We start from the raw sequence: 72,089 nt of genomic DNA, 5'->3' as shown, positions 1-72,089 counted from the left end.
CACCAGGTCTACCACGGGTCCGGCGGGAAACCAGGTCTACCCCGTGGCCGGGACACCAGGTCTACCCCGGGTCCGGCCGGACACCAGGTCTACCCCGTGGCCGTGGACACCAGGTCTACCTCGGAGCCCGGGACACCAGGTCTACCCCGGATCCGGCGGGACACCAGGTCTACCCCGTGGCCGGGGACACCAGGTCTACCCCGTATGCGGCGGGACACCAGGTCTACCCCGTGGCCGTGGACACCAGGTCTACCCCGGAGCACGGGAGACCAGGTCTACCACGGATCCGGCGGGACACCAGGTCTACCCCGTGGCCGGGGATACCAGGTCTACCCCGGCGCCCGGCGGGACACCAGGTCTACCCCGTGGCCGGGGACACCAGGTCTACCCCGCCGCCCGGGAAACCAGGTCTACAACGCGGCTGGCGGGACACCAGGTCTACCCCGTGGCCGGGGACACCAGGTCTACCCCGGGCCGCCGGACACCAGGTCTACCCCGCCGCCCGGGAGACCAGGTCTACCCCGGGGCCTGCGGGATACCAGGTCTACCCCGGGGCCGGCGGGACACCAGGTCTACCCCGCCGCCCGGGACACCAGGTCTACCCCGGGGCCCGGGACACCAGGTCTACCCCGGGCCGCGGGACACCAGGTCTACCCCGCCGCCCGGGACACCAGGTCTACCCCTGGGCCTTGGACAACAGGTCTACCCCGCCGCCCGGGAGACCAGGTCTACCCCGGGGCCTGCGGGACACCAGGTCTACCCCGGGGCCGGCGGGACACCAGGTCTACCCCGGGGCCCCGGACACCACGTCTACCCTGGGGCCCGGGACACCAGGTCTACCCCGGGGCCTTGGACACCAGGTCTACCCCGGGGCCGGCGGGACACCAAGTCTACCCAGGGGCCCGGGACACCAGGTCTCCCCCGAATCCGGCGGTACACCAGGTCTACCACGTGGCCGGGGACACCAGGTCTACCCCGTGGGCGGGGACACCAGGTCTACCCCGGGGCCGCCGGGACACCAGGTCTACCCCGGGGCCCCGGACACCAGGTTTACCCTGGGGCCGGCGGGACACCAGGTCTACCCCGTGGCCGGGGACACCAGGTCTACCCCGGAGGCCGGGACACCAGGTCTACCCCGGGTCCTGCGGGACACCAGGTCTACCCCGCGGCCGGGGACACCAGGTCTACCCCGAATGCGGCGGGACACCAGGTCTACCCCGGGTCCGGCGGGACACCAGGTCTACCCCGTGGCCTGGGACACCAGGTCTACCCCCGATGCGGCGGGACACCAGGTCTACCACGTGGCCGGGGACACCAGGTCTACCCCGGGTCCGCCGGGACACCAGGTCTACCCCGTGGCCGGCGGGACACCAGGTCTACCCCGTGGCCGGGGAGACCAGGTCTACCCCGGGGCCCGGGACGCCAGGTCTACCCCGTGGCCTTGGACACCAGGTCTACCTCGGGGCCCGGGACACCAGGTCTACCACGGGGCCGGCGGCACACCAGGTCTAACCCGGGGCGGGCGGGACACCGGGTCTACCCCGTGGCCGGGGACACCAGGTCTACCCCGTGTCCAGCGGGACACCAGGTCTACCCCGTGGCCGGGGACACCAGGTCTACCCCGGAGCCCGGGACACCAGGTCTACCCCGAATACGGCAGGACACCAGGTCTACCCCGTGGCCGGGGACACCAGGTCTACCCCGGAGACCGGGACACCAGGTCTACCCCGGGTCCGGCGGGACACCATGTCTACCCCGTGGCCGGGGACACCAGGTCTACCCCGGGGCCGGCGGGACACCAGGTCTACCCCGGGGCCGGGGACACCAGGTCTACCCCGGGGCCGGCGGGACACCAGGTCTACCCCGTGGCCAGGGACACCAGGTCTACCCCGGATCCCGGGAAACCAGGTCTACCCCGTATGCGGCGGGACACCAGGTCTACCCCGTTGCCGGGGACACCAGGTCTACCCCGTGGCCGGCGGGACACCAGGTCTACCCCGTGGCCGGTGACACCAGGTCTACCCCGAGTCCGGCGGGACACCAGGTCTACCCCGTGGCCAGGGACACCAGGTCTACCCCGGGGCCGGCGGGACACCAGGTCTACCCCTTGGCCGGGGACACCAGGTCTACCCCGGGTCCGGCGGGAAACCAGGTCTACCCCGTGGACGGGGACACCAGGTCTACCCCGGGGCCGGCGGGACACCAGGTCTACCCCGTGGCCGGGGACACCAGGTCTACCTCGTGTCCGGCGGGAAACCAGGTCTACCCCGTGGTCGCGGACACCAGGTGTACCCCGGAGCCCGGGACACCAGGTCTACCCTGGATACGGCGGGACACCAGGTCTACCCCGCCGCCCGGGACAGCAGGTCTACCACGGGGACGGCGGGACACCAGGTCTACCCCGTGGCCGGGGACACCAGGTCTACCCCGGGTCCGGCCGGACACCAGGTCTACCCTGTGGCCGTGGACACCATGTCTACCCCGGAGCCCGGGACACCAGGTCTACCCGGGATCCGGCGGGACACCAGGTCTACCCCGTTACGGGGACACCAGGTCTACCCCGGATGCGGCGGGACGCCAGGTCTACCCCGTGGCCGGGGACACCAGGTCTACCCCGCCGCCCGGGACACCAGGTCTACCCCGGATCCGGCGGGACACCAGGTCTACCCCGTGGTCGGGGACACCAGCTCTACCCCGAGGCCCGGCGGGACACCAGGTCTACGCCGTGGCCGGGGACACCAGGTCTACCCCGGATCCAGCGGGACACCAGGTCTACCCCGTGGCCGGGGACACCACGTCTACCCCGTGGCCGGCGGTACACCAGGTCTACCCTGTGGCCGTGGACACCAGGTCTACCCCGGAGCCCCCGACACCAGGTCTACCGCGGATCCGGCGGGGCACCAGGTCTACCCCGTGGCCTGCGGGACACCAGGTCTAACCCGTGGCCGGCGGGACACCAGGTCTACCCCGCCGCCCGGGACACCAGGTCTACCCCGGGGCCCGCGACACCAGGTCTACCCCGGGCCGCGGGACACCAGGTCTACCCCGCCGCCCGGGACACCAGGTCTACCCCTGGGCCTTGGACAACAGGTCTACCCCGCCGCCCGGGACACCAGGTCTACCCCGTCGCCCGGGACACCAAGTCTACCCCGGGCCGCGGGACACCAGGTCTACCCCGCCGCCCGGGGCACCAGGTCTACCTCGCCGCCCGGGACACCAGGTCTACCCCGTGGCCGAGGACACCAGATCTACCCCGGGGCCGGCGGGACACCAGGTCTACCCCGGGTCCGGCGGGACACCAGGTCTACCCCGGGTCCGGCGGGACACCAGTTCTAGCCCGTGGCCGGGGACACCAGGTCTCCCCCGAATGCGGTGGGACACCAGGTCTACCACGTGGCCGGGGACACCAGGTCTACCCCGTGGGCGGGGACACCAGGTCTACCCCGGGGCCGGCGGGACACCAGGTCTACCCCGGGGCCCCGGACACCAGGTCTACCCTGGGGCCGGCGGGACACCAGGTCTACCCCGTGGCCGGGGACACCATGTCTACCCCGGAGCCCGGGACACCAGGTCTACCCCGGGTCCGGCGGGACACCAGGTCTACCACGTGGCCGGGGACACCAGGTCTACCGCGGATGCGGCGGGACACCAGGTCTACCCCGGGTCCGGCGGGACACCAGGTCTACCCCGTTGCCGGGGACACCAGGTCTACCCCGGATGCGGCGGGACACCAGGTCTACCACGTGGCCGGGGACACCAGGTCTACCACGGTTCCGCCGGGACACCAGGTCTACCCCGTGGCCGGCGGGACACCAGGTCTACCCCGTGGCCGGGGACACCAGGTCTACCCCGGGGCCCGGGACACCAGGTCTACCCCGGTGCCTTGGATACCAGGTCTACCACGGGGACCGGGACACCAGGTCTACCACGGGGCCGGCGGGACACCAGGTCTACCCGGGGGCCGGCGGGACACCAGGTCTACCCCGTGGCCGGGGACACCAGGTCTACCACGTGTCCGGCGGGAAACCAGGTCTACCCCGTGGTCGCGGACACCAGGTGTGCCCCGGAGCCCGGGAAACCAGGTCTACCCCGGATCCGCCGGGACACCAGGTCTACCCCGCCGCCCGGGACAACAGGTCTTCCTCGGGGCCGGCGGGACACCAGGTCTACCCCGTGGCCGTGGACACCAGGTCTACCCCGGAGCCCGGGACACCAGGTCTACCCCGGATCCGGCGGGACACCAGGTCTACCCCGTGGCAGGGAACACCAGGTCTACCTCGTATGCGGCGGGACAACAGGTCTACCCCTTGCCCGGGGACACCAGGTCTACCCCGGAGCCCGGGACACCAGGTCTACCCCGGATCAGGCGGGACACCAGGTCTACCCCGTGGCCGGGGACACCAGGTCTACCCCGGGGCCCGGCGGGACACCAGGTCTACCCCGTGGCCGGGGACACCAGGTCTACCCCGGAGCCCGGGACACCAGGTCTACCCCGGATCCGGCGGGACACCAGGTCTACCCCGTGGACGGGGACACCAGCTCTACCCCGGGACCGGCGGGACACCAGGTCTACCCCGTGGCCGGGGACACCAGGTCTACCCCGGATCCGGCGGGACACCAGGTCTACCCCGTGGCCGGGGACACCAGGTCTACCCCGGGCCGGCGGGACACCAGGTCTACCCCGGGCCGGGGGACACCAGGTCTACCCCGCCGCCTGGGAAACCAGGTCTACCCCGCGGCCGGCGGGACACCAGGTCTACCCCACCGCCCGGGACACCAGGTCTACCCCGGGCCGCGGGACACCAGGTCTACCCCGCCGCCCGGGAGACCAGGTCTACCCCGGGGCCTGCGGGACACCAGGTCTAACCCGGGGCCGGCGGGACACCAGATCTACCCCGCCGCCCGGGACACCAGGTCTACCCCGGGGCCCGGGACACCAGGTGTACCCCGGGCCGCGGGACACCAGGTCTACCCCGCCGCCCGGGACACCAGGTCTACCCCGTGGCCGGGGACACCAGGTCTACCCCGCCGCCCGGGACACCAGGTCTACCCCGGGTCCGGCGGGACACCAGGTCTACCCCGTGGACGGGTACACCAGGTCTACCCCGAATGCGGCGGGATACCAGGTCTACCCCGGGTCCGGCGCTACACCAGGTCTACCCCGTGGCCGGGGACACCAGGTCTACCCCGGATGCGGCGGGACACCAGGTCTACCACGTGGACGGGGACACCAGGTCTACCCTGGGTCCGGCGGGACACCAGGTCTACCACGTGGCCGGCGGGACACCAGGTCTACCCCGTGGCCGGGGACACCAGGTCTACCCCGGGGCCCGGGACACCAGGTCTACCCCGTGGCCTTGGACACCAGGTCTACCCCGGGGGACGGGACACCAGGTCTACCACGGGGACGGCGGTACACCAGGTCTAACCCGGGGCGGGCGGGACACCAGGTCTACCCCGTGGCCGGGGACACCAGGTCTACCCCGTGTCCGGCGGGACACCAGGTCTACCACGTGGCCGGGGACACCAGGTCTACCCCGGGTCCGGCGAGACACCAGGTCTACCCCGTGGCCGGCGGGACACCAGGTCTACCCCGTGGCCGGGGAAACAAGGTCTACCCCGGGGCCCGGGACACCAGGTCTAACCCGGGGCCGGCGGGACACCAGGTCTACCCCGCCGCCCGGGACACCAGGTCTACCCCGGGGCCCGGGACACCAGGTCTACCCCGGGCCGCGGGACACCAGGTCTACCCCGCCGCCCGGTACACCAGGTCTACCCCTGGGCCTTGGACAACAGGTCTACCCCGCCGCCCGGGACACCAGGTCTACCCCGCCGCACGGGACACCAGGTCTACCCCGGGCCGCGGGACACCAGGTCTACCCCGCCGCCCGGGACACCAGGTCTACCCCGGGTCCGGCGGGACACCAGGTCTACCCCGTGGCCGGGGACACCAGGTCTCCCCCGAATGCGGCGGGACACCAGGTCTACCACGTGGCCGGGGACACCAGGTCTACCCCGTGTGCGGGGACACCAGGTCTACCCCGGGGCCGGCGGGACACCAGGTCTACCCCGGGGCCCCGGACACCAGGTCTACCCTTGCGCCGGCGGGACACCAGGTCTACCCCGTGGCCGGGGACACCAGGTCTACCCCGGAGCCCGGGACACCAGGTCTACCCCGGGTCCGGCGGGACACCAGGTCTACCCCGTGGACGGGGACACCTTGTCTCCCACGAATGCGGCGGGACACCAGGTCTACCACGTGGCCGGGGACACCAGGTCTACCCCGGGTCCGCCGGGACACCAGGTCTACCCCGTGGCCGGCGGGACACCAGGTCTACCCCGTGGCCGGGGACACCAGGTCTACCCCGGGGCCCGGGACACCAGGTCAACCCTGGGGCCTTGGATACCAGGTCTACCTCGGGGACCGGTACACCAGGTGTACCACGGGGCCGGCGGGACACCAGGTCTACCCCGGGGCCAGCGGGACACCAGGTCTACCCCGTGGCCGGGGACACCAGGTCTACCCCGTGTCCGGCGGGAAACCAGGTCTACCACGTGGCCGGGGACACCAGGTCTACCCCGTGTCCGGCGGGACACCAGGTCTACCCCGTGGCCGGGGACACCAGGTCTACCCCGGAGCCCGGGACACCAGGTCTACCCCGAATCCGGCGGGACACCAGGTCTACCCCGTGGCCGGGGACACCAGGTCTACCCCGGAGACCGGGACACCAGGTCTACCCCGGGTCCGGCGGTACACCATGTCTACCCCGTGGCCGGGGACACCAGGTCTACCCCGGGGCCGGCGGGACACCAGGTCTACCCCGTGGCCGGTGACACCAGGTCTACCCCGGTTCCGGCGGGACACCAGGTCTACCCCGTGGTAAGGGAAACCAGGTCTACCCCGGATCCCGGAACACCAGGTCTACCCCGTATACGGCGGGACACCAGGTCTACCCCGGAGCCCGGGACACAAGGTCTACCCCGGGTCCGGCGGGACACCAGGTCTACCCCGTGGCCGGGGACACCAGGTCTCCCCCGAATGCGGCGGGACACCAGGTCTACCACGTGGCCGGGGACACCAGGTCTACCCCGGGTCCGGCGAGACACCAGGTCTACCCCGTGGCCGGCGGGACACCAGGTCTACCCCGTGGCCGGGGACACCAGGTCTACCCCGGGGCCCGGGACACCAGCTCTACCCCGGGTCCTTGGACACCAGGTCTACCCCGGGGCCCGGGACACCAGGTCTACCACGGGGCCGGCGGGACACCAGGTCTACCCCGGGGCCGGCGTGACACCAGGTCTACCCCGTGGCCGGGGACACCAGGTCTACCCCGAGTCCGGCGGGAAACCAGGTCTACCACGTGGTCGCGGACACCAGGTGTACCCCGGAGCCCGGGACACCAGGTCTACCCCGGATCCGGCGGGACACCAGGTCTACCCCGCCGCCCGGGACACCAGGTCTACCCCGGGGCCGGCGGGACACCAGGTCTACCCCGTGGCCGGGGACACCAGGTCTACCCCGTGTCCGGCCGGACACCAGGTCTACCATGTAAACGTGGACACCAGGTCTACCTCGGAGCCCGGGACACCAGGTCTACCCCGGATCCGGCGGGACACCAGGTCTACCCCGTGGCCGGGGACACCAGGTCTACCCCGGATGCGGCGGGACACCAGGTCTACCCCGTGGCCGGGGACACCAGGTCTACCCCGGAGCCCGGGACACCAGGTCTACCCCGGATCCGGCGGGACACCAGGTCTACCCCGTGGTCGGGGACAACGGCTCTACCACGGGTCCGGCGGGACACCAGGTCTACCCCGTGGCCGGGGACACCAGGTCTACCCCGGATGCGGCGGGACACCAGGTCTACCACGTGGCCGGGGACACCAGGTCTACCCCGGGTCCGGCGAGACACCAGGTCTACCCCGTGGCCGGCGGGACACCAGGTCTACCCCGTGGCCGGGGACACCAGGTCTACCCCGGGGCCCGGGACACCAGCTCTACCCCGGGTCCTTGGACACCAGGTCTACCCCGGGGCCCGGGACACCAGGTCTACCACGGGGCCGGCGGGACACCAGGTCTACCCCGGGGCCGGCGGGACACCAGGTCTACCCCGTGGCCGGGGACACCAGGTCTACCCCGTGTCCGGCGGGAAACCAGGTCTACCACGTGGTCGCGGACACCAGGTGTACCCCGGAGCCCGGGACACCAGGTCTACCCCGGATCCGGCGGGACACCAGGTCTACCCCGCCGCCCGGGACACCAGGTCTACCCCGGGGCCGGCGGGACACCAGGTCTACCCCGTGGCCGGGGACACCAGGTCTACCCCGTGTCCGGCCGGACACCAGGTCTACCCCTTGGCCGGGGAGACCAGGTCTACCCCGGAGCCCGGGACACCAGGTCTACCCCGGATCCGGCGGGACACCAGATCTACCCCGTGGCCGGGGACACCAGGTCTACCCCGGATGCGGCGGGACACCAGGTCTACCCCGTGGCCGGGGACACCAGGTCTACCCCGGAGCCCGGGACACCAGGTCTACCCCGGATCCGGCGGGACACCAGGTCTACCCCGTGGTCGGGGACAACAGCTCTACCACGGGTCCGGCGGGACACCAGGTCTACCCCGTGGCCGGGGACACCAGGTCTACCCCGGATGCGGCGGGACACCAGGTCTACCACGTGGCCGGGGACACCAGGTCTACCCCGGGTCCGGCGGGACACCAGGTCTACCCCGTGGCCGGCGGGACACCAGGTCTACCCCATGGCCGGGGATACCAGGTCTACCCCGGGGCCCGGGACACCAGGTCTACCCCGGGGCCTTGGACACCAGGTCTACTCCGGGGCCCGGGACACCAGGTCTACCACGGGGCCGGCGGGACACCAGGTCTACCCCGTGGCCGCGGAAACCAGGTCTACCCCGGAGCCCGGGACACCAGGTCTACCCCGGATCCGGCGGGACACCAGGTCTACCCCGTGGCCGGGGACACCACGTCTACCCCGTGGCCGGCGGGACACCAGGTATACCCCGGGCCGCGGGACACCAGGTCTACCCCGCCGCCCGGGAAACCAGGTCTACCACGCGCCCGGCGGGACACCAGGTCTACCCCACCGCCCGGGACACCAGGTCTACCCCGGCCGCGGGACACCAGGTCTACCCCGCCGCCCGGGAGACCAGGTCTACACCGTGGCCTGCGGGACACCAGGTCTAACCCGGGGCCGGCGGGACACCAGGTCTACCCCGCCGCCCGGGAAACCAGGTCTACCCCGGGCCCCGGGACACCAGGTCTACCCCGGGCCGCGTGACACCAGGTCTACCCCGCCGCCCGGGAAACCAGGTCTACCCCTGTGCCTTGCACAACAGGTCTACCCCGCCGCCCGGGACACCAGGTCTACCCCGCCGCCCGGGACACCAGGTCTACCCCGGGCCGCGGGGCACCAGGTCTACCCCGCCGCCCGGGACACCAGGTCTACCCCGCCGCCCGGGACACCAGGTCTACCCCGTGCCCGAGGACACCAGATCTACCCCGGGGCCGGCGGGACACCAGGTCTACCCCGTTGCCGGGGACACCAGGTCTACCCCGTATCCGGCGGGACACCAGGTCTACCCCGTGGCCGGGGACACCAGGTCTACCCCCGATGCGGCGGGACACCAGGTCTACCCCGTGGCCGGGGACACCAGGTCTACCCCGTGGCCGGCGGGACACCAGGTCTACCACGGGTCCGGCGGGACACCAGGTCTACCCCGTGGCCGGGGACACCAGGTCTACCCCGGGTCCGGCCGGACACCAGGTCTACCCCGTGGCCGTGGACACCAGGTCTACCCCGCAGCCCGGGACACCAGGTCTACCCCGTGTCCGGCGGGACACCAGGTCTACCCCGTGTCCGGGGACACCAGGTCTGCCCCGGATGCGGCGGGACACCAGGTCTACCCCGGATGCGTCGGGACACCAGGTCTACCCCGTGGCCGGGGACACCAGGTCTCCCCCGAATGCGGCGGGACACCAGTTCTCCCACGTGGCCGGGGACACCAGGTCTACCCCGTGTGCGGGGACACCAGGTCTACCCCGGGGCCGGCGGGACACCAGGTCTACACCGGGGCCCCGGACACCAGGTCTACCCTTGCGCCGGCGGGACACCAGGTCTACCACGTGGCCGGGGACACCAGGTCTACCCCGGAGCCCGGGACACCAGGTCTACCCCGGGTCCGGCGGGACACCAGGTCTACCCCGTGGCCGGGGACACCTTGTCTCCCACGAATGCGGCGGGACACCAGGTCTACCACGTGGCCGGGGACACCAGGTCTACCCCGGGTCCGCCGGGACACCAGGTCTACCCCGTGGCCGGCGGGACACCAGGTCTACCCCGGGGCCGGGGACACCAGGTCTACCCCGGGGCCCGGGACACCAGGTCAACCCTGGGTCCTTGGATACCAGGTCTACCCCGGTGACCGGGACACCAGGTGTACCACGGGGCCGGCGGGACACCAGGTCTACCCCTGGGCCGGCGGGACACCAGGTCTACCCCGTGGCCGGGGACACCAGGTCTACCCCGTGTCCGGCGGGAAACCAGGTCTACACCGTGGCCGGGGACACCAGGTCTACCCCGTGTCCGGCGGGACACCAGGTCTACCCCGTGGCCGGGGACACCAGGTCTACCCCGGAGCCCGGGACACCAGGTCTACCCCGAATCCGGCGGGACACCAGGTCTACCCCGTGGCCGGGGACACCAGGTCTACCCCGGAGACCGGGACACCAGGTCTACCCCGGGTCCGGCGGGACACCATTTCTACCCCGTGGCCGGGGACACCAGGTCTACCACGGGGCCGGCGGGACACCAGGTCTACCCCGTGGACGGTGACACCAGGTCTACCCCGGTTCCGGCGGGACACCAGGTCTACCCCGTGGCCAGGGACACCAGGTCTAACCCGGATCCCGGGACACCAGGTCTACCCCGGATACGGCGGGACACCAGGTCTACCCCGGAGCCCGGGACACCAGGTCTACCCCGGGTCCGGCGGGACACCAGGTCTACCCCGTGGCCGGGGACACCAGGTCTCCCCCGAATGCGGCGGTACACCAGGTCTACCACTTGGCCGGGGACACCAGGTCTACACCGGGTCCGGCGAGACACCAGGTCTACCCCGTGGCCGGCGGGACACCAGGTCTACCCCGTGGCCGGGGACACCAGGTCTACCCCGGGGCCCGGGACACCAGGTCTACCCCGGGGCCTTGGACACCAGGTCTACCACGGGGCCCGGGACACCAGGTCTACCACGGGGCCGGCGGGACACCAGGTCTACCCCGGGGCCGGCGGGACACCAGGTCTACCCCGTGGCCGGGGACACCAGGTCTACCCCGTGTCCGGCGGGAAACCAGGTCTACCCCGTGGTCGCGGACACCAGGTGTACCCCGGAGCCCGGGACACCAGGTCTACCCCGGATCCGACGGGACACCAGGTCTACCCCGCCGACCGGGACACCAGGTCTACCCCGGGGCCGACGGGACACCAGGTCTACCCCGTGGCCGGGGACACCAGGTCTACCCCGGGTCCGGCCGGACACCAGGTCTACCCTGTGGCCGTGGACACCAGGTCTACCCCGGAGCCCGGGACACCAGGTCTACCCCGGATCCGGCGGGACACCAGGTCTACCCCGTGGCCGGGGACACCAGGTCTACCCTGGATGCGGCGGGACACCAGGTCTACCCCGTGGCCGGGGACACCAGGTCTACCCCGGAGCCCGGGACACCAGGTCTACCCCGCATCCGGCGGGACACCAGGTCTACCCCGTGGCCGGGGACACCACGTCTACCCCGTGGCCGGCGGGACACCAGGTCTACCCCGGGCCGCGGGACACCAGGTCTACCCCGCCGCCCGGGAAACCAGGTCTACCACGCGGCCGGCGGGACACCAGGTCTACCCCACCGTCCGGGACAACAGGTCTACCCCGGGCCGCGGGACACCAGGTCTACCCCGCCGCCCGGGAGACCAGGTCTACACCGGGGCCTGCGGGACACCAGGTCTAACCCGGGGACGGCGGGACACCAGGTCTACCCCGTGGCCGGGGACACCACGTCTACCCCGTGGCCGGCGGGACACCAGGTATACCCCGGGCCGCGGGACACCAGGTCTACCCCGCCGCCCGGGAAACCAGGTCTACCACGCGCCCGGCGGGACACCAGGTCTACCCCACCGCCCGGGACACCAGGTCTACCCCGGCCGCGGGACACCAGGTCTACCCCGCCGCCCGGGAGACCAGGTCTACACCGTGGCCTGCGGGACACCAGGTCTAACCCGGGGCCGGCGGGACACCAGGTCTACCCCGCCGCCCGGGAAACCAGGTCTACCCCGGGCCCCGGGACACCAGGTCTACCCCGGGCCGCGTGACACCAGGTCTACCCCGCCGCCCGGGAAACCAGGTCTACCCCTGGGCCTTGCACAACAGGTCTACCCCGCCGCCCGGGACACCAGGTCTACCCCGCCGCCCGGGACACCAGGTCTACCCCGGGCCGCGGGGCACCAGGTCTACCCCGCCGCCCGGGACACCAGGTCTACCCCGCCGCCCGGGACACCAGGTCTACCCCGTGCCCGAGGACACCAGATCTACCCCGGGGCCGGCGGGACACCAGGTCTACCCCGTTGCCGGGGACACCAGGTCTACCCCGTATCCGGCGGGACACCAGGTCTACCCCGTGGCCGGGGACACCAGGTCTACCCCCGATGCGGCGGGACACCAGGTCTACCCCGTGGCCGGGGACACCAGGTCTACCCCGTGGCCGGCGGGACACCAGGTCTACCACGGGTCCGGCGGGACACCAGGTCTACCCCGTGGCCGGGGACACCAGGTCTACCCCGGGTCCGGCCGGACACCAGGTCTACCCCGTGGCCGTGGACACCAGGTCTACCCCGCAGCCCGGGACACCAGGTCTACCCCGTGTCCGGCGGGACACCAGGTCTACCCCGTGTCCGGGGACACCAGGTCTGCCCCGGATGCGGCGGGACACCAGGTCTACCCCGGATGCGTCGGGACACCAGGTCTACCCCGTGGCCGGGGACACCAGGTCTCCCCCGAATGCGGCGGGACACCAGTTCTCCCACGTGGCCGGGGACACCAGGTCTACCCCGTGTGCGGGGACACCAGGTCTACCCCGGGGCCGGCGGGACACCAGGTCTACACCGGGGCCCCGGACACCAGGTCTACCCTTGCGCCGGCGGGACACCAGGTCTACCACGTGGCCGGGGACACCAGGTCTACCCCGGAGCCCGGGACACCAGGTCTACCCCGGGTCCGGCGGGACACCAGGTCTACCCCGTGGCCGGGGACACCTTGTCTCCCACGAATGCGGCGGGACACCAGGTCTACCACGTGGCCGGGGACACCAGGTCTACCCCGGGTCCGCCGGGACACCAGGTCTACCCCGTGGCCGGCGGGACACCAGGTCTACCCCGGGGCCGGGGACACCAGGTCTACCCCGGGGCCCGGGACACCAGGTCAACCCTGGGTCCTTGGATACCAGGTCTACCCCGGTGACCGGGACACCAGGTGTACCACGGGGCCGGCGGGACACCAGGTCTACCCCTGGGCCGGCGGGACACCAGGTCTACCCCGTGGCCGGGGACACCAGGTCTACCCCGTGTCCGGCGGGAAACCAGGTCTACACCGTGGCCGGGGACACCAGGTCTACCCCGTGTCCGGCGGGACACCAGGTCTACCCCGTGGCCGGGGACACCAGGTCTACCCCGGAGCCCGGGACACCAGGTCTACCCCGAATCCGGCGGGACACCAGGTCTACCCCGTGGCCGGGGACACCAGGTCTACCCCGGAGACCGGGACACCAGGTCTACCCCGGGTCCGGCGGGACACCATTTCTACCCCGTGGCCGGGGACACCAGGTCTACCACGGGGCCGGCGGGACACCAGGTCTACCCCGTGGACGGTGACACCAGGTCTACCCCGGTTCCGGCGGGACACCAGGTCTACCCCGTGGCCAGGGACACCAGGTCTAACCCGGATCCCGGGACACCAGGTCTACCCCGGATACGGCGGGACACCAGGTCTACCCCGGAGCCCGGGACACCAGGTCTACCCCGGGTCCGGCGGGACACCAGGTCTACCCCGTGGCCGGGGACACCAGGTCTCCCCCGAATGCGGCGGTACACCAGGTCTACCACTTGGCCGGGGACACCAGGTCTACACCGGGTCCGGCGAGACACCAGGTCTACCCCGTGGCCGGCGGGACACCAGGTCTACCCCGTGGCCGGGGACACCAGGTCTACCCCGGGGCCCGGGACACCAGGTCTACCCCGGGGCCTTGGACACCAGGTCTACCACGGGGCCCGGGACACCAGGTCTACCACGGGGCCGGCGGGACACCAGGTCTACCCCGGGGCCGGCGGGACACCAGGTCTACCCCGTGGCCGGGGACACCAGGTCTACCCCGTGTCCGGCGGGAAACCAGGTCTACCCCGTGGTCGCGGACACCAGGTGTACCCCGGAGCCCGGGACACCAGGTCTACCCCGGATCCGACGGGACACCAGGTCTACCCCGCCGACCGGGACACCAGGTCTACCCCGGGGCCGACGGGACACCAGGTCTACCCCGTGGCCGGGGACACCAGGTCTACCCCGGGTCCGGCCGGACACCAGGTCTACCCTGTGGCCGTGGACACCAGGTCTACCCCGGAGCCCGGGACACCAGGTCTACCCCGGATCCGGCGGGACACCAGGTCTACCCCGTGGCCGGGGACACCAGGTCTACCCTGGATGCGGCGGGACACCAGGTCTACCCCGTGGCCGGGGACACCAGGTCTACCCCGGAGCCCGGGACACCAGGTCTACCCCGCATCCGGCGGGACACCAGGTCTACCCCGTGGCCGGGGACACCACGTCTACCCCGTGGCCGGCGGGACACCAGGTCTACCCCGTGCCGCGGGACACCAGGTCTACCCCGCCGCCCGGGAAACCAGGTCTACCACGCGGCCGGCGGGACACCAGGTCTACCCCACCGTCCGGGACAACAGGTCTACCCCGGGCCGCGGGACACCAGGTCTACCCCGCCGCCCGGGAGACCAGGTCTACACCGGGGCCTGCGGGACACCAGGTCTAACCCGGGGACGGCGGGACACCAGGTCTACCCCGCCGCCCGGGACACCAGGTCTACCCCGGGGCCCGGGACACCAGGTCTACACCGGGACGCGGGACACCAGCTCTACCCCGGGGCCCGGCGGGACACCAGGTCTACCTCGTGGCCGGGGACACCAGGTCTACCCCGGATCCGGCGGGACACCAGGTCTACCCCGTGGCCGGGGACACCACGTCTACCCCGGGGCCGGCGGGACACCAGGTCTACCCCGGGCCGCGGGACACCAGGTCTACCCCGCCGCCCGGGAAACCAGGTCTACCCCGCGGCCGGTGGGAAACCAGGTCTACCCCGCCGCCCGGGAGACCAGGTCTACCCCAGGGCCTGCGTGACACCAGGTCTAACCCGGGGCCGGCGGGAAACCAGGTCTACCCCGCCGCCGGGGACACCAGGTCTACCCCGGGGCCGGCGGGACACCAGGTCTACCCCGTGGCCGGGGACACCAGGTCTACCCCTGATGCGGCGGGACACCAGGTCTACCCCGTGGCCGGGGACACCAGGTCTACCCCGTGGTCGGCGGGACACCAGGTCTACCCCGGGTCCGGCCGGACACCAGGTCTACCCCGTGGCCGGGGACACCAGGTCTACCACGGGTCCGGCCGGACACCAGGTCTACCCCGTGGCCGTGGACACCAGGTCTACCCCGGAGCCCGGGAAACCAGGTCTACCCCGGATCGGGCGGGACACCAGGTCTACCCCGTGGCCGGGGACACCAGGTCTACCCCGTATGCGGCGGGACACCAGGTCTACCCCGTGGCCGGGGACACCAGGTCTACCCCGGAGCCCGGGACACCAGGTCTACCCCGGATCCTGCGGCACACCAGGTCTACCCCGTGGCCGGGGACACCAGGTCTACCCCGGGGCGCGGCGGGACACCAGGTCTACCCCGTGGCCGGGGACACCAGGTCTACCCCGCCGCCCGGGAAACCAGGTCTACCCCGCGGCCGGCGGGACACCAGGTCTACCCCGTGGCCGGGGACACCAGGTCTACCCCGGGCCGCGGGACACCAGGTCTACCCCGCCGCCCGGGAGACCAGGTCTACCCCGGGGCCTGCGGGACACCAGGTCTATCCCGGGGCCGGCGGGACACCAGGTCTACCCCGCCGCCCGGGACACCAGGTCTAACCCGGGGCCCGGGACACCAGGTCTACCCCGGCCCGCGGGACACCAGGTCTACCCCCCGCCCGGGAAACCAGGTCTACCCCTGGGCCTTGGAAAACAGGTCTACCCCGCCGCCCGGGACACCAGGTCTACCCCGCCGCCCGGGACACCAGGTCTACCCCGGGCCGCGGGACACCAGGTCTACCCGCCGCCCGGGACACCAGGTCTACCCCGCCGCCCGGGACACCAGGTCTACCCCGTGGCCGAGGACACCAGATCTACCCCGGCGCCGGCGGGACACCAGGTCTACCCCGTGGCCGGGGACACCAGGTCTACGCCGGATCCGGCGGGACACCAGGTCTACCCCGTGGCCGGGGACACCAGGTCTACCCCGGATGCGGCGGGACACCAGGTCTACCCCGTGGCCGGGGACACAAGGTCTACCCCGGGGCCTTGGACACCAGGTCTACCCCGGGCCCGGCGTGACACCAGGTCTACCCCGGGGCCCGGGACACCAGGTCTACCCCGTGGCCTTGGACACCACGTCTACCCCGGGGCCGGCGGGACACCAGGTCTACCCCGGGGCCCGGGACACCAGGTCTACCCCGGCGGCCGGGACACCAGGTCTACCCCGGGGCCCGGGACACCAGGTCTACCTCGGGGCCGGCGGGACACCAGGTCTACCCCGGGTCCGGCGGGACACCAGGTCTACCACGCGGCCGGGGACACCAGGTCTACCCCGGGGCCCGGGACACCAGGTCTACCCCGGGCCGCGGGACACCAGGTCTACCCCGCCGCCCGGGACACCAGGTCTACCCCGTGGCCGGCGACACCAGGTCTACCCCGGAGCCCGGGACACCAGGTCTACCCCGGATCCGGCTGGACACCAGGTCTAACCCGGGGCCGGCGCGACACCAGGTCTACCCCGTGGCCGGGGACACGAGGTCTACCCCTGGGCCTTGGAAAACAGGTCTAGCCCGCCGCCCGGGACACCAGGACTACCCCGCCGCCCGGGACACCAGGTCTACCCCGGGCCGCGGGACACCAGGTCTACCCCGCCGCCCGGGACACCAGGTCTACCCCGCCGCCCGGGACACCAGGTCTACCCCGTGGCCGAGGACACCAGATCTACCCCGGGGCCGGCGGGACACCAGGTCTACCCCGTGGCCGGGGACACCAGGTCTACCCCGGATGCGGCGGGACACCAGGTCTACCCCGTGGCCGGGGACACCAGGTCTACCCCGGGGCCGGCGGGACACCAGGTCTACCCCGGATGCGGCGGGACACCAGGTCTACCCCGGGGCCCCGGACACCAGGTCTACCGCGTGGGCGGGGACACCAGGTCTACCCCGGGGCCGGCGGGACACCAGGTCTATCCCGGAGCCCCGGACACCAGGTCTACCCTGGGGCCGGCGGGACACCAGGTCTACCCCGTGGCCGGGGACACCAGGTCTACCCCGGAGCCCGGGACACCAGGTCTACCCCGGGTCCGGCGGGACACCAGGTCTACCCCGTGGCCGGGGACACCTTGTCTCACCCGAATGCGGCGGTACACCATGTCTACCACGTGGCCGGGGACGCCAGGTCTACCCCGGGTCCGCCGGGACACCAGGTCTACCCCTTGGCCGGCGGGACACCAGGTCTACCCCGTGGAAGGGGACACCAGGTCTACCCCGGGGCCCGGGACACCAGGTCTACCCCGGGGCCTTGGATACCAGGTCTACCCCGGGGACCGGGACACCAGGTCTACCACGGGGCCGGCGGGACACCAGGTCTACCCGAGGCCGGCGTGACACCAGGTCTACACCGGGGACCGGTACACCAGGTGTACCACGGGGCCGGCGGGACACCAGGTCTACCCCGGGGCCGGCGGGACACCAGGTCTACCCCGTGGCCGGGGACACCAGATCTACCCCGTGTCCGGCGGGAAACCAGGTCTACACCGTGGCCGGGGACACCAGGTCTACCCCGTGTCCGGCGGGACACCAGGTCTACCCCGTGGCCGGGGACACCAGGTCTACCCCGGAGCCCGGGACACCAGGTCTACCCCGAATCCGGCGGGACACCAGGTCTACCCCGTGGCCGGGGACACCACGTCTACCCCGTGGCCGGCGGGACACCAGGTCTACCCCGGGCCGCGGGACACCAGGTCTACCCCGCCGCCCGGGAAACCAGGTCTACCACGCGGCCGGCGGGATACTAGGTCTACCCCACCGCCCGGGACAACAGGTCTACCCCGGGCCGCGGGACACCAGGTCTACCCCGCCGCCCGGGAGACCAGGTCTACACCGGGGCATGCGGGACACCAGGTCTAACCCGGGGACGGCGGGACACCAGGTCTACCCCGCCGCCCGGGACACCAGGTCTACCCCGGGGCCCGGGACACCAGGTCTACCCCGGGCCGCGGGACACCAGCTCTACCCCGGGGCCCGGCGGGACACCAGGTCGACCTCGTGGCCGGGGACACCAGGTCTACCCCGGATCCGGCGGGACACCAGGTCTACCCCGTGGCCGGGGACACCACGTCTACCCGTGGCCGGCGGGACACCAGGTCTACCCCGGGCCGCGGGACACCAGGTCTACCCCGCCGCCCGGGAAACCAGGTCTACCCCGCGGCCGGCGGGACACCAGGTCTACCCCGCCGCCCGGGAGACCAGGTTTACCCCAGGGCCTGCGGGACACCAGGTCTAACCCGTGGCCGGCGGGAAACCAGGTCTACCCCGCCGCCGGGGACACCAGGTCTACCCCGGGGCCGGCGGGACACCAGGTCTACCCCGTGGCCGGGGACACCAGGTCTACCCCGGATGCGGCGGGACACCAGGTCTACCCCGTGGCCGGGGACACCAGGTCTACCCCGTGGCCGGCGGGACACCAGGTCTACCCCGGGCCCGGCGGGACACCAGGTCTACCCCGTGGCCGGGGACACCAGGTCTACCCCGGGTCCGGCCGGACACCAGGTCTACCCCGTGGCCGTGGACACCAGGTCTACCCCGCAGCCCGGGACACCAGGTCTACCCCGTGTCCGGCGGGACACCAGGTCTACCCCGTGGCCGGGGACACCAGGTCTGCCCCGGATGCGGCGGGACACCAGGTCTACCCCGGATGCGTCGGGACACCAGGTCTACCCCGTGGCCGGGGACACCAGGTCTCCCCCGAATGCGGCGGGACACCAGTTCTCCCACGTGGCCGGGGGCACCAGGTCTACCCCGTGTGCGGGGACACCAGGTCTACCCCGGGGCCGGCGGGACACCAGGTCTACCCCTGGGCCCCGGACACCAGGTCTACCCTTGCGCCGGCGGGACACCAGGTCTACCACGTGGCCGGGGACACCAGGTCTACCCCGGAGCCCGGGACACCAGGTCTACCCCGGGTCCGGCGGGACACCAGGTCTACCCCGTGGCCGGGGACACCTTGTCTCCCACGAATGCGGCGGGACACCAGGTCTACCACGTGGCCGGGGACACCAGGTCTACCCCGGGTCCGCCGGGACACCAGGTCTACCCCGTGGCCGGCGGGACACCAGGTCTACCCCGTGGCCGGGGACACCAGGTCTACCCCGGGGCCCGGGACACCAGGTCAACCCTGGGTCCTTGGATACCAGGTCTACCCCGGTGACCGGGACACCAGGTGTACCACGGGGCCGGCGGGACACCAGGTCTACCCCTGGGCCGGCGGGACACCAGGTCTACCCCGTGGCCGGGGACACCAGGTCTACCCCGTGTCCGGCGGGAAACCAGGTCTACACCGTGGCCGGGGACACCAGGTCTACCCCGTGTCCGGCGGGACACCAGGTCTACCCCGTGGCCGGGGACACCAGGTCTACCCCGGAGCCCGGGACACCAGGTCTACCCCGAATCCGGCGGGACACCAGGTCTACCCCGTGGCCGGGGACACCAGGTCTACCCCGGAGACCGGGACACCAGGTCTACCCCGGGTCCGGCGGGACACCATTTCTACCCCGTGGCCGGGGACACCAGGTCTACCACGGGGCCGGCGGGACACCAGGTCTACCCCGTGGACGGTGACACCAGGTCTACCCCGGTTCCGGCGGGACACCAGGTCTACCCCGTGGCCAGGGACACCAGGTCTACCCCGGATCCCGGGACACCAGGTCTACCCCGGATACGGCGGGACACCAGGTCTACCCCGGAGCCCGGGACACCAGGTCTACCCCGGGTCCGGCGGGACACCAGGTCTACCCCGTGGCCGGGGACACCAGGTCTCCCCCGAATGCGGCGGTACACCAGGTCTACCACTTGGCCGGGGACACCAGGTCTACACCGGGTCCGGCGAGACACCAGGTCTACCCCGTGGCCGGCGGGACACCAGGTCTACCCCGTGGCCGGGGACACCAGGTCTACCCCGGGGCCCGGGACACCAGGTCTACCCCGGGGCCTTGGACACCAGGTCTACCACGGGGCCCGGGACACCAGGTCTACCACGGGGCCGGCGGGACACCAGGTCTACCCCGGGGCCGGCGGGAAACCAGGTCTACCCCGTGGCCGGGGACACCAGGTCTACCCCGTGTCCGGCGGGAAACCAGGTCTACCCCGTGGTCGCGGACACCAGGTGTACCCCGGAGCCCGGGACACCAGGTCTACCCCGGATCCGACGGGACACCAGGTCTACCCCGCCGACCGGGACACCAGGTCTACCCCGGGGCCGACGGGACACCAGGTCTACCCCGTGGCCGGGGACACCAGGTCTACCCCGGGTCCGGCCGGACACCAGGTCTACCCTGTGGCCGTGGACACCAGGTCTACCCCGGAGCCCGGGACACCAGGTCTACCCCGGATCCGGCGGGACACCAGGTCTACCCCGTGGCCGGGGACACCAGGTCTACCCTGGATGCGGCGGGACACCAGGTCTACCCCGTGGCCGGGGACACCAGGTCTACCCCGGAGCCCGGGACACCAGGTCTACCCCGCATCCGGCGGGACACCAGGTCTACCCCGTGGCCGGGGACACCACGTCTACCCCGTGGCCGGCGGGACACCAGGTCTACCCCGGGCCGCGGGACACCAGGTCTACCCCGCCGCCCGGGAAACCAGGTCTACCACGCGGCCGGCGGGACACCAGGTCTACCCCACCGTCCGGGACAACAGGTCTACCCCGGGCCGCGGGACACCAGGTCTACCCCGCCGCCCGGGAGACCAGGTCTACACCGGGGCCAGCGGGACACCAGGTCTAACCCGGGGACGGCGGGACACCAGGTCTACCCCTCCGCCCGGGACACCAGGTCTACCCCGGGGCCCGGGACACCAGGTCTACCCCGGGACGCGGGACACCAGCTCTACCCCGGGGCCCGGCGGGACACCAGGTCTACCTCGTGGCCGGGGACACCAGGTCTACCCCGGATCCGGCGGGACACCAGGTCTACCCCGTGGCCGGGGACACCACGTCTACCCCGGGGCCGGCGGGACACCAGGTCTACCCCGGGCCGCGGGACACCAGGTCTACCCCGCCGCCCGGGAAACCAGGTCTACCACGCGGCCGGTGGGACACCAGGTCTACCCCGCCGCCCGGGAGACCAGGTCTACCCCAGGGCCTGCGGGACACCAGGTCTAACCCGGGGCCGGCGGGAAACCAGGTCTACCCCGCCGCCGGGGACACCAGGTCTACCCCGGGGCCGGCGGGACACCAGGTCTACCCCGTGGCCGGGGACACCAGGTCTACCCCGTGGCCGGCGGGAAACCAGGTCTACCCCGTTGCCGGGGACACCAGGTCTACCCCGTATACGGCGGGAAACCAGGTCTACCCCGTGGCCGGGGACACCAGGTCTACCCCCGATGCGGCGGGACACCAGGTCTACCCCGTGGCCGGCGACACCAGGTCTACCCCGGGGCCGGCGGGACACCAGGTCTACCCCGGGTCCGGCGGGACCCCAGGTCTACCCCGTGGCCGGGGACACCAGGTCTACCCCGGAGCCCGGGACACCAGGTCTACCCCGGGTCCGGCGGGACACCAGGTCTACCCCGTGGCCGGGGACACCAGGTCTCCCCCGAATGCGGCGGGACACCAGGTCTACCACGTGGCCGGGGACACCAGGTCTACCCCGTGTGCGGGGACACCAGGTCTACCCCGGGGCCGGCGGGACACCAGGTCTACCCCGGGGCCCCGGACACCAGGTCTACCCTTGCGCCGGCGGGACACCAGGTCTACCCCGTGGCCGGGGACACCAGGTCTACCCCGGAGCCCGGGACACCAGGTCTACCCCGGGTCCGGCGGGACACCAGGTCTACCCCGTGGACGGGGACACCTTGTCTCCCACGAATGCGGCGGGACACCAGGTCTACCACGTGGCCGGGGACACCAGGTCTACCCCGGGTCCGCCGGGACACCAGGTCTACCCCGTGGCCGGCGGGACACCAGGTCTACCCCGTGGCCGGGGACACCAGGTCTACCCCGTGGCCCGGGACACCAGGTCAACCCTGGGGCCTTGGATACCAGGTCTACCTCGGGGACCGGTACACCAGGTGTACCACGGGGCCGGCGGGACACCAGGTCTACCCCGGGGCCAGCGGGACACCAGGTCTACCCCGTGGCCGGGGACACCAGGTCTACCCCGTGTCCGGCGGGAAACCAGGTCTACCACGTGGCCGGGGACACCAGGTCTACCCCGTGTCCGGCGGGACACCAGGTCTACCCCGTGGCCGGGGACACCAGGTCTACCCCGGAGCCCGGGACACCAGGTCTACCCCGAATCCGGCGGGACACCAGGTCTACCCCGTGGCCGGGGACACCAGGTCTTCCCCGGAGACCGGGACACCAGGTCTACCCCGGGTCCGGCGGTACACCATGTCTACCCCGTGGACGGGGACACCAGGTCTACCCCGGGGCCGGCGGGACACCAGGTCTACCCCGTGGCCGGTGACACCAGGTCTACCCCGGTTCCGGCGGGACACCAGGTCTACCCCGTGGTAAGGGAAACCAGGTCTACCCCGGATCCCGGAACACCAGGTCTACCCCGTATACGGCGGGACACCAGGTCTACCCCGGAGCCCGGGACACCAGGTCTACCCCTGGTCCGGCGGGACACCAGGTCTACCCCGTGGCCGGGGACACCAGGTCTCCCCCGAATGCGGCGGGACACCAGGTCTACCACGTGGCCGGGGACACCAGGTCTACCCCGGGTCCGGCGAGACACCAGGTCTACCCCGTGGCCGGCGGGACACCAGGTCTACCCCGTGGCCGGGGACACCAGGTCTACCCCGGGGCCCGGGACACCAGCTCTACCCCGGGTCCTTGGACACCAGGTCTACCCCGTGGAAGGGGACACCAGGTCTACCCCGGGGCCCGGGACACCAGGTCTACCCCGGGGCCTTGGATACCAGGTCTACCCCGGGGACCGGGACACCAGGTCTACCACGGGGCCGGCGGGACACCAGGTCTACCCGAGGCCGGCGTGACACCAGGTCTACACCGGGGACCGGTACACCAGGTGTACCACGGGGCCGGCGGGACACCAGGTCTACCCCGGGGCCGGCGGGACACCAGGTCTACCCCGTGGCCGGGGACACCAGGTCTTCCCCGTGTCCGGCGGGAAACCAGGTCTACACCGTGGCCGGGGACACCAGGTCTACCCCGTGTCCGGCGGGACACCAGGTCTACCCCGTGGCCGGGGACACCAGGTCTACCCCGGAGCCCGGGACACCAGGTCTACCCCGAATCCGGCGGGACACCAGGTCTACCCCGTGGCCGGGGACACCACGTCTACCCCGTGGCCGGCGGGACACCAGGTCTACCCCGGGCCGCGGGACACCAGGTCTACCCCGCCGCCCGGGAAACCAGGTCTACCACGCGGCCGGCGGGATACTAGGTCTACCCCACCGCCCGGGACAACAGGTCTACCCCGGGCCGCGGGACACCAGGTCTACCCCGCCGCCCGGGAGACCAGGTCTACACCGGGGCCTGCGGGACACCAGGTCTAACCCGGGGACGGCGGGACACCAGGTCTACCCCGCCGCCCGGGACACCAGGTCTACCCCGGGGCCCGGGACACCAGGTCTACCCCGGGCCGCGGGACACCAGCTCTACCCCGGGGCCCGGCGGGACACCAGGTCGACCTCGTGGCCGGGGACACCAGGTCTACCCCGGATCCGGCGGGACACCAGGTCTACCCCGTGGCCGGGGACACCACGTCTGCCCCGGGGCCGGCGGGACACCAGGTCTACCCCGGGCCGCGGGACACCAGGTCTACCCCGCCGCCCGGGAAACCAGGTCTACCCCGCGGCCGGCGGGACACCAGGTCTACCCCGCCGCCCGGGAGACCAGGTTTACCCCAGGGCCTGCGGGACACCAGGTCTAACCCGTGGCCGGCGGGAAACCAGGTCTACCCCGCCGCCGGGGACACCAGGTCTACCCCGGGGCCGGCGGGACACCAGGTCTACCCCGTGGCCGGGGACACCAGGTCTACCCCGGATGCGGCGGGACACCAGGTCTACCCCGTGGCCGGGGACACCAGGTCTACCCCGTGGCCGGCGGGACACCAGGTCTACCCCGGGCCCGGCGGGACACCAGGTCTACCCCGTGGCCGGGGACACCAGGTCTACCCCGGGTCCGGCCGGACACCAGGTCTACCCCGTGGCCGTGGACACCAGGTCTACCCCGCAGCCCGGGACACCAGGTCTACCCCGTGTCCGGCGGGACACCAGGTCTACCCCGTGGCCGGGGACACCAGGTCTGCCCCGGATGCGGCGGGACACCAGGTCTACCCCGGATGCGTCGGGACACCAGGTCTACCCCGTGGCCGGGGACACCAGGTCTCCCCCGAATGCGGCGGGACACCAGTTCTCCCACGTGGCCGGGGACACCAGGTCTACCCCGTGTGCGGGGACACCAGGTCTACCCCGGGGCCGGCGGGACACCAGGTCTACCCCTGGGCCCCGGACACCAGGTCTACCCTTGCGCCGGCGGGACACCAGGTCTACCACGTGGCCGGGGACACCAGGTCTACCCCGGAGCCCGGGACACCAGGTCTACCCCGGGTCCGGCGGGACACCAGGTCTACCCCGTGGCCGGGGACACCTTGTCTCCCACGAATGCGGCGGGACACCAGGTCAACCACGTGGCCGGGGACACCAGGTCTACCCCGGGTCCGCCGGGACACCAGGTCTACCCCGTGGCCGGCGGGACACCAGGTCTACCCCGTGGCCGGGGACACCAGGTCTACCCCGGGGCCCGGGACACCAGGTCAACCCTGGGTCCTTGGATACCAGGTCTACCCCGGTGACCGGGACACCAGGTGTACCACGGGGCCGGCGGGACACCAGGTCTACCCCTGGGCCGGCGGGACACCAGGTCTACCCCGTGGCCGGGGACACCAGGTCTACCCCGTGTCCGGCGGAAACCAGGTCTACACCGTGGCCGGGGACACCAGGTCTACCCCGTGTCCGGCGGGACACCAGGTCTACCCCGTGGCCGGGGACACCAGGTCTACCCCGGAGCCGGGACACCAGGTCTACCCCGAATCCGGCGGGACACCAGGTCTACCCCGTGGCCGGGGGACACCAGGTCTACCCCGGAGACCGGGACACCAGGTCTACCCCGGTCCGGCGGGACACCATTTCTACCCCGTGGCCGGGGACACCAGGTCTACCACGGGGCCGGCGGGACACCAGGTCTACCCCGTGGACGGTGACACCAGGTCTACCCCGGTTTCCGGCGGGACACCAGGTCTACCCCGTGGCCAGGGACACCAGGTCTACCCCGGATCCCGGGACACCAGGTCTACCCCGGATACGGCGGGACACCAGGTCTACCCCGGAGCCCGGGACACCAGGTCTACCCGGGTCCGGCGGGACACCAGGTCTACCCCGTGGCCGGGGACACCAGGTCTCCCCCGAATGCGGCGGTACACCAGGTCTACCACTTGGCCGGGGACACCAGGTCTACACGGGTCCGGCGAGACACCAGGTCTACCCCGTGGCCGGCGGGACACCAGGTCTACCCCGTGCCCGGGGACACCAGGTCTACCCCGGGGCCCGGGACACCAGGTCTACCCCGGGGCCTTGGACACCAGGTCTACCACGGGGCCCGGGACACCAGGTCTACCACGGGGCCGGCGGGACACCAGGTCTACCCGGGGCCGGCGGGACACCAGGTCTACCCCCGTGGCCGGGGACACCAGGTCTACCCCGTGTCCGGCGGGAAACCAGGTCTACCCCGTGGTCGCGGACACCAGGTGTACCCCGGAGCCCGGGACACCAGGTCTACCCCGGATCCGACGGGACACCAGGTCTACCCCGCCGACCGGGACACCAGGTCTACCCCGGGGCCGACGGGACACCAGGTCTACCCGTGGCCGGGGACACCAGGTCTACCCCGGAGCCGGGACACCAGGTCTACCCCGGGTCCGGCGGGACACCAGGTCTACCCCGTGGCCGGGGACACCAGGTCTCCCCCGAATGCGGCGGGACACCAGGTCTACCACGTGGCCGGGGACACCAGGTCTACCCCGTGTGCGGGGACACCAGGTCTACCCCGGGGGCCGGCGGGACACCAGGTCTACCCCGGGGCCCCGGACACCAGGTCTACCCTTGCGCCGGCGGGACACCAGGTCTACCCCGTGGCCGGGGACACCAGGTCTACCCCGGAGCCCGGGACACCAGGTCTACCCCGGGTCCGGCGGGACACCAGGTTACCCCGTGGACGGGGACACCTTGTCTCCCACGAATGCGGCGGGACACCAGGTCTACCACGTGGCCGGGGACACCAGGTCTACCCCGGGTCCGCCGGGACACCAGGTCTACCCCGTGGCCGGCGGGACACCAGGTCTACCCCGTGGCCGGGGACACCAGGTCGACCCCGTGGCCCGGGACACCAGGTCAACCCTGGGCCTTGGATACCAGGTCTACCTCGGGGACCGGTACACCAGGTGTACCACGGGGCCGGCGGGACACCAGGTCTACCCCGGGGCCAGCGGGACACCAGGTCTACCCCGTGGCCGGGGACACCAGGTCTACCCCGTGTCCGGCGGGAAACCAGGTCTACCACGTGGCCGGGGACACCAGGTCTACCCCGTGTCCGGCGGGACACCAGGTCTACCCGTGGCCGGGGACACCAGGTCTACCCCGGAGCCCGGGACACCAGGTCTACCCCGAATCCGGCGGGACACCAGGTCTACCCGTGGCCGGGGACACCAGGTCTTCCCCCGAGACCGGGACACCAGGTCTACCCCGGGTCCGGCGGTAACACCATGTCTACCCCGTGGACGGGGACACCAGGTCTACCCCGGGGCCGGCGGGACACCAGGTCTACCCGTGGCCGGTGACACCAGGTCTACCCCGGGTCCGGCGGGACACCAGGTCTACCCGTGGTAAGGGAAACCAGGTCTACCCCGGATCCCGGAACACCAGGTCTACCCCGTATACGGCGGGACACCAGGTCTACCCCGGAGCCCGGGACACCAGGTCTACCCCGGAGCCGGGACACCAGGTCTACCCCGTGGCCGGGACAACCAGGTCTCCCCCGAATGCGGCGGGACACCAGGTCTACCACGTGGCCGGGGACACCAGGTCTACCCCCGGGTCCGGCGAGACACAGGTCTACCCCGTGGCCGGCGGGACACCAGGTCTACCCCGTGGCCGGGGCACCAGGTCTACCCCGGGGCCCGGGACACCAGCTCTACCCCGGGTCCTTGGACACCAGGTCTACCCGGGGCCCGGACACCAGGTCTACCACGGGGCCGGCGGGACACCAGGTCTACCCCGGGCCGGCGGGACACCAGGTCTACACCGTGGCCGGGGACACCAGGTCTACCCCGTGTCCGGCGGGAAACCAGGTCTACCACGTGGTCGCGGACACCAGGTGTACCCCGGAGCCCGGGACACCAGGTCTACCCCGGATCCGGCGGGACACCAGGTCTACCCCGCCGCCCGGGACACCAGGTCTACCCCGGGGCCGGCGGGACACCAGGTCTACCCCGTGGCCGGGGACACCAGGTCTACCCGTGTCCGGCCGGACACCAGGTCTACCCTGTAAACGTGGACACCAGGTCTACCCCGGAGCCCGGGACACCAGGTCTACCCGGATCCGGCGGGACACCAGGTCTACCCCGCGGCCGGGGACACCAGGTCTACCCCGAATGCGGCGGGACACCAGGTCTACCCCGTGGCCGGGGACACCAGGTCTACCCCGTAGCCCGGGACACCAGGTCTACCCCGTGATCCGGCGGGACACCAGGTCTACCACGTGGTCGGGGACAACAGCTCTACCACGGGTCCGGCGGGACACCAGGTCTACCCCGTGGCCGGGGGACACAGTCTACCCCGGATGCGGCGGGACACCAGGTCTACCACGTGGCCGGGGACACCAGGTCTACCCGGGTCCGGCGAGACAACCAGGTCTACCCCGTGGCCGGCGGGACACCAGGTCTACCCCGTGGCCGGGGACACCAGGTCTACCCCGGGGCCCGGGACACCAGCTCTACCCCGGGTCCTTGGACACCAGGTCTACACCGGGGCCCGGGACACCAGGTCTACCACGGGGCCGGCGGGACACCAGGTCTACCCCGGGGCCGGCGGGACACCAGGTCTACCCCGTGGCCGGGGACACCAGGTCTACCCCGTGTCCGGCGGGAAACCAGGTCTACCACGTGGTCGCGGACGCCAGGTGTACCCCGGAGCCCGGGACACCAGGTCTACCCCGGATCGGCGGGACACCAGGTCTACCCCGCCGCCCGGGACACCAGGTCTACCCCGGGGCCGGCGGGACACCAGGTCTACCCCGTGCCGGGGACACCAGTTCTACCCCGTGTGCGGCCGGACACCAGGTCTACCCTGTAAACGTGGACACCAGGTCTACCCCGGAGACCGGGACACCAGGTCTACCCCGGATCCGGCGGGACACCAGATCTACCCCCGTGGACGGGACACCAGGTCTACCCCGGATGCGGCGGGACACCAGGTCTAACCCGTGCCGGGGACACCAGGTCTACCCGGAGCCCGGGACACCAGGTCTACCCCGGATCCGGCGGGACACCAGGTCTACTCGTGGTCGGGGACAACAGCTCTACCACGGGTCCGGCGGGACACCAGGTCTACCCCGGATGCGGCGGGACACCAGGTCTACCACGTGGCCGGGGACACCAGGTCTACCCCGGGTCCGGCGGGACACCAGGTCTACCCCGTGGCCGGCGGGACACCAGGTCTACCCCGTGGCCGGGGATACCAGGTCTACCCCGGGGCCCGGGACACCAGGTCTACCCGGGGCCTTGGACACCAGGTCTACTCCGGGGCCCGGGACACCAGGTCGACAACGGGGCCGGCGGGACACCAGGTCTACCCCGTGGCCGCGGAAACCAGGTCTACCCCGGAGCCCGGGACACCAGGTCCACCCCGGATCCGGCGGGAACACCAGGTCTACCCGTGGCCGGGGACACCACGTCTACCCCGTGGCCGGCGGGACACCAGGTATACCCCGGTCCGCGGGACACCAGGTCTACCCCGCCGCCCGGGAAACCAGGTCTACCACGCGCCCGGCGGGACACCAGGTCTACCCCACCGCCCGGGACACCAGGTCTACCCCGGCCGCGGGACACAGGTCTACCCGGCCGCCCGGGAGACCAGGTCTACACGTGGCCTGCGGGACACCAGATCTAACCCGGGGCCGGCGGGACACCAGGTCTACCCCGCCGCCCGGGAAACCAGGTCTACCCCGGGCCCGGGACACCAGGTCTACCCCGGGCCGCGTGACACCAGGTCTACCCCGCCGCCCGGGAAACCAGGTCTACCCCTGGGCCTTGCACAACAGGTCTACCCCGCCGCCCGGGACACCAGGTCTACCCCGCCGCCCGGGACACCAGGTCTACCCCGGGCCGCGGGACACCAGGTCTACCCCGCCTCCCGGGACACCAGGTCTACCCCGCCGCCCGGGACACCAGGTCTACCCCGTGCCCGAGGACACCAGATCTACCCCGGGGCCGGCGGGACACCAGGTCTACCCCGTTGCCGGGGACACCAGGTCTACCCCGTATCCGGCGGGACACCAGGTCTACCCCGTGGCCGGGGACACCAGGTCTACCCCCGATGCGGCGGGACACCAGGTCTACCCCGTGGCCGGGGAACCCAGGTCTACCCCGTGGCCGGCGGGACACCAGGTCTACCACGGGTCCGGCGGGACACCAGGTCTACCCCGTGGCCGGGGACACCAGGTCTACCCCGGGTCCGGCCGGACACCAGGTCTACCCCGTGGCCGTGGACACCAGGTCTACCCCGCAGCCCGGGACACCAGGTCTACCCCGTGTCCGGCGGGACACCAGGTCTACCCCGTGGCCGGGGACACCAGGTCTGCCCCTGATGCGGCGGGACACCAGGTCTACCCCGGATGCGTCGGGACACCAGGTCTACCCCGTGGCCGGGGACACCAGGTCTCCCCCGAATGCGGCGGGACACCAGTTCTACCACGTGGCCGGGGACACCAGGTCTACCCCGTGTGCGGGGACACCAGGTCTACCCCGGGGCCGGCGGGACACCAGGTCTACCCCGGGGCCCCGGACACCAGGTCTACCCTTGCGCCGGCGGGACACCAGGTCTACCACGTGGCCGGGGACACCAGGTCTACCCCGGAGCCCGGGACACCAGGTCTACCCCGGGTCCGGCGGGACACCAGGTCTACCCCGTGGCCGGGGACACCTTGTCTCCCACGAATGCGGCGGGACACCAGGTCTACCACGTGGCCGGGGACACCAGGTCTACCCCGGGTCCGCCGGGACACCAGGTCTACCCCGTGGCCGGCGGGACACCAGGTCAACCCTGGGTCCTTGGATACCAGGTCTACCCCGGGGACCGGGACACCAGGTGTACCACGGGGCCGGCGGGACACCAGGTCTACCCCGGGGCCGGCGGGACACCAGGTCTACCCCGTGGCCGGGGACACCAGGTCTACCCCGTGTCCGGCGGGAAACCAGGTCTACACCGTGGCCGGGGACACCAGGTCTACCCCGTGTCCGGCGGGACACCAGGTCTACCCCGTGGCCGGGGACACCAGGTCTACCCCGGAGCCCGGGACACCAGGTCTACCCCGAATCCGGCGGGACACCAGGTCTACCCCGTGGCCGGGGACACCAGGTCTACCCCGGAGACCGGGACACCAGGTCTACCCCGGGTCCGGCGGGACACCATTTCTACCCCGTGGCCGGGGACACCAGGTCTACCACCGGGCCGGCGGGACACCAGGTCTACCCCGTGGACGGTGACACCAGGTCTACCCCGGTTCCGGCGGGACACCAGGTCTACCCCGTGGCCAGGGACACCAGGTCTACCCCGGATCCCGGGACACCAGGTCTACCCCGGATACGGCGGGACACCAGGTCTACCCCGGAGCCCGGGACACCAGGTCTACCCCGGGTCCGGCGGGACACCAGGTCTACCCCGTGGCCGGGGACACCAGGTCTCCCCCGAATGCGGCGGTACACCAGATCTACCACTTGGCCGGGGACACCAGGTCTACCCCGGGTCCGGCGAGACACCAGGTCTACCCCGTGGCCGGCGGGACACCAGGTCTACCCCGTGGCCGGGGACACCAGGTCTACCCCGGGGCCCGGGACACCAGGTCTACCCCGGGGCCTTGGACACCAGGTCTACCACGGGGCCCGGGACACCAGGTCTACCACGGGGCCGGCGGGACACCAGGTCTACCCCGGGGCCGGCGGGACACCAGGTCTACCCCGTGGCCGGGGACACCAGGTCTACCCCGTGTCCGGCGGGAAACCAGGTCTACCCCGTGTTCGCGGACACCAGGTGTACCCCGGAGCCCGGGACACCAAGTCTACCCCGGATCCGACGGGACACCAGGTCTACCCCGCCGACCGGGACACCAGGTCTACCCCGGGGCCGACGGGACACCAGGTCTACCCCGTGGCCGGGGACACCAGGTCTACCCCGGGTCCGGCCGGACACCAGGTCTACCCTGTGGCCGTGGACACCAGGTCTACCCCGGAGCCCGGGACACCAGGTCTACCCCGGATCCGGCGGGACACCAGGTCTACCCCGTGGCCGGGGACACCAGGTCTACCCTGGATGCGGCGGGACACCAGGTCTACCCCGTGGCCGGGGACACCAGGTCTACCCCGGAGCCCGGGACACCAGGTCTACCCCGCATCCGGCGGGACACCAGGTCTACCCCGTGGCCGGGGACACCACGTCTACCCCGTGGCCGGCGGGACACCAGGTCTACCCCGGGCCGCGGGACACCAGGTCTACCCCGCCGCCCGGGAAACCAGGTCTACCACGCGGCCGGCGGGACACCAGGTCTACCCCACCGTCCGGGACAACAGGTCTACCCCGGGCCGCGGGACACCAGGTCTACCCCGCCGCCCGGGAGACCAGGTCTACACCGGGGCCTGCGGGACACCAGGTCTAACCCGGGGACGGCGGGACACAAGGTCTACCCCGCCGCCCGGGACACCAGGTCTACCCCGGGGCCCGGGACACCAGGTCTACCCCGGGACGCGGGACACCAGCTCTACTCCGGGGCCCGGCGGGACACCAGGTCTACCTCGTGGCCGGGGACACCAGGTCTACCCCGGATCCGGCGGGACACCAGGTCTACCCCGTGGCCGGGGACACCACGTCTACCCCGGGGCCGGCGGGACACCAGGTCTACCCCGGGCCGCGGGACACCAGGTCTACCCCGCCGCCCGGGAAACCAGGTCTACCCCGCGGCCGGTGGGACACCAGGTCTACCCCGCCGCCCGGGAGACCAGGTCTACCCCAGGGCCTGCGGGACACCAGGTCTAACCCGGGGCCGGCGGGAAACCAGGTCTACCCCGCCGCCGGGGACACCAGGTCTACCCCGGGGCCGGCGGGACACCAGGTCTACCCCGTGGCCGGGGACACCAGGTCTACCCCTGATGCGGCGGGACACCAGGTCTACCCCGTGGCCGGGGACACCAGGTCTACCCCGTGGTCGGCGGGACACCAGGTCTACCCCGGGTCCGGCCGGACACCAGGTCTACCCCGTGGCCGGGGACACCAGGTCTACCACGGGTCCGGCCGGACACCAGGTCTACCCCGTGGCCGTGGACACCAGGTCTACCTCGGAGCCCGGGAAACCAGGTCTACCCCGGATCGGGCGGGACACCAGGTCTACCCCGTGGCCGGGGACACCAGGTCTACCCCGGATGCGGCGGGACACCAGGTCTACCCCTTGGCCGGGGACACCAGGTCTACCCTGGAGCCCGGGACACCAGGTCTACCCCGGATCCTGCGGCACACCAGGTCTACCCCGTGGCCGGGGACACCAGGTCTACCCCGGGGCGCGGCGGGACAACAGGTCTACCCCGTGGCCGGGGACACCAGGTCTACCCCGCCGCCCGGGAAACCAGGTCTACCCCGCGGCCGGCGGGACACCAGGTCTACCCCGTGGCCGGGGACACCAGGTCTACCCCGGGCCGCGGGACACCAGGTCTACCCCGCCACCCGGGAGACCAGGTCTACCCCGGGGCCTGCAGACACCAGGTCTATCCCGGGGCCGGCGGGACACCAGGTCTACCCCGCCGCCCGGGACACCAGGTCTAACCCGGGGCCCGGGACACCAGGTCTACCCCGGCCCGCGGGACACCAGGTCTACCCCCCGCCCGGGAAACCAGGTCTACCCCTGGGCCTTGGACAACAGGTCTACCCCGCCGCCCGGGACACCAGGTCTACCCCGCCGCCCGGGACACCAGGTCTTCCCCGGGCCGCGGGACACCAGGTCTACCCCGCCGCCCGGGACACCAGGTCTACCCCGCCGCCCGGGACACCAGGTCTACCCCGTGGCCGAGGACACCAGATCTACCCCGGGGCCGGCGGGACACCAGGTCTACCCCGTGGCCGGGGACACCAGGTCTACGCCGGATCCGGCGGGACACCAGGTCTACCCCGTGGCCGGGGACACCAGGTCTACCCCGGATGCGGCGGGACACCAGGTCTACCCCGTGGCCGGGGACACAAGGTCTACCCCGGGGCCTTGGACACCAGGTCTACCCCGGGCCCGGCGTGACACCAGGTCTACCCCGGGGCCCGGGACACCAGGTCTACCCCGTGGCCTTGGACACCAGGTCTACCCCGGGGCAGGCGGGACACCAGGTCTACCCCGGGGCCCGGGACACCAGGTCTACCCCGGCGGCCGGGACACCAGGTCTACCCCGGGGCCCGGGACACCAGGTCTACCTCGGGGCCGGCGGGACACCAGGTCTACCCCGGGGCCGGCGGGACACCAGGTCTACCCCGCGGCCGGGGACACCAGGTCTACCCCGGGGCCCGGGACACCAGGTCTACCCCGGGCCGCGGGAAGCCAGGTCTACCCCGCCGCCCGGGACACCAGGTCTACCCCGTGGCCGGCGACACCAGGTCTACCCCGGAGCCCGGGACACCAGGTCTACCCCGGATCCGGCTGGACACCAGGTCTAACCCGGGGCCGGCGCGACACCAGGTCTACCCCGTGGCCGGGGACACGAGGTCTACCGCTGGGCCTTGGAAAACAGGTCTAGCCCGCCGCCCGGGACTCCAGGACTACCCCGCCGCCCGGGACACCAGGTCTACCCCGGGCCGCGGGACACCAGGTCTACCCCGCCGCCCGGGACACCAGGTCTACCCCGCCGCCCGGGACACCAGGTCTACCCCGTGGACGAGGACACCAGATCTACCCCGGGGCCGGCGGGACACCAGGTCTACCCCGTGGCCGGGGACACCAGGTCTACCCCGGATGCGGCGGGACACCAGGTCTACCCCGTGGCCGGGGACACCAGGTCTACCCCGGGGCCGGCGGGACACCAGGTCTACCCCGGATGCGGCGGGACACCAGGTCTACCCCGGGGCCCCGGACACCAGGTCTACCGCGTGGGCGGGGACACCAGGTCTACCCCGGGGCCGGCGGGACACCAGGTCTATCCCGGAGCCCCGGACACCAGGTCTACCCTGGGGCCGGCGGGACACCAGGTCTACCCCGTGGCCGGGGACACCAGGTCTACCCCGGAGCCCGGGACACCAGGTCTACCCCGGGTCCGGCGGGACACCAGGTCTACCCCGTGGCCGGGGACACCTTGTCTCACACGAATGCGGCGGTACACCATGTCTACCACGTGGCCGGGGACACCAGGTCTACCCCGGGTCCGCCGGGACACCAGGTCTACCCCTTGGCCGGCGGGACACCAGGTCTACCCGGTGGAAGGGGACACCAGGTCTACCCCGGGGCCCGGGACACCAGGTCTACCCCGGGGCCTTGGATACCAGGTCTACCCCGGGGACCGGGACACCAGGTCTACCACGGGGCCGGCGGGACACCAGGTCTACCCGAGGCCGGCGTGACACCAGGTCTACACCGGGGACCGGTACACCAGGTGTACCACGGGGCCGGCGGGACACCAGGTCTACCCCGGGGCCGGCGGGACACCAGGTCTACCCCGTGGCCGGGGACACCAGATCTACCCCGTGTCCGGCGGGAAACCAGGTCTACACCGTGGCCGGGGACACCAGGTCTACCCCGTGTCCGGCGGGACACCAGGTCTACCCCGTGGCCGGGGACACCAGGTCTACCCCGGAGCCCGGGACACCAGGTCTACCCCGAATCCGGCGGGACACCAGGTCTACCCCGTGGCCGGGGACACCAGGTCTACCCCGGATCCGGCGGAACACCAGGTCTACCCCGTGGCCGGGGACACCAGGTCTACCCCGGATGCGGCGGGACACCAGGTCTACCCCGTGGCCGGCGGGACACCAGGTCTACCCCGGAGCCCGGGACACCAGGTCTACCCCGGATCCGGCGGGACACCAGGTCTACCCCGTGGCCGGGGACACCACGTCTACCCCGTGGCCGGCGGGACACCAGGTCTACCCCTGGCCGCGGGACACCAGGTCTACCCCGCCGCCCGGGAAACCAGTCTACCACGCGTCCGGCGGGACACCAGGTCTACCCCACCGCCCGGGACAACAGGTCTACCCCGGGCCGCGGGACACCAGGTCTACCCCGCCGCCCGGGAGACCAGGTCTACACGGGGGCCTGCGGGACACCAGGTCTAACCCGGGGACGGCGGGACACCAGGTCTACCCCGCCGCCCGGGACACCAGGTCTACCCCGGGGCCCGGGACACCAGGTCTACCCCGGGCCGCGGGACACCAGCTCTACCCCGGGGCACGGCGGGACACCAGGTCTACCTCGTGGCCGGGGACACCAGGTCTACCCCGTATCCGGCGGGACACCAGGTCTACCCCGTGGCCAGGGACACCACGTCTACCCCGTTGCCGGCCGGACACCAGGTCTACCCCGGGCGCGGGACACCAGGTCTACCCCGCCGCCTGGGAAACCAGGTCTACCCCGCGGCCGGCGGGACACCAGGTCTACCCCGCCGCCCGGGAGACCAGGTCTACCCCAGGGCCTGCGGGACACCAGGTCTAACCCGGGGCCGGCGGGAAACCAGGTCTACCCCGCCGCCGGGGACACCAGGTCTACCCCGGGGCCGGCGGGACACCAGGTCTACCCCGTGGCCGGGGACACCAGGTCTACCCCGGATGCGGCGGGAAACCAGGTCTACCCCGTGGCCGGGGACACCAGGTCTACCCCGTGGCCGGCGGGACACCAGGTCTACCCTGGGTCCGGCCGAACCCCAGGTCTACCCCGTGGCCGGGGACACCAGGTCTACCCCGGTTCCGGCGGGACACCAGGTCTACCCCGTGGCCGTGGACACCAGGTCTACCCCGGAGCCCGGGAAACCAGGTCTACCCCGGATCGGGCGGGACACCAGGTCTACCCCGTGGCCGGGGACACCAGGTCTACCCCGGATGCGGCGGGACACCAGGTCTACCCCGTGGCCGGGGACACCAGATCTACCCCGGAGCCCGGGACACCAGGTCTACCCCGGATCCTGCGGCACACCAGGTCTACCCCATGGCCGGGGACACCAGGTCTACCCCGTGGCCCGGCGGGACACCAGGTCTACCCCGTGGCCGGGGACACCAGGTCTACCCCGCCGCACGGGAAACCACGTCTACCCCGAGGCCGGCGGGACACCAGGTCTACCCCGTGCCCGGGGACACCAGGTCTACCCCGGGCCGCGGGACACCAGGTCTACCCCGCCGCCCGGGAGACCAGGTCTACCCCGAGGCCTGCGGGACACCAGGTCTATCCCGGGGCCGGCGGGACACCAGGTCTACCCCGCCGCCCGGGACACCAGGTCTAACCCGGGGCCCGGGTCACCAGGTCTACCCCGGCCCGCGGGACACCAGGTCTACCCCGCCGCCCGGGACACCAGGTCTACCCCTGGGCCTTGGACAACAGGTCTACCCCGCCGCCCGGGACACCAGGTCTAACCCGCCGCCCGGGACACCAGGTCTACCCCGGGCCGCGGGACACCAGGTCTACCCCGCCGCCCGGGAAACCAGGTCTACCCCGCCGCCCGGGACACCAGGTCTACCCCGTGGCCGAGGACACCAGATCTACCCCGTGGCCGGCGGGACACCAGGTCTACCCCGTGGCCGGGGACACCAGGTCTACCCCGGATCCGGCGGGACACCAGGTCTACCCCGTGGCCGGGGACACCAGGTCTACCCCGGATGCGGCGGGACACCAGGTCTACCCCGTGGCCGGGGACACCAGGTCTACCCCGGGGCCTTGGACACCAGGTCTACCCCGGGCCCGGCGTGACACCAGGTCTACCCCGGGGCCCGGGACACCAGGTCTACCCCGTGGCCTTGGACACCAGGTCTACCCCGGGGCCGGCGGGACACCAGGTCTACCCCGGGGCCCGGGACACCAGGTCTACCCCGGCGGCCGGGACACCAGGTCTACCCCGGGGCCCGGGACACCAGGTCTACCTCGGGGCCGGCGGGACACCAGGTCTACCCCGTGGCCGGCGGGACACCAGGTCTACCCCGCGGCCGGGGACACCAGGTCTACCCCGGGGCCCGGGACACCAGGTCTACCCCGGGCCGCGGGACACCAGGTCTACCCCGCCGCCCGGGACACCAGGTCTACCCCGTGGCCGGCGACACCAGGTCTACCCCGGAGCCCGGGACACCAGGTCTACCCCGGATCCGGCGGGACACCAGTCTAACCCGGGGCCGGCGCGACACCAGGTCTACCCCGTGGCCGGGGACACGAGGTCTACCCCTGGGCCTTGGACAACAGGTCTACCCCGCCGCCCGGGACACCAGGTCTACCCCGCCGCCCGGGACACCAGGTCTACCCCGGGCCTGGGACACCAGGTCTACCCCGCCGCCCGGGACACCAGGTCTACCCCGCCGCCCGGGACACCAGGTCTACCCCGTGGCCGAGGACACCAGATCTACCCCGGGGCCGGCGGGACACCAGGTCTACCCTGTGGCCGGGGACACCAGGTCTACCCCGGATGCGGCGGGACACCAGGTCTACCCCGTGGCCGGGGACACCAGGTCTACCCCGGGGCCGGCGGGACACCAGGTCTACCCCGGATGCGGCGGGACACCAGGTCTACCCCGGGGCCCCGGACACCAGGTCTACCGCGTGGGCGGGGACACCAGATCTACCCCGGGGCCGGCGGGACACCAGGTCTATCCCGGAGCCCCGGACACCAGGTCTACCCTGGGGCCGGCGGGATACCAGGTCTACCCCGTGGCCGGGGACACCAGGTCTACCCCGGAGCCCGGGACACCAGGTCTACCCCGGGTCCGGCGGGACACCAGGTCTACCCCGTGGCCGGGGACACCTTGTCTCACCCGAATGCGGCGGGACACCATGTCTACCACGTGGCCGGGGACACCAGGTCTACCCCGGGTCCGCCGGGACACCAGGTCTACCCCTTGGCCGGCGGGACACCAGGTCTACCCCGTGGCCCGGGACACCAGGTCTACCCCGGGGCCTTGGATACCAGGTCTACCCCGGGGACCGGGACACCAGGTCTACCACGGGGCCGGCGGGACACCAGGTCTACCCTGGGCCGGCGTGACACCAGGTCTACCCCGTGGCCGGGGACACCAGGTCTACCCCGTGTCCGGCGGGAAACCAGTTCTACCCCGTGGTCGCGGACACCAGGTGTGCCCCGGAGCCCGGGACACCAGGTCTTCCCCGGATCCGGCGGGACACCAGGTCTACCCCGCCGCCCGGGACAACAGGTCCTCCCCGAGGCCGGCGGGACACCAGGTCTACCCCGGGTCCGGCCGGACACCAGGTCTACCCCGTGGCCGTGGACACCAGGTCTACCTCGTATGCGGCGGGACACCAGGTCTACCCCGTGGCCGGGGACACCAGGTCTACCCCGGGGCCCGGGACACCAGGTCTACCCCGGATCAGGCGGGACACCAGGTTTACCCGGGGCCGGGGACACCAGGTCTACCCCGGGGCCCGGCGGGACACCAGGTCTACCCCGTGGCCGGGGACACCAGGTCTACCCCGGATCCGGCGGGATACCAGGTCTACCCCGGGGCCTTGGACACCAGGTCTACCCCGGGGCCGGCGGGACACCAGGTCTACCCCGGGGCCCGGGACACCAGGTCTACCCTGGGGCCCGGGACACCAGGTCTACCCCGGGGCCTTGGACACCAGGTCTACCCCGGCGCCCGGGACACAAGGTCTACCCCGCCGCCCGGGACACCAGGTCTACCCCGGGCCGCGGGACACCAGGTCTACCCCGCCGCCAGGGACACCAGGTCTACCCCGTGGCCGGGGAAACCAGGTCTACCCCGTAGCCTGGACACCAGGTCTACCCCGGGTCCGGCGGGACACCAGGTCTACCCCGTGGCCGGGGACACCAGGTCTACCCCGGATGCCGCGGGACACCAGGTCTACCCCGTGGCCGGGGACGCCAGGTCTACCCCGGGGCCTTGGAAACCAGGTCTACCCCGGGGCCGGCGGGACACCAGGTCTACCCCGGGGCCCGGGACACCAGGTCTACCCTCGGGCCCGGGACACCAGGTCTACCCCGTGGCCGGTGACACCAGGTCTACCCCGGGTCCGGCGGGACACCAGGTCTACCCCGTGGCCAGGGACACCAGGTCTACCCCGGATCCCGGGACACGAGGTCTACCCCGGATCCGGCGGGACACCATGTCTACCCCGTGGCCGGGGACACCAGGTCTACCCCGCGGCCGGCGGGACACCAGGTCTACCCCGTGGTCGGTGACACCAGGTCTACCCCGGGTCCGGCGGGACACCAGGTCTACCCCGTGGCCAGGGACACAAGGTCTACCCCGGGTCCGGCGCGACACCAGGTCTACCCCGTGGCCGGGCAAACCAGGTCTACCCAGGTGCCGGCGGGACACCAGGTCTACCCCGTGGCCGGGGAACCCAGGTCTACCCCGGGTCCGGCGGGACACCAGGTCTACCCCGGATGCGTCGGGACACCAGGTCTACCCCGGATGCGGCGGGACACCAGGTCTACCCCGTGTCCGGCGGGACACCAGGTCTACCCCGTGGCCGGGGACACCAGGTCTACCCCGGGGCCGGCGGGACACCAGGTCTACCCCGTGGGCGGTGACACCAGGTCTACCCCGGGTCCGGCGGGACACCAGGTCTACCCCCGATGCGGCGGGACACCAGGTCTACCCCGTGGCCGGCGACACCAGGTCTACCCCGGGGCCGGCGGGACACCAGGTCTACCCCGGGTCCGGCGGGACACCAGGTCAACCCCGTGGCCGGGGACACCAGGTCTACCCCGGGTCCGGCCGGACACCACGTCTACCCCGTGGCCGTGGACACCAGGTCTACCCCGGAGCCCGGGACACCAGGTCTACCCCGGGTCCGGCGGGACACCAGGTCTACCCCGTGGCCGGGGACACCAGGTCTGCCCCGGATGCGGCGGGACACCAGGTCTTCCCCGGATGCGTCGGGACACCAGGTCTACCCCGTGGCCGGGGACACCAGGTCTCCCCCGAATGCGGCGGGACACCAGGTCTACCACGTGGCCGGGGACACCAGGTCTACCCCGTGTGCGGGGACACCAGGTCTACCCCGGGGCCGGCGGGACACCAGGTCTACCCCGGGGCCCCGGAAAGCAGGTCAACCCATGCGCCGGCGGGACACCAGGTCTACCCCGTGGCCGGGGACACCAGGTCTACCCCGGGGCCCGGGACACCAGGTCTACCCCGGGTCCGGCGGGACACCAGGTCTACCCCGTGGACGGGGACACCTTGTCTCCCACGAATGCGGCGGGACACCAGGTCTACCACGTGGCCGGGGACACCAGGTCTACCCCGGGTCCGCCGGGACACCAGGTCTACCCCGTGGCCGGCGGGACACCAGGTCTACCCCGTGGCCGGGGACACCAGGTCTACCCCGGGGCCCGGGACACCAGGTCAACCCTGGGGCCTTGGATACCAGGTCTACCTCGGGGACCGGTACACCAGGTGTACCACGGGGCCGGCGGGACACCAGGTCTACCCCGGGGCCAGCGTGACACCAGGTCTACCCCGTGGCCGGGGACACCAGGTCTACCCCTTGTCCGGCGGGAAACCAGGTCTACCCCGTGGCCGGGGACACCAGGTCTACCCCGTGTCCGGCGGGACACCAGGTCTACCCCGTGGCCGGGGACACCAGGTCTACCCCGGAGCCCGGGACACCAGGTCTACCCCGAATCCGGCGGGACACCAGGTCTACCCCGTGGCCGGGGACACCAGGTCTACCCCGGAGACCGGGACACCAGGTCTACCCCGGGTCCGGCGGGACACCATGTCTACCCCGTGGCCGGGGACACCAGGTCTACCCCGGGGCCGGCGGGACACCAGGTCAACCCCGTGGCCGGTGACACCAGGTCTACCCCGGTTCCGGCGGGACACCAGGTCTACCCCGTGGGCAGGGAAACCAGGTCTACACCGGATCCCGGAACACCAGGTCTACCCCGGATACGGCGGGACACCAGGTCTACCCCGGAGCCTGGGACACCAGGTCTACCCCGGGTCCGGCGGGACACCAGGTCTACCCCGTGGCCGGGGACACCAGGTCTCCCCCGAATGCGGCGGGACACCAGGTCTACCACGTGGCCGGGGACACCAGGTCTACCCCGGGTCCGGCGAGACACCAGGTCTACCCCGTGGCCGGCGGGACACCAGGTCTACCCCGTGGCCGGGGACACCAGGTCTACCCCGGGGCCCGGGACACCAGGTCTACCCCGGGGCCTTGGACACCAGGTCTACCCCGGGGCCCGGGACACCAGGTCTACCACGGGGCCGGCGGGACACCAGGTCTACCCCGGGGCCGGCGGGACACCAGGTCTACCCCGTGGCCGGGGACACCAGGTCTACCCCGTGTCCGGCGGGAAACCAGGTCTACCCCGTGGTCGCGGACACCAGGTGTACCCCGGAGCCCGGGACACCAGGTCTACCCCGGATCCGGCGGGACACCAGGTCTACCCCGCCGCCCGGGACACCAGGTGTACCCCGGGGCCTGCGGGACACCAGGTCTACCCCGTGGCCGGGGACACCAGGTCTACCCCGTGTCCGGCCGGACACCAGGTCTACCCTGTAAACGTGGACACCAGGTCTACCCCGGAGCCCGGGACACCAGGTCTACCCCGGATCCGGCGGGACACCAGGTCTACCCCGTGTCCGGGGACACCAGGTCTACCCCGTATGCGGCGGGACACCAGGTCTACCCCGTGGCCGGGGACACCAGGTCTACCCCGGAGCCCGGGACACCAGGTCTACCCCGGATCCGGCGGGACACCAGGTCTACCCCGTGGTCGGGGACAACAGCTCTACCACGGGTCCGGCGGGACACCAGGTCTACCCCGTGGCCGGGGACACCAGGTCTACCCCGGATCCGGCGGGACACCAGGTCTACCCCGTGGCCGGGGACACCACGTCTACCCCGTGGCCGGCGGGACACCATGTCTACCCCGGGCCGCGGGACACCAGGTCTACCCCGCCGCACGGGAAACCAGGTCTACCACGCGCCCGGCGGGACACCAGGTCTACCCCACCGCCCGGGACACCAGGTCTACCCCGGCCGCGGGACACCAGGTCTACCCCGCCGCCCGGGAGACCAGGTCTACACCGGGGCCTGCGTGACACCAGGTCTAAACCGGGACCGGCGGGACACCAGGTCTACCCCGCCGCCCGGGAAACCAGGTCTACCCCGGGGCCCGGGACACCAGGTCTACCCCGGGGCCTTGGACACCAGGTCTACCCCGGGGCCGGCGGGACACCAGGTCTACCCCGGGGCCCGGGACACCAGGTCTACCCTGGGGCCCGGGACACCAGGTCTACCCCGGGGCCTTGGACACCAGGTCTACCCCGGCGCCCGGGACACAAGGTCTACCCCGCCGCCCGGGACACCAGGTCTACCCCGGGCCGCGGGACACCAGGTCTACCCCGCCGCCAGGGACACCAGGTCTACCCCGTGGCCGGGGACACCAGGTCTACCCCGTAGCCTGGACACCAGGTCTACCCCGGGTCCGGCGGGACACCAGGTCTACCCCGTGGCCGGGGACACCAGGTCTACCCCGTATGCCGCGGGACACCAGGTCTACCCCGTGGCCGGGGACGCCAGGTCTACACCGGGGCCTTGGAAACCAGGTCTACCCCGGGGCCGGCGGGACACCAGGTCTACCCCGGGGCCCGGGACACCAGGTCTACCCTCGGGCCCGGGACACCAGGTCTACCCCGTGGCCGGTGACACCAGGTCTACCTCGGGTCCGGCGGGACACCAGGTCTACCCCGTGGCCAGGGACACCAGGTCTACCCCGGATCCCGGGACACCAGGTCTACCCCGGATCCGGCGGGACACCATGTCTACCCCGTGGCCGGGGACACCAGGTCTACCCCGCGGCCGGCGGGACACCAGGTCTACCCCGTGGCCGGTGACACCAGGTCTACCCCGGGTCCGGCGGGACACCAGGTCTACCCCGTGGCCAGGGACACAAGGTCTACCCCGGTCCGGCGGGACACCAGGTCTACCCCGTGGTCGGGCAAACCAGGTCTACCCAGGTGCCGGCGGGACACCAGGTCTACCCCGTGGCCGGGGACACCAGGTCTACCCCGGGTCCGGCGGGACACCAGGTCTACCCCGGATGCGTCGGGACACCAGGTCTACCCCGGATGCGGCGGGACACCAGGTCTAACCCGGGTCCGGCGGGACACCAGGTCTACCCCGTGGCCGGGGACACCAGGTCTACCCCGGGGCCGGCGGGACACCAGGTCTACCCCGTGGGCGGTGACACCAGGTCTACCCCGGGTCCGGCGGGACACCAGGTCTACCCCCGATGCGGCGGGACACCAGGTCTACCCCGTGGCCGGCGACACCAGGTCTACCCCGGGGCCGGCGGGACACCAGGTCTACCCCGGGTCCGGCGGGACACCAGGTCAACCCCGTGGCCGGGGACACCAGGTCTACCCCGGGTCCGGCCGGACACCACGTCTACCCCGTGGCCGTGGACACCAGGTCTACCCCGGAGCCCGGGACACCAGGTCTACCCCGGGTCCGGCGGGACACCAGGTCTACCCCGTGGCCGGGGACACCAGGTCTGCCCCGGATGCGGCGGGACACCAGGTCTTCCCCGGATGCGTCGGGACACCAGGTCTACCCCGTGGCCGGGGACACCAGGTCTCCCCCGAATGCGGCGGGACACCAGGTCTACCACGTGGCCGGGGACACCAGGTCTACCCCGTGTGCGGGGACACCAGGTCTACCCCGGGGCCGGCGGGACACCAGGTCTACCCCGGGCCCCGGAAAGCAGGTCAACCCTTGCGCCGGCGGGACACCAGGTCTACCCCGTGGCCGGGGACACCAGGTCTACCCCGGGGCCCGGGACACCAGGTCTACCCCGGGTCCGGCGGGACACCAGGTCTACCCCGTGGACGGGGACACCTTGTCTCCCACGAATGCGGCGGGACACCAGGTCTACCACGTGGCCGGGGACACCAGGTCTACCCCGGGTCCGCCGGGACACCAGGTCTACCCCGTGGCCGGCGGGACACCAGGTCTACCCCGTGGCCGGGGACACCAGGTCTACCCCGGGGCCCGGGACACCAGGTCAACCCTGGGGCCTTGGATACCAGGTCTACCTCGGGGACCGGTACACCAGGTGTACCACGGGGCCGGCGGGACACCAGGTCTACCCCGGGGCCAGCGGGAAACCAGGTCTACCCCGTGGCCGGGGACACCAGGTCTACCCCGTGTCCGGCGGGAAACCAGGTCTACCCCGTGGCCGGGGACACCAGGTCTACCCCGTGTCCGGCGGGACACCAGGTCTACCCCGTGGCCGGGGACACCAGGTCTACCCCGGAGCCCGGGACACCAGGTCTACCCCGAATCCGGCGGGACACCAGGTCTACACCGTGGCCGGGGACACCAGGTCTACCCCGGAGACCGGGACACCAGGTCTACCCCGGGTCCGGCGGGACACCATGTCTACCCCGTGGCCGGGGACACCAGGTCTACCCCGCGGCCGGCGGGACACCAGGTCTACCCCGTGGCCGGTGACACCAGGTCTACCCCGGTTCCGGCGGGACACCAGGTCTACCCCGTGGGCAGGGAAACCAGGTCTACCCCGGATCCCGGAACACCAGGTCTACCCCGGATACGGCGGGACACCAGGTCTACCCCGGAGCCCGGGACACCAGGTCTACCCCGGGTCCGGCGGGACACCAGGTCTACCCCGTGGCCGGGGACACCAGGTCTCCCCCGAATGCGGCGGGACACCAGGTCTACCACGTGGCCGGGGACACCAGGTCAACCCCGGGTCCGGCGAGACACCAGGTCTACCCCGTGGCCGGCGGGACACCAGGTCTACCCCGTGGCCGGGGACACCAGGTCTACCCCGGGGCCCGGGACACCAGGTCTACCCCGGGGCCTTGGACACCAGGTCTACCCCGGGGCCCGGGACACCAGGTCTACCACGGGGCCGGCGGGACACCAGGTCTACCCCGGGGCCGGCGGGACACCAGGTCTACCCCGTGGCCGGGGACACCAGGTCTACCCCGTGTCCGGCGGGAAACCAGGTCTACACCGTGGTCGCGGACACCAGGTGTACCCCGGAGCCCGGGACACCAGGTCTACCCCGGATCCGGCGGGACACCAGGTCTACCCCGCCGCCCGGGACACCAGGTGTACCACGGGGCCTGCGGGACACCAGGTCTACCCCGTGGTCGGGGACACCAGGTCTACCCCGTGTCCGGCCGGACACCAGGTCTACCCTGTAAACGTGGACACCAGGTCTACCCCGGAGCCCGGGACACCAGGTCTACCCCGGATCCGGCGGGACACCAGGTCTACCCCGTGTCCGGGGACACCAGGTCTACCCCGGATGCGGCGGGACACCAGGTCTACCCCGTGGCCGGGGACACCAGGTCTACCCCGGAGCCCGGGACACCAGGTCTACCCCGGATCCGGCGGGACACCAGGTCTACCCCGTGGTCGGGGACAACAGCTCTACCACGGGTCCGGCGGGACACCAGGTCTACCCCGTGGCCGGGGACACCAGGTCTACCCCGGATGCGGCGGGACACCAGGTCTACCACGTGGCCGGGGACACCAGGTCTACCCCGGGTCCGGCGGGACACCAGGTCTACCCCGTGGCCGGCGGGACACCAGGTCTACCCCGTGGCCGGGGATACCAGGTCTACCCCGGGGCCCGGGACACCAGGTCTACCCCGGTGCCTTGGACACCAGGTCTACTCCGGGGCCCGGGACACCAGGTCTACCACGGGGCCGGCGGGACACCAGGTCTACCCCGTGGCCGCGGAAACCAGGTCTACCCCGGAGCCCGGGACACCAGGTCTACCCCGGATCCGGCGGGACACCAGGTCTACCCCGTGGCCGGGGACACCACGTCAACCCCGTGGCCGGCGGGACACCAGGTCTACCCCGGGCCGCGGGACACCAGGTCTACCCCGCCGCCCGGGAAACCAGGTCTACCACGCGCCCGGCGGGACACCAGGTCTACCCCACCGCCCGGGACACCAGGTCTACCCCGGCCGCGGGACACCAGGTCTACCCCGCCGCCCGGGAGACCAGGTCTACACCGGGGCCTGCGTGACACCAGGTCTAACCCGGGGCCGGCGGGACACCAGGTCTACCCCGCCGCCCGGGAAACCAGGTCTACCCCGGGGCCCGGGACACCAGGTCTACCCCGGGCCGCGTGACACCAGGTCTACCCCGCCGCCCGGGAAACCAGGTCTACCCCTGGGCCTTACACAACAGGTCTACCCCGCCGCCCGGGACACCAGGTCTACCCCGCCGCCCGGGACACCAGGTCTACCCCGGGCCGCGGGACACCAGGTCTACCCCGCCGCCCGGGACACCAGGTCTACCCCGCCGCCCGGGACACCAGGTCTACCCCGTGCCCGAGGACACCAGATCTACCCCGTTGCCGTCGGGACACCAGGTCTACCCCGTTGCCGGGGACACCAGGTCTACCCCGTATCCGGCGGGACACCAGGTCTACCCCGTGGCCGGGGACACCAGGTCTACCCCCGATGCGGCGGGACACCAGGTCTACCCCGTGGCCGGGGACACCAGGTCTACCCCGGGGCCCGGGACACCAGGTCTACCCCGGGGCCTTGGATACCAGGTCTACCCCGGGGACCGGGACACCAGGTCTACCACGGGGCCGGCGGGACACCAGGTCTACCCGGGGCCGGCGTGACACCAGGTCTACCCCGTGGCCGGGGACACCAGGTCTACCCCGTGTCCGGCGGGAAACCAGGTCTACCCCGTGGTCGCGGACACCAGGTGTGCCCCGGAGCCCGGGACACCAGGTCTACCCCGGATCCGGCGGGACACCAGGTCTATCCCGTGGTTGGGGACACCAGTTCTACCCCGAATGCGGGGGGACACCAGGTCTACCCCGGGTCCGGCGGGACACCAGGTCTACCCCGTGGCCGGGGACACCAGGTCTACCCCGGATGCGGCGGGACACCAGGTCTACCACGTGGCCGGGGACACCAGGTCTACCCCGGGTCCGGCGGGACACCAGGTCTACCCCGTGGCCGGCGGGACACCAGGTCTACCCCGTGGCCGGGGATACCAGGTCTACCCCGTGGCCCGGGACACCAGGTCTACCCCGGGGCCTTGGACACCAGGTCTACCCCGGAGCCCGGGACACCAGGTCTACCCCGGATCCGGCGGGACACCAGGTCTACCCCGTGGCCGGGAACACCAGGTCTACCTCGTATGCGGCGGGACACCAGGTCTACCCCGTGGCCGGGGACACCAGGTCTACCCCGGAGCCCGGGACAGCAGATCTACCCCGGATCAGGCGGGACACCAGGTTTACCCGGGGCCGGGGACACCAGGTCTACCCCGGGGCCCGGCGGGACACCAGGTCTACCCCGTGGCCGGGGACACCAGGTCTACCCCGGATCCGGCGGGACACCAGGTCTACCCCGGGGCCTTGGACACCAGGTCTACCCCGGGGCCGGCGGGACACCAGGTCTACCCCGGGGCCCGGGACACCAGGTCTACCCTGGGGCCCGGGACACCAGGTCTACCCCGGGGCCTTGGACACCAGGTCTACCCCGGCGCCCGGGACACCAGGTCTACCCCGCCGCCCGGGACACCAGGTCTACCCCGGGCCGCGGGACACCAGGTCTACCCCGCCGCCAGGGACACCAGGTCTACCCCGTGGCCGGGGACACCAGGTCTACCCCGTAGCCTGGACACCAGGTCTACCCCGGGTCCGGCGGGACACCAGGTCTACCCCGAGGTCGGGGACACCAGGTCTACCCCGGATGCGGCGCGAAACCAGGTCTACCCCGTGGCCGGGGACACCAGGTCTACCCCGGGGCCTTGGAAACCAGGTCTACCCCGGGGCCGGCGGGACACCAGGTCTACCCCGGGGCCCGGGACACCAGGTCTACCCTCGGGCCCGGGACACCAGGTCTTCCCCGTGGCCGGTGACACCAGGTCTACCCCGGGTCCGGCGGGACACCAGGTCTACCCCGTGGCCAGGGACACCAGGTCTACCCCGGATCCCGGGACACCAGGTCTACCCCGGATCCGGCGGGACACCATGTCTACCCCGTGGCCGGGGACACCAGGTCTACCCCGCGGCCGGCGGGACACCAGGTCTACCCCGTGGCCGGTGACACCAGGTCTACCCCGGGTCCGGCGGGACACCAGGTCTACCCCGTGGCCAGGGACACAAGGTCTACCCCGGGTCCGGCGGGACACCAGGTCTACCCCGTGGCCGGGGAAACCAGGTCTACCCTGGTGCCGGCGGGACACCAGGTCTACCCCGTGGCCGGGGACACCAGGTCTACCCCGGGTCCGGCGGGACACCAGGTCTACCCCGGATGCGTCGGGACACCAGGTCTACCCCGGATGCGGCGGGACACCAGGTCTACCCCGTGTCCGGCGGGACACCAGGTCTACCCCGTGGCCGGGGACACCAGGTCTACCCCGGGGCCGGCGGGACACCAGGTCTACCCCGTGGGCGGTGACACCAGGTCTACCCCGGGTCCGGCGGGACACCAGGTCTACCCCGTGGCCAGGGACACCAGGTCTACCCCGTGTCCGGCGGGACACCAGGTCTGCCCCGTGGCCGGGGACACCAGGTCTACCACGGTGCCGGCGAGAAACCAGGTCTACCCCGTGGCCGGGGACACCAGGTCTACCCCGGGTCCGGCGGGACACCAGGTCTACCCCGGATGCGTCGGGACACCAGGTCTACCCCGGGGCCCGGGACACCAGGTCTACCCTGGATCCCGGGACAACAGGTCTACCCCGGGGCCTTGGACACCAGGTCTACCCCGGGGCCCGGGACACCAGGTCTACCCCGCCGCCCGGGCCACCAGGTCTACCCCGGGCCGCGGGACACCAGGTCTACCCCGCCGCCCGGGACACAAGGTCTACCCCGCCGCCCGGGACACCAGGTCTACCCAGTGGCCGAGGACACCAGATCTCCCACGGGGCCGGCGGGACACCAGGTCTACCCCGTGGCCGGGGACACCAGGTCTACCCCGGATGCGGCGCGACACCAGGTCTACCCCGTGGCCGGGGACACCAGATCTACCCCGTGGCCTTGGACACCAGGTCTACCCCGTGGCCGGCGGGACACCAGGTCTACCCCGGGTCCCGGGACACCAGGTCTACCCCGGGGCCCGGGACACCAGGTCTACCCCGGGTCCGGCGGGACACCAGGTCTACCCCGTGGTTGGGGACACCAGTTCTACCCCGAATGCGGCGGGACACCAGGTCTACCCCGGATGCGGCGGGACACCAGGTCTACCACGTGGCCGGGGACACCAGGTCTACCCCGGGTCCGGCGGGACACCAGGTCTACCCCGTGGCCGGCGGGACACCAGGTCTACCCCGTGGCCGGGGATACCAGGTCTACCCCGGGGCCCGGGACACCAGGTCTACCCCGGGGCCTTGGACACCAGGTCTACTCCGGGGCCCGGGACACCAGGTCTACCACGGGGCCGGCGGGACACCAGGTCTACACCGTGGCCGCGGACACCAGGTCTACCCCGGAGCCCGGGACACCAGGTCTACCCCGGATCCGGCGGGACACCAGGTCTACCCCGTTGCCGGGGACACCACGTCTACCCCGTGGCCGGCGGGACACCAGGTCTACCCGTGCCGCGGGACACCAGGTCTACCCCGCCGCCCGGGAAACCAGGTCTACCACGCGGCCGGCGGGACACCAGGTCTACCCCACCGCCCGGGACACCAGGTCTACCCCGGCCGCGGGACACCAGGTCTACCCCGCCGCCCGGGAGACCAGGTCTACCCCGGGGCCTGCGGGACACCAGGTCTAACCCGGGGCCGGCGGGACACCAGGTCTACCCCGCCGCCCGGGAAACCAGGTCTACCCCGGGGCCCGGGACACCAGGTCTACCCCGGGCCGCGGGACACCAGGTCTACCCCGCCGCCCGGGACACCAGGTCTACCCCGCCGCCCGGGACACCAGGTCTACCCCGTGCCCGAGGACACCAGATCTACCCCGTGGCCGGCGGGACACCAGGTCTACCCCGGGGCCTTGGACACCAGGTCTACCCCCGGGGCCCGGGACACCAGGTCTACCCCGGGTCCGGCGGGACACCAGGTCTACCCCGTGGTTGTGGACACCAGTTCTACCCCGAATGCGGCGGGACACCAGGTCTACGCCGGGTCCGGCGGGACACCAGGTCTACCCCGTGGCCGGGGACACCAGGTCTACCCCGGATGCGGCGGGACACCAGGTCTACCACGTGGCCGGGGACACCAGGTCTACCCCGGGTCCGGCGGGACACCAGGTCTACCCCGTGGTCGGCGGGACACCAGGTCTACCCCGTGGCGGGGGATACCAGGTCTACCCCGGGGCCCGGGACACCAGGTCTACCCCGGGGCCTTGGACACCAGGTCTACTCCGGGGCCCGGGACACCAGGTCTACCACGGGGCCGGCGGGACACCAGGTCTACACCGTGGCCGCGGACACCAGGTCTACCCCGGAGCCCGGGACACCAGGTCTACCACGCGGCCGGCGGGACACCAGGCCTACCCCTCCGCCCGGGACACCAGGTCTACCCCGGCCGCGGGACACCAGGTCTACCCCGCTGCCCGGGAGACCAGGTCTGCCCCGGGGCCTGCGGGACACCAGGTCTAACCCGCGGCCGGCGGGACACCAGGTCTACCCCGCCGCCCGGGAAACCAGGTCTACCCCGGGGCCCGGGACACCAGGTCTACCCCGGGCCGCGGGACACCAGGTCTACCCCGCCGCCCGGGAAACCAGGTCTACCCCTGGGCCTTGCACAACAGGTCTACCCCGCCGCCCGGAACACCAGGTCTACCCCGCCGCCCGGGACACCAGGTCTACCCCGCCGCCCGGGACACCAGGTCTACCCCGCCGCCCGGGACACCAGGTCTACCCCGTGCCCGAGGACACCAGATCTACCCCGGGGCCGGCGGGACACCAGGTCTACCCCGTTGCCGGGGACACCAGGTCTACCCCGTATACGGCGGGAAACCAGGTCTACCCCGTGGCCGGGGACACCAGGTCTACCCCCGATGCGGCGGGACACCAGGTCTACCCCGTGGCCGGCGACACCAGGTCTACCCCGGGGCCGGCGGGACACCAGGTCTATCCCGGGTCCGGCGGGACACCAGGTCAACCCCGTGGCCGGGGACACCAGGTCTACCCCGGGTCCGGCCGGACACCACGTCTACCCCGTGGCCGTGGACACCAGGTCTACCCCGGAGCCCGGGACACCAGGTCTACCCCGGGTCCGGCGGGACACCAGGTCTACCCCGTGGCCGGGGACACCAGGTCTGCCCCGGATGCGGCGGGACACCAGGTCTACCCCGGATGCGTCGGGACACCAGGTCTACCCCGTGGCCGGGGACACCAGGTCTCCCCCGAATGCGGCGGTACACCAGGTCTACCACGTGGCCGGGGACACCAGGTCTACCCCGTGTGCGGGGACACCAGGTCTACCCCGGGGCCGGCGGGACACCAGGTCTACCCCGGGGCCCCGGAAAGCAGGTCTACCCTTGCGCCGGCGGGAAACCAGGTCTACCCCGTGGCCGGGGACACCAGGTCTACCCCGGGGCCCGGGACACCAGGTCTACCCCGGGTCCGGCGGGACACCAGGTCTACACCGTGGACGGGGACACCTTGTCTCCCACGAATGCGGCGGGACACCAGGTCTACCACGTGGCCGGGGACACCAGGTCTACACCGGATGCGGCGGGACACCAGGTCTACCCCGTGGCCGGGGACACCAGGTCTACCCCGGATCCGGCGGGACACCAGGTCTACCCCGTGGCCGGGGACACCAGGTCTACCCCGTATGCGGCGGGACACCAGGTCTACCCCGTGGCCGGGGACACCAGGTCTACCCCGGGGCCTTGGACACCAGGTCTACCCCGTGGCCGGCGGGACACCAGGTCTACCCCGGGTCCCGGGACACCAGGTCTACCCCGGTGCCCGGGACACCAGGTCTACCCCGGGGCCTTGGACAACAGGTCTACCCCGCCGCCCGGGAAACCAGGTCTACTCCGCCGCCCGTGCCACCAGGTCTACCCCGGGCCGCGGGACACCAGGTCTACACCGCCGCCCGGGACACCAGGTCTACCCCGACGCCCGGGAAACCAGGTCTACCCCGCCGCCCGGGCAGCCAGGTCTACCCCGGGCCGCGGGACACCAGGTCTACCCCGCCGCCCGGGACACCAGGTCTACCCCGCCGCCCGGTACACCAGGTCTACCCCGTGGCCGAGGACTCCAGATCTACCCCGTGGCCGGCGGGACACCAGGTCTACCCCGGTGCCGGCGGGACACCAGGTCTACCCCGTTGCCTTGGACACCAGGTCTACCCCGGGGCCGGCGGGACACCAGGTCTACCCCGGCGGCCGGGACACCAGGTCTACCCCGGGGCCCGGGACACCAGGTCTACCCCGGGGCCGGCGGGTCACCAGGTCTACCCCGGGGCCGGCGGGACACCAGGTCTACCCCGCGGCCAGGGACACCAGGTCTATCCCGCCGCCCGGGACACCAGTTCAACCCCGGGCCGCGGGACACCAGGTCTACCCCGCCGCCCGGGACACCAGGTCTACCCCGGGGCCGGCGGGAAACCAGGTCTACCCCGTGGCCGGGGACACCAGGTCTACCCCGGGTCCGGCCGGACACCAGGTCTACCCCGTGTCCGTGGACACCAGGTCTACCCCGGAGCCCGGGACACCAGGTCTACCCCGGATCCGGCGGGACACCAGGTCTACCCCGTGGCCGGGGACACCAGTTCTACCCCGAATGCGGCGGGACACCAGGTCTACCCCGTGGCCGGGGACACCAGGTCTACCCCGGATCCGGCGGGACACCAGGTCTACCCCGTGGCCGGGGACACCAGGTCTACCCCGTATGCGGCGGGACACCAGGTCTACCCCGTGGCCGGGGACACCAGGTCTACCCCGGGGCCTTGGACACCAGGTCTACCCCGTGGCCGGCGGGACACCAGGTCTACCCCGGGTCCCGGGACACCAGGTCTACCCCGGGGCCCGGGACACCAGGTCTACCCCGGGGCCTTGGACAACAGGTCTACCCCGCCGCCCGGGAAACCAGGTCTACTCCGCCGCCCGTGCCACCAGGCCTACCCCGGGCCGCGGGACACCAGGTCTACCCCGCCGCCCGGGACACCAGGTCTACCCCGCCGCCCGGGAAACCAGGTCTACCCCGCCGCCCGGGCAGCCAGGTCTACCCCGGGCCGCGGGACACCAGGTCTACCCCGCCGCCCGGGACACCAGGTCTACCCCGCCGCCCGGTACACCAGGTCTACCCCGTGGCCGAGGACACCAGATCTACCCCGGGGCCGGCGGGACACCAGGTCTACCCCGGTGCCGGCGGGACACCAGGTCTACCCCGTTGCCTTGGACACCAGGTCTACCCCGGGGCCGGCGGGACACCAGGTCTACCCCGGCGGCCGGGACACCAGGTCTACCCCGGGGCCCGGGACACCAGGTCTACCCCGGGGCCGGCGGGTCACCAGGTCTACCCCGGGGCCGGCGGGACACCAGGTCTACCCCGCGGCCAGGGACACCAGGTCTATCCCGCCGCCCGGGACACCAGGTCAACCCCGGGCCGCGGGACACCAGGTCTACCCCGCCGCCCGGGACACCAGGTCTACCCCGGGGCCGGCGGGACACCAGGTCTACCCCGTGGCCGGGGACACCAGGTCTACCCCGGTTCCGGCCGGACACCAGGTCTACCCCGTGGCCGTGGACACCAGGTCTACCCCGGAGCCCGGGACACCAGGTCTACCCCGGATCCGGCGGGACACCAGGTCTACCCCGTGGACGGGGACACAAGGTCTATCCCGGGGCCGGCGGGACACCAGGTCTACCCCGTGGCCGGGGACACCAGGTCTACCCCGGGGCCTTGGACACCAGGTCTACCCCGGGGACGGCGGGACACCAGGTCTACCCCGGGGCCCGGGACACCAGGTCTACCCTGGGGCCCGGGACACCAGGTCTACCCCGGGGCCTTGGACACCAGGTCTACCCCGGGGCCGGCGGGACACCAGGTCTACCCCGGGGCCCGGACACCAGGTCTAACCCGGATCCCGGGAAACCAGGTCTACCCCGGGGCCGGGACACCAGGTCTACCCCGGGGCCGGCGGGACACCAGGTCTACCCCGGGGCCGGCGGGACACCAGGTCTACCCCGCGGCCGGGGACACCAGGTCTACCCCGCCGCCCGGGACACCAGGTCTACCCCGGGCCGCGGGACACCAGGTCTACCCCGCCGCCCGGGACACCAGGTCTACCCCGTGGCCGGGGAAACCAGGTCTACCCCGGAGCCCGGGACACCAGGTCTATCCCGGGTCCGGCGGGACACCAGGTGTACCCCGTGGCCGGGGACACCAGGTCTACCCCGGGTCCGGCGGGACACCAGGTCTACCCCGTGGCCGGGGACACCAGGTCTACCCCGGGGCCGGCGGGACACCAGGTCTACCCCGTGGCCGGGGACACCAGGTCTATCCCGGGGCCGGCGGGACACCAGGTCTACCCCGTGGCCGGGGACACCAGGTCTACCCCGGGGCCGGCGGGAAACCAGGTCTACCCCGTGGCCGGGGACACCAGGTCTACCCCGAGGACGGCGGGACACCAGGTCTACCCCGTGGCCGGGGACACCAGGTCTACCCCGGGTCCGGCGGGACACCAGGTCTACACCGGATGCGTCGGGACACCAGGTCTACCCCGTGGCCAGGGACACCAGGTCTACCCCGGGGCCCGGGACACCAGGTCTACCCCGGATCCGGCGTGACACCAGGTCTACCCCGTGGCCGCGGACACCATGTCTACCCCGAGGCCGGCGAAACACTAGCTCTACCCCGTGGCCGGGGACACCAGGTCTACCCGGAGCCCGGGACACCAGGTCTACCCCGGATGCGGCGGGACACCAGGTCTACCCCGTGCCGCGGGACACCAGGTCTACCCCGCCGCCCGGGAAACCAGGTCTACCCCGGGGCCTTGGACAACAGGTCTACCCCGCCGCCCGCGAAACCAGGTCTACCCCGCCGCCCGGGACACCAGGTCTACCCCGGGCCGCGGGACACCAGGTCTACCCCGCCGCCCGGGAAACCAGGTCTACCCCGGGCCGCGGGACACCAGGTCTACCCCGCCGCCCGGGACACCAGGTCTACCCCGCCGCCCGGGACACCAGGTCTACCCCGTGGCCGAGGACACCAGATCTACCCCGATGCCGGCGGGACACCAGGTCTATCACGTGGCCGGGGACACCAGGTCTACCCCGGGTCCGGCGGGACACCACGTCTACCCCGTGGCCGGCGGGACACCAGGTCTACCCCGTGGCCGGGGACACCAGGTCTACCCCGGGGCCCGGGAAACCAGGTCTACCCCGGGGCCTTGGACACCCGGTCTACTCCGGGGCCCGGGACACCATGTCTACCACGGGGCCGGCGGGACACCAGGTCTACCCCGTGGCCGCGGACACCAGGTCTACCCTGCCGCCCGGGACACCAGGTCTACCCAGCCGCCCGGGACACCAGGTCTACCCCGGGCCGCGGGACACCAGGTCTACCCCGCCGCCCGGGACACCAGGTCTACCCCGCCGCCCGGGACACCAGGTCTACCCCGTGGCCGAGGACACCAGATCTACCCCGGGGCCGGCGGGACACCAGGTCTACCCCGTGGCCGGGGATACCAGGTCTACCCCGTATGCGGCGGGACACCAGGTATACCCCGTGGCCGGCGGGACACCAGGTCTACCCCGGATGCGGCGGGACACCAGGTCTACCCCGTGGCCGGCGGGACACCAGGTCTACCCCGGGTCCCGGGACACCAGGTCTACCCCGGGGCCCGGGACACCAGGTCTACCCCTGGGCCTTGGACAACAGGTCTACCCCGCCGCCCGGGAAACAGGTCTACTCCGCCGCCCGTGCCACCAGGTCTACCCCGGGCCGCGGGACACCAGGTCTACCCCGCCGCCCGGGACACCAGGTCTACCCCGACGCCCGGGAAACCAGGTCTACCCCGCCGCCCGGGCAGCCAGGTCTACCCCGGGACGCGGGACACCAGGTCTACCCCGCCGCCCGGGACACCAGGTCTACCCCGCCGCCCGGTACACCAGGTCTACCCCGTGGCCGAGGACACCAGATCTACCCCGTGGCCGGCGGGACACCAGGTCTACCCCGGTGCCGGCGGGACACCAGGTCTACCCCGTTGCCTTGGACACCAGGTCTACCCCGGGGCCGGCGGGACACCAGGTCTACCCCGGCGGCCGGGACACCAGGTCTACCCCGGGGCCCGGGACACCAGGTCTACCCCGGGGCCGGCGGGTCACCAGGTCTACCCCGGGGCCGGCGGGACACCAGGTCTACCCCGCGGCCAGGGACACCAGGTCTATCCCGCCGCCCGGGACACCAGGTCAACCCCGGGCCGCGGGACACCAGGTCTACCCCGCCGCCCGGGACACCAGGTCTACCCCGGGGCCGGCGGGACACCAGGTCTACCCCGTGGCCGGGGACACCAGGTCTACCCCGGGTCCGGCCGGACACCAGGTCTACCCCGTGTCCGTGGACACCAGGTCTACCCCGGAGCCCGGGACACCAGGTCTACCCCGGATCCGGCGGGACACCAGGTCTACCCCGTGGCCGGGGACACCAGGTCTACCCCGGATGCGGCGGGACACCAGGTCTACCCCGTGGCCGGGGACACCAGGTCTACCCCGGATCCGGCGGGACACCAGGTCTACTCCGTGGCCGGGGACACCAGGTCTACCCCGTATGCGGCGGGACACCAGGTCTACCCCGTGGCCGGGGACACCAGGTCTACCCCGGGGCCTTGGACACCAGGTCTACCCCGTGGCCGGCGGGACACCAGGTCTACCCCGGGTCCCGGGACACCAGGTCTACCCCGGGGCCCGGGACACCAGGTCTACCCCGGGGCCTTGCACAACAGGTCTACCCCGCCGCCCGGGAAACCAGGTCTACTCCGCCGCCCGTGCCACCAGGTCTACCCCGGGCCGCGGGACACCAGGTCTACCCCGCCGCCCGGGACACCAGGTCTACCCCGCCGCCCGGGAAATCAGGTCTACCCCGCCGCCCGGGCAGCCAGGTCCACCCCGGGCCGCGGGACACCAGGTCTACCCCGCCGCCCGGGACACCAGGTCTACCCCGCCGCCCGGTACACCAGGTCTACCCCGTGGCCGAGGACACCAGATCTACCCCGGGGCCGGCGGGACACCAGGTCTACCCCGGTGCCGGCGGGACACCAGGTCTACACCGTTGCCTTGGACACCAGGTCTACCCCGGGGCCGGCGGGACACCAGGTCTACCCCGGCGGCCGGGACACCAGGTCTACCCCGGGGCCCGGGACACCAGGTCTACCCCGGGGCCGGCGGGTCACCTGGTCTACCCCGGGGCCGGCGGGACACCAGGTCTACCCCGCGGCCAGGGACACCAGGTCTATCCCGCCGCCCGGGACACCAGGTCAACCCCGGGCCGCGGGACACCAGGTCTACCCCGCCGCCCGGGTAACCAGGTCTACACCGGGGCCGGCGGGACACCAGGTCTACCCCGTGGCCGGGGACACCAGGTCTACCCCGGTTCCGGCCGGACACCAGGTCTACCCCGTGGCCGTGGACACCAGGTCTACCCCGTAGCCCGGGACACCAGGTCTACCCCGGATCCGGCGGGACAACAGGTCTACCCCGTGGTCGGGGACACAAGGTCTATCACGGGGCCGGCGGGACACCAGGTCTACCCCGTGGCCGGGGACACCAGGTCTACCCCGGGGCCTTGGACACCAGGTCTACCCCGGGGACGGCGGGACACCAGGTCTACCCCGGGGCCCGGGACACCAGGTCTACCCTGGGGCCCGGGACACCAGGTCTACCCCGGGGCCTTGGACACCAGGTCTACCCCGGGGCCGGCGGGACACCAGGTCTACCCCGGGGCCCGGACACCAGGTCTAACCCGGATCCCGGGAAACCAGGTCTACCCCGGGGCCGGGACACCAGGTCTACCCCGGGGCCGGCGGGACACCAGGTCTACCCCGGGGTCGGCGGGACACCAGGTCTACCCCGCGGCCGGGGACACCAGGTCTACCCCGCCGCCCGGGACACCAGGTCTACCCCGGGCCGCGGGACACCAGGTCTACCCCGCCGCCCGGGACACCAGGTCTACCCCGTGGCCGGGGAAACCAGGTCTACCCCGGAGCCCGGGACACCAGGTCTATCCCGGGTCCGGCGGGACACCAGGTGTACCCCGTGGCCGGGGACACCAGGTCTACCCCGGGTCCGGCGGGACACCAGGTCTACCCCGTGGCCGGGGACACCAGGTCTACCCCGGGGCCGGCGGGACACCAGGTCTACCCCGTGGCCGGGGACACCAGGTCTATCCCGGGGCCGGCGGGACACCAGGTCTACCCCGTGGCCGGGGACACCAGGTCTACCCCGGGGCCGGCGGGAAACCAGGTCTACCCCGTGGCCGGGGACACCAGGTCTACCCCGGGGCCGGCGGGACACCAGGTCTACCCCGTGGCCGGGGACACCAGGTCTACCCCGGGTCCGGCGGGACACCAGGTCTACACCGGATGCGTCGGGACACCAGGTCTACCCCGTGGCCAGGGACACCAGGTCTACCCCGGGGCCCGGGACACCAGGTCTACCCCGGATCCGGCGTGACACCAGGTCTACCCCGTGGACGGGGACACCAGGTCTACCCCGGGGCCGGCGAGACACTAGGTCTACCCCGTGGCCGGGGATACCATGTCTACCCCGGAGCCCGGGACACCAGGTCTACCCCGTGGCCGGGGACACCAGGTCTACCCCGGAGCCCGGGACACCAGGTCTACCCCGGATGCGGCGGGACACCAGGTCTACCCCGTGCCGCGGGACACCAGGTCTACCCCGCCGCCCGGGAAACCAGGTCTACCCCGGGGCCTTGGACAACAGGTCTACCCCGCCGCCCGCGAAACCAGGTCTACCCCGCCGCCCGGGACACCAGGTCTACCCCGGGCCGCGGGACACCAGGTCTACCCCGCCGCCCGGGAAACCAGGTCTACCCCGGGCCGCGGGACACCAGGTCTACCCCGCCGCCCGGGACACCAGGTCTACCCCGCCGCCCGGGACACCAGGTCTACCCCGTGGCCGAGGACACCAGATCTACCCCGGGGCCGGCGGGACACCAGGTCTACCACGTGGCCGGGGACACCAGGTCTACCCCGGGTCCGGCGGGACACCACGTCTACCCCGTGGCCGGCGGGACACCAGGTCTACACCGTGGCCGGGGACACCAGGTCTACCCCGGGGCCCGGGAAACCAGGTCTACCCCGGGGCCTTGGACACCCGGTCTACTCCGGGGCCCGGGACACCATGTCTACCACGGGGCCGGCGGGACACCAGGTCTACCCCGTGACCGCGGACACCAGGTCTACCCCGCCGCCCGGGACACCAGGTCTACCCCGCCGCCCGGGACACCAGGTCTACCCCGGGCCGCGGGACACCAGGTCTACCCCGCCGCCCGGGACACCAGGTCTACCCCGCCGCCCGGGACACCAGGTCTACCCCGTGCCTGAGGACACCAGATCTACCCCGGGGCCGACGGGACACCAGGTCTACCCCGTGGCCGGGGACACCAGGTCTACCCCGGATCCGGCGGGACACCAGGTCTACCCCGTGGCCGGCGGGACACCAGGTCTACCCCGGATGCGGCGGGACACCAGGTCTACCCCGTGGCCGGGGACACCAGGTCTACCCCGGGGCCTTGGACACCAGGTCTACCCCGGGGCCGGCGGGACACCAGGTCTACCCCGGGGCCCGGGACACCAGGTCTACCCTGGGGCCCGGGACACCAGGTCTACCCCGGGGCCTTGGACACCAGGTCTACCCCGAGGCCGGCGGGACACCAGGTCTACCCCGGGGCCGGGGACACCAGGTCTACCCCGGGGCAGGCGGGACACCAGGTCTACCCCGTGGCCGGGGACACCAGGTCTACCCCGCGGCCGGCGGGACACCAGGTCTACCCCGTGGCCGGGGACACCAGGTCTACCCCGGGTCCGGCGGGACACCAGGTCTACCCCGGATGCGTCGGGATACCAGGTCTACCCCGTGGCCGGGGACACCAGGTCTACCCCGTGGCCCGGGACACCAGGTCTACCCTGGATCCGGCGGGACACCAGGTCTACCCCGTGGCCGGGGACACCAGGTCTACCCCGGGGACGGCGGGACACCAGGTCTACCCCTGCGGCCGGGACACCAGGTCTACCCCGGGGCCCGGGACACCAGGTCTACCCCGTGGCCGGGGACACCAGGTCTACCCCGGGGCCCGGGACACCAGGTCTACCCTGGATCCGGCGGGACACCAGGTCTACCCCGTGGCCGGGGACACCAGGTCTACCCCGGGGACGGCGGGACACTAGGTCTACCCCGTGGACGGGGACACCAGGTCTACCCCGGAGCCCGGGACACCAGGTCTACCCCGTGGCCGGGGACACCAGGTCTACCCCGGAGCCCGGGACACCAGGTCTACCCCGAATGCGGCGGGACACCAGGTCTACTCCGTGCCGCGGGACACCAGGTCTACCCCGCCGCCCGGGACACCAGGTCTACCCCGGGGCCTTGGACAACAGGTCTACCCCGCCGCCCGGGAAACCAGGTCTACCCCTCCGCCCGGGCCACCAGGTCTACCCCGGGCCGCGGGACACCAGGTCTACCCCGCCGCCCGGGACACCAGGTCTACCCCGCCGCCCGGGACACCAGGTCTACCCCGTGGCCGAGGACACCAGATCTACCCCGGGGCCGGCGGGACACCAGGTCTACCCCGTGGCCGGGGACACCAGGTCTACCCCGGATGCGGCGGGACACCAGGTCTACCACGTGGCCGGGGCAACCAGGTCTACCCCGGGTCCGGCGGGACACCAGGTCTACCCCGTGGCCGGCGGGACACCAGGTCTACCCCGTGGCCGGAGACACCAGGTCTACCCCGGGGCCCGGGACACCAGGTCTACCCCGGAGCCCGGGACACCAGGTCTACCCCGGATGCGGCGGGACACCAGGTCTACCCCGCCGCCCGGGACACCAGGTCTACCCCGTGGCCGGCGGGACACCAGGTCTACCCCGTGGCCGGGGACACCAGGTCTACCCCGTGGCCGGGGACACCAGGTCTACCCCGCGGCCCGGCACACCAGGTGTACCCCGGAGCCCGGGACACCAGGTCTACCCCGGATCCGGCGGGACACCAGGTCTACCCCGCCGCCCGGGACACCAGGTCTACCCCGTGGCCGGCGGGACACCAGGTCTACCCCGTGGCCGGGGACACCAGGTCTACCCCGGGTCCGGCCGGACACCAGGTCTACCCCGTGGCCGTGGACACCAGGTCTACCACGGAGCCCGGGACACCAGGTCTACCCCGGATCCGGCGGGACACCAGGTCTACCCCGTGGCCGGGGACACCAGGTCTACCCCGGATGCGGCGGGACACCAGGTCTACCCCGTGGCCGGGGACACCAGGTCTACCCCCGAGCCCGGGACACCAGGTCTACCCCGTGGCCGGGGACACCAGGTCTACCCCGGGGCCCGGCGGGACACCAGGTCTACCCCGTGGCCGGGGACACCAGGTCTACCCCGGATCCGGCGGGACACCAGGTCTACCCCGTGGCCGGAGACACCACGTCTACCCCGTGGCCGGCGGGACACCAGGTCTACCCCGGGCCGCGGGACACCAGGTCTACCCCGCCGCCCGGGACACCAGGTCTACCCCGCGGCCGGCGGGACACCAGGTCTACCCCACCGCCCGGGACACCAGGTCTACCCCGCGCCGCGGGACACCAGGTCTACCCCGCCGCCCGGGAGACCAGGTCTACCCCGCGGCCTGCGGGACACCAGGTCTACCCCGGGGCCGGCGGGACACCAGGTCTACCCCGCCGCCCGGGACACCAGGTCTACCCCGTGGCCGAGGACACCAGATCTACCCCGGGGCCGCCGGGACACCAGGTCTACTACGTGGCCGGGGACACCAGGTCTACCACGGGTCCGGCGGGACACCACGTCTACCCCGTGGCCGGCGGGACACCAGGTCTACCCCGTGGCCGGGGACACCAGGTCTACCCCGGGGCCCGGGACACCAGGTCTACCCCGGGGCCTTGGACACCCGGTCTACTCCGGGGCCCGGGACACCATGTCTACCACGGGGCCGGCGGGACACCAGGTCTACCCCGTGGCCGCGGACACCAGGTCTACCCCGCCGCCCGGGACACCAGGTCTACCCCGCCGCCCGGGACACCAGGTCTACCCCGGGCCGCGGGACACCAGGTCTACCCCGCCGCCCGGGACACCAGGTCTACCCCGCCGCCCGGGACACCAGGTCTACCCCGTGGCCGAGGACACCAGATCTACCCCGGTGCCGGCGGGACACCAGGTCTACCCCGGGGCCTTGGACACCAGGTCTACCCCGGGGCCGGCGGGACACCAGGTCTACCCCGGGGCCCGGGAAACCAAGTCTTGCCTGGGGCCCGGGACACCAGGTCTACCCCGGGGCCTTGGACACCAGGTCTACCCCGGGGCCGGCGGGACACCAGGTCTACACCGGGGCCCGGGATACCAGGTCTACCCCGGATCCCGGGACACCAGGTCTACCCCGGGGCCGGGACACCAGGTCTACCCCGGGGCCGGCGGGACACCAGGTCTACCCCGGGGCCGGCGGGACACCAGGTCTACCCCGCGGCCGGGGACACCAGGTCTACCCCGCCGCCCGGGACACCAGGTCTACCCCGGGTCGGGCGGGACACCAGGTCTACCCCGTGGCCGGGGACACCAGGTCTACCCCGGGTCCTGCGGGACACCAGGTCTACCCCGTGGCCGGGGACACCAGGTCTACCCCGGAGCCGGCGGGACACCAGGTCTACCCCGTGGCCGGGGACACCAGGTCTATAACGGGGCCGGCGGGACACCAGGTCTACCCCGTGGCCGGGGACACCAGGTCTACCCCGTGGCCGGCGGGAAACCAGGTCTACCCCGTGGCCGGGGACACCAGGTCTACCCCGGGGCCGGCGGGACACCAGGTCTACCCCGTGGCCGGGGACACCAGGTCTACCCCGGTTCCGGCGGGACACCAGGTCTACCCCGGATGCGTCGGGACACCAGGTCTACCCCGTGGCCGGGGACACCAGGTCTACCCCGGGGCCCGGGACACCAGGTCTACCCCGGATCCGGCGTGACACCAGGTCTACCCCGTGGCCGGGGACACCAGGTCTACCCCGGAGCCCGGGACACCAAGTCTACCCCGGGGCCGGGGACACCAGGTCTACCCCGGAGCCCGGGACACCAGGTCTACCCCGGATGCGGCGGGATACCAGGTCTACCCCGCCGCCCGGGACACCAGGTCTACCCCGGGGCCGGCGGGACACCAGGTCTACCCCGGGGCCGGGGACACCAGGTCTACCCCGGGGCCGGCGGGACACCAGGTCTACCCCGTGGCCGGGGACACCAGGTCTACACCGGGGCCGGCGGGACACCAGGTCTACCCCGTGGCCGGGGACACCAGGTCTACCCCGGGGCCGGCGGGACACCAGGTCTACCCCGTGGGCGGGGACACCAGGTCTACCCCGGGGCCGGCGGACACCAGGTCTACCACGGATGCGTCGGGACACCAGGTCTACCCCGTGGCCGGGGACACCAGGTCTACCCCGGTGCCCGGGAAACCAAGTCAACCCCGGATCCGGCGGGACACCAGGTCTACCCCGTGGCCGGGGACACCATGTCTACCCCGGGGCCGGCGGATCACTAGGTCTACCCCGTGGCCGGGGACACCAGGTCTACCCCGCCGCCCGGGACACCAGGTCTACCCCGGAGCCCGGGAAACCAGGTCTAACCCGCCGCCCGGGCCACCAGGTCTACACCGGCCCGCGGTACACCAGGTCTAACCCACGCCCTGGACACCAGGTCTATCCCGCCGCACGGGACACCAGGTCTACCCCGTGGCCGAGGACACCAGATCTACCCCGGGGCCGGCGGGACACCAGGTCTACCCCGTGGACGGGGACACCAGGTCTACCCCGTATGCGGCGGGACACCAGGTCTACCCCGTGGCCGGGGACACCAGGTCTACCCCGGGGCCTTGGACACCAGGTCTACCCCGTGGCCGGCGGGACACCAGGTCTACCCCGGTGCCGGCGGGAAACCAGGTCTACCCCGTGGCCGGGCACACCAGGTCTACCCCGCGGCCGGCGGGACACCAGGTCTACCCCGTGGCCGGGGACACCAGGTCTACCCCGTGTCTGGCGGGACACCAGGTCTACCCCGGATGCGTCGGGACACCAGGTCTACCCCGTGGCCGGGGACACCAGGTCTACCCCGGGGCCCGGGACACCAGGTCTACCCTGGATCCGGCGGGACACCAGGTCTACCCCGTGGCCGGGGACACCAGGTCTACCCCGGGGACGGCGGGACACTAGGTCTACCCCGTGGACGGGGACACCAGGTCTACCCCGGAGCCCGGGACACCAGGTCTACCCCGTGGCCGGGGACACCAGGTCTACCCCGGAGCCCGGGACACCAGGTCTACCCCGAATGCGGCGGGACACCAGGTCTACTCCGTGCCGCGGGACACCAGGTCTACCCCGCCGCCCGGGACACCAGGTCTACCCCGGGGCCTTGGACAACAGGTCTACCCCGCCGCCCGGGAAACCAGGTCTACCCCTCCGCCCGGGCCACCAGGTCTACCCCGGGCCGCGGGACACCAGGTCTACCCCGCCGCCAGGGACACCAGGTCTACCCCGCCGCCCGGGACACCAGGTCTACCCCGACGCCCGGGAAACCAGGTCTACCCCGCCGCACGGGCAGCCAGGTCTACCCCGGGCCGCGGGACACCAGGTCTACCCCGCCGCCCGGGACACCAGGTCTACCCCGCCGCCCGGTACACCAGGTCTACCCCGTGGCCGAGGACACCAGATCTACCCCGTGGCCGGCGGGACACCAGGTCTACCCCGGTGCCGGCGGGACACCAGGTCTACCCCGTTGCCTTGGACACCAGGTCTACCCCGGGGCCGGCGGGACACCAGGTCTACCCCGGCGGCCGGGACACCAGGTCTACCCCGGGGCCCGGGACACCAGGTCTACCCCGGGGCCGGCGGGTCACCAGGTCTACCCCGGGGCCGGCGGGACAGCAGGTCTACCCCGCGGCCAGGGACACCAGGTCTATCCCGCCGCCCGGGACACCAGTTCAACCCCGGGCCGCGGGACACCAGGTCTACCCCGCCGCCCGGGACACCAGGTCTACCCCGGGGCCGGCGGGAAACCAGGTCTACCCCGTGGCCGGGGACACCAGGTCTACCCCGGGTCCGGCCGGACACCAGGTCTACCCCGTGTCCGTGGACACCAGGTCTACCCCGGAGCCCGGGACACCAGGTCTACCCCGGATCCGGCGGGACACCAGGTCTACCCCGTGGCCGGGGACACCAGTTCTACCCCGAATGCGGCGGGACACCAGGTCTACCCCGTGGCCGGGGACACCAGGTCTACCCCGGATCCGGCGGGACACCAGGTCTACCCCGTGGCCGGGGACACCAGGTCTACCCCGTATGCGGCGGGACACCAGGTCTACCCCGTGGCCGGGGACACCAGGTCTACCCCGGGGCCTTGGACACCAGGTCTACCCCGTGGCCGGCGGGACACCAGGTCTACCCCGGGTCCCGGGACACCAGGTCTACCCCGGGGCCCGGGACACCAGGTCTACCCCGGGGCCTTGGACAACAGGTCTACCCCGCCGCCCGGGAAACCAGGTCTACTCCGCCGCCCGTGCCACCAGGCCTACCCCGGGCCGCGGGACACCAGGTCTACCCCGCCGCCCGGGACACCAGGTCTACCCCGCCGCCCGGGAAACCAGGTCTACCCCGCCGCCCGGGCAGCCAGGTCTACCCCGGGCCGCGGGACACCAGGTCTACCCCGCCGCCCGGGACACCAGGTCTACCCCGCCGCCCGGTACACCAGGTCTACCCCGTGGCCGAGGACACCAGATCTACCCCGGGGCCGGCGGGACACCAGGTCTACCCCGGTGCCGGCGGGACACCAGGTCTACCCCGTTGCCTTGGACACCAGGTCTACCCCGGGGCCGGCGGGACACCAGGTCTACCCCGGCGGCCGGGACACCAGGTCTACCCCGGGGCCCGGGACACCAGGTCTACCCCGGGGCCGGCGGGTCACCAGGTCTACCCCGGGGCCGGCGGGACACCAGGTCTACCCCGCGGCCAGGGACACCAGGTCTATCCCGCCGCCCGGGACACCAGGTCAACCCCGGGCCGCGGGACACCAGGTCTACCCCGCCGCCCGGGACACCAGGTCTACCCCGGGGCCGGCGGGACACCAGGTCTACCCCGTGGCCGGGGACACCAGGTCTACCCCGGTTCCGGCCGGACACCAGGTCTACCCCGTGGCCGTGGACACCAGGTCTACCCCGGAGCCCGGGACACCAGGTCTACCCCGGATCCGGCGGGACACCAGGTCTACCCCGTGGCCGGGGACACAAGGTCTATCCCGGGGCCGGCGGGACACCAGGTCTACCCCGTGGCCGGGGACACCAGGTCTACCCCGGGGCCTTGGACACCAGGTCTACCCCGGGGACGGCGGGACACCAGGTCTACCCCGGGGCCCGGGACACCAGGTCTACCCTGGGGCCCGGGACACCAGGTCTACCCCGGGGCCTTGGACACCAGGTCTACCCCGGGGCCGGCGGGACACCAGGTCTACCCCGGGGCCCGGACACCAGGTCTAACCCGGATCCCGGGAAACCAGGTCTACCCCGGGGCCGGGACACCAGGTCTACCCCGGGGCCGGCGGGACACCAGGTCTACCCCGGGGCCGGCGGGACACCAGGTCTACCCCGCGGCCGGGGACACCAGGTCTACCCCGCCGCCCGGTACACCAGGTCTACCCCGGGCCGCGGGACACCAGGTCTACCCCGCCGCCCGGGACACCAGGTCTACCCCGTGGCCGGGGAAACCAGGTCTACCCCGGAGCCCGGGACACCAGGTCTATCCCGGGTCCGGCGGGACACCAGGTGTACCCCGTGGCCGGGGACACCAGGTCTACCCCGGGTCCGGCGGGACACCAGGTCTACCCCTTGGCCGGGGACACCAGGTATACCCCGGGGCCGGCGGGACACCAGGTCTACCCCGTGGCCGGGGACACCAGGTCTATCCCGGTGCCGGCGGGACACCAGGTCTACCCCGTGGCCGGGGACACCAGGTCTACCCCGGGGCCGGCGGGAAACCAGGTCTACCCCGTGGCCGGGGACACCAGGTCTACCCCGGGGCCGGCGGGACACCAGGTCTACCCCGTGGCCGGGGACACCAGGTCTACCCCGGGTCCGGCGGGACACCAGGTCTACACCGGATGCGTCGGGACACCAGGTCTACCCCGTGGCCAGGGACACCAGGTCTACCCCGGGGCCCGGGACACCAGGTCTACCCCGGATCCGGCGTGACACCAGGTCTACCCCGTGGCCGGGGACACCAGGTCTACCCCGGGGCCGGCGAGACACTAGGTCTACCCCGTGGCCGGGGATACCATGTCTACCCCGGAGCCCGGGACACCAGGTCTACCCCGTGGCCGGCGGGACACCAGGTCTACCCCGGTGCCGGCGGGAAACCAGGTCTACCCCGTGGCCGGGCACACCAGGTCTACCCCGCGGCCGGCGGGACACCAGGTCTACCCCGTGGCCGGGGACACCAGGTCTACCCCGTGTCTGGCGGGACACCAGGTCTACCCCGGATGCGTCGGGACACCAGGTCTACCCCGTGGCCGGGGACACCAGGTCTACCCCGGGGCCCGGGACACCAGGTCTACCCTGGATCCGGCGGGACACCAGGTCTACCCCGTGGCCGGGGACACCAGGTCTACCCCGGGGACGGCGGGACACTAGGTCTACCCCGTGGACGGGGACACCAGGTCTACCCCGGAGCCCGGGACACCAGGTCTACCCCGTGGCCGGGGACACCAGGTCTACCCCGGAGCCCGGGACACCAGGTCTACCCCGAATGCGGCGGGACACCAGGTCTACTCCGTGCCGCGGGACACCAGGTCTACCCCGCCGCCCGGGACACCAGGTCTACCCCGGGGCCTTGGACAACAGGTCTACCCCGCCGCCCGGGAAACCAGGTCTACCCCTCCGCCCGGGCCACCAGGTCTACCCCGGGCCGCGGGACACCAGGTCTACCCCGCCGCCCGGGACACCAGGTCTACCCCGCCGCCCGGGACACCAGGTCTACCCCGACGCCCGGGAAACCAGGTCTACCCCGCCGCACGGGCAGCCAGGTCTACCCCGGGCCGCGGGACACCAGGTCTACCCCGCCGCCCGGGACACCAGGTCTACCCCGCCGCCCGGTACACCAGGTCTACCCCGTGGCCGAGGACACCAGATCTACCCCGTGGCCGGCGGGACACCAGGTCTACCCCGGTGCCGGCGGGACACCAGGTCTACCCCGTTGCCTTGGACACCAGGTCTACCCCGGGGCCGGCGGGACACCAGGTCTACCCCGGCGGCCGGGACACCAGGTCTACCCCGGGGCCCGGGACACCAGGTCTACCCCGGGGCCGGCGGGTCACCAGGTCTACCCCGGGGCCGGCGGGACAGCAGGTCTACCCCGCGGCCAGGGACACCAGGTCTATCCCGCCGCCCGGGACACCAGTTCAACCCCGGGCCGCGGGACACCAGGTCTACCCCGCCGCCCGGGACACCAGGTCTACCCCGGGGCCGGCGGGAAACCAGGTCTACCCCGTGGCCGGGGACACCAGGTCTACCCCGGGTCCGGCCGGACACCAGGTCTACCCCGTGTCCGTGGACACCAGGTCTACCCCGGAGCCCGGGACACCAGGTCTACCCCGGATCCGGCGGGACACCAGGTCTACCCCGTGGCCGGGGACACCAGTTCTACCCCGAATGCGGCGGGACACCAGGTCTACCCCGTGGCCGGGGACACCAGGTCTACCCCGGATCCGGCGGGACACCAGGTCTACCCCGTGGCCGGGGACACCAGGTCTACCCCGTATGCGGCGGGACACCAGGTCTACCCCGTGGCCGGGGACACCAGGTCTACCCCGGGGCCTTGGACACCAGGTCTACCCCGTGGCCGGCGGGACACCAGGTCTACCCCGGGTCCCGGGACACCAGGTCTACCCCGGGGCCCGGGACACCAGGTCTACCCCGGGGCCTTGGACAACAGGTCTACCCCGCCGCCCGGGAAACCAGGTCTACTCCGCCGCCCGTGCCACCAGGCCTACCCCGGGCCGCGGGACACCAGGTCTACCCCGCCGCCCGGGACACCAGGTCTACCCCGCCGCCCGGGAAACCAGGTCTACCCCGCCGCCCGGGCAGCCAGGTCTACCCCGGGCCGCGGGACACCAGGTCTACCCCGCCGCCCGGGACACCAGGTCTACCCCGCCGCCCGGTACACCAGGTCTACCCCGTGGCCGAGGACACCAGATCTACCCCGGGGCCGGCGGGACACCAGGTCTACCCCGGTGCCGGCGGGACACCAGGTCTACCCCGTTGCCTTGGACACCAGGTCTACCCCGGGGCCGGCGGGACACCAGGTCTACCCCGGCGGCCGGGACACCAGGTCTACCCCGGGGCCCGGGACACCAGGTCTACCCCGGGGCCTTGGACAACAGGTCTACCCCGCCGCCCGGGAAACCAGGTCTACCCCTCCGCCCGGGCCACCAGGTCTACCCCGGGCCGCGGGACACCAGGTCTACCCCGCCGCCAGGGACACCAGGTCTACCCCGCCGCCCGGGACACCAGGTCTACCCCGACGCCCGGGAAACCAGGTCTACCCCGCCGCACGGGCAGCCAGGTCTACCCCGGGCCGCGGGACACCAGGTCTACCCCGCCGCCCGGGACACCAGGTCTACCCCGCCGCCCGGTACACCAGGTCTACCCCGTGGCCGAGGACACCAGATCTACCCCGTGGCCGGCGGGACACCAGGTCTACCCCGGTGCCGGCGGGACACCAGGTCTACCCCGTTGCCTTGGACACCAGGTCTACCCCGGGGCCGGCGGGACACCAGGTCTACCCCGGCGGCCGGGACACCAGGTCTACCCCGGGGCCCGGGACACCAGGTCTACCCCGGGGCCGGCGGGTCACCAGGTCTACCCCGGGGCCGGCGGGACAGCAGGTCTACCCCGCGGCCAGGGACACCAGGTCTATCCCGCCGCCCGGGACACCAGTTCAACCCCGGGCCGCGGGACACCAGGTCTACCCCGCCGCCCGGGACACCAGGTCTACCCCGGGGCCGGCGGGAAACCAGGTCTACCCCGTGGCCGGGGACACCAGGTCTACCCCGGGTCCGGCCGGACACCAGGTCTACCCCGTGTCCGTGGACACCAGGTCTACCCCGGAGCCCGGGACACCAGGTCTACCCCGGATCCGGCGGGACACCAGGTCTACCCCGTGGCCGGGGACACCAGTTCTACCCCGAATGCGGCGGGACACCAGGTCTACCCCGTGGCCGGGGACACCAGGTCTACCCCGGATCCGGCGGGACACCAGGTCTACCCCGTGGCCGGGGACACCAGGTCTACCCCGTATGCGGCGGGACACCAGGTCTACCCCGTGGCCGGGGACACCAGGTCTACCCCGGGGCCTTGGACACCAGGTCTACCCCGTGGCCGGCGGGACACCAGGTCTACCCCGGGTCCCGGGACACCAGGTCTACCCCGGGGCCCGGGACACCAGGTCTACCCCGGGGCCTTGGACAACAGGTCTACCCCGCCGCCCGGGAAACCAGGTCTACTCCGCCGCCCGTGCCACCAGGCCTACCCCGGGCCGCGGGACACCAGGTCTACCCCGCCGCCCGGGACACCAGGTCTACCCCGCCGCCCGGGAAACCAGGTCTACCCCGCCGCCCGGGCAGCCAGGTCTACCCCGGGCCGCGGGACACCAGGTCTACCCCGCCGCCCGGGACACCAGGTCTACCCCGCCGCCCGGTACACCAGGTCTACCCCGTGGCCGAGGACACCAGATCTACCCCGGGGCCGGCG

Source organism: Melospiza melodia, chromosome 17 (assembly GCF_035770615.1).
Source record: "Melospiza melodia melodia isolate bMelMel2 chromosome 17, bMelMel2.pri, whole genome shotgun sequence".
NCBI classification, from domain to species: Eukaryota; Metazoa; Chordata; class Aves; order Passeriformes; family Passerellidae; genus Melospiza; species Melospiza melodia.
The sequence above is the reverse complement of the archived record's forward strand: the minus strand, read 5'-3'. Positions refer to the sequence as shown.